This window comes from Pan paniscus, chromosome 6 (genome assembly GCF_029289425.2).
Source record: "Pan paniscus chromosome 6, NHGRI_mPanPan1-v2.0_pri, whole genome shotgun sequence".
NCBI classification, from domain to species: domain Eukaryota; kingdom Metazoa; phylum Chordata; class Mammalia; order Primates; family Hominidae; genus Pan; species Pan paniscus.
In genome coordinates, this window is record NC_073255.2 from 195,821,696 (window position 1) to 195,886,240 (window position 64,545).

The window sequence follows — 64,545 nt, forward strand, 5'->3', positions numbered from 1 at the left end:
GGCAAGGAAGAATCTGTGTAGTTGCTGGCACTTCTTTTTGCACATGGAGAAATACATTGGGTACTATAGAGATTCAGTTGTAGGAGATTAATGAACAGACTGCTTGGTTAAAGTGAGTGGCTCTTTGTCTATCTCACTTTTTGATCAACTTGTTTAGTTTGTTTGATTCATGGGGACCCTAGCTAAGGAGCATACTGCAAACTCTTGGTATTATCCTCCTGATAGTCATAATAGTAGTCTCCCTAGTACTCTGTATTCTCTCAAAAGTTTTAAATACTTGCATGCAGGCATCTCAAGAATGTCAAATGGTATCTCTTCCACTGGAATGACATGTGTGACCATGAGGGCACTGTAACGTATGAATGATGTGTTCAGACTAGAAATCCAAAATGATGGTAACTGAGAGTGGCACTAAAGCCTCAGGTTTTGGTCATTGTATTAGTCTGTTCTCACATTGCTACAAAAAAACTACCTGAGACTGGGTAGTTTATAAAGAAAAGAGGTTTGGCCAGGTGCGGTGGATCATGCCTGTAATCCCAGCACTTTGAGAAGCCAAGGCAGGCAGATCATGAGGTCAAGAGATCGAGACCATCCTGGTCAACATGGTGAAATCCCATCTCTACTAAAAATACAAAAATTAGTTGGGTGTGGTGGCACACGCCTATAGTCCCAGCTACTTGGGATGCTGAGGCAGGAGAATCGCTTGGAGCTGGGAGGTGGAGGTTGCAGTGAGCCAAGATCCTGCCAATGCACTCCAGCCTGGGTGAAAGAGCGAGACTCTGTCTCAAAAAATAAATAAATAAATAAATAATAAATACAAGAGGTTTAGTTGACTCACAGTTCTGCAGGCTGTTCAGAAGGCATGGTGGGGGAGACCTCAGGAAACTTACAATCATGGCACAAGGTGAAGGGGAAGCAAACACATCTTCACATGGCAACATGTGAGAGAGAGAGCAAAGGGGGAAGTGACATACACTTTTAAACCATCAGGTCTCATGAGAACTCACTATCACAGGAAAAATGAGAGGAAAATCCATCCCCATGATCCAATCCCACCTCCCACCAGGTCCTTCCCCCAACATTGGGAATTATAATTCAACATGAGATTTGGGTGGGGACACAGAGCCAAATTGTACCAATCATACTCTCACCTAAGTGAGAACCTGACAAAAAGGGTGTAATTCTTAAACAAAATTATGGGAGGCCATTGTTTTGAACTGAGCTCATACACTAGGCCCCAACAGACCAGACCAAACCAAAATGGAGTCACTCATACTACATATGGCATAATTTAACTAAGACTTTAAGGAAAGAGATAGGTCCTATAACCGACCAGGTTTTGTTCCTCTCCTGTAAACAGGAGAGTCCAGCACAAGGAAGAACCCTCTGCTCTAACCCTTACCAAAAAAAATAACCTGATGTCCTTCTACCTACCTTACAAAACCCTCTGTTCTGCTATTATTCAGTGGATTTCAAGACCAAATCAGTACATTTACATTGATGATAGTGACGTCAATTACTAACGTTTTGGGCAATCTCTCAAAATCAAGGGGATGATCAAAAGGGGGAATTTGTTAAATTAAGCTTAGCCTAAAGCTGCCTCCTCATATATTTTAAGTTCACCCTTAAGGTTTCTATACACGGTAAACTGAAACCTAACTGGATGTGTAAACAGACTAGCCTATTCTTGTGCCAATCACCAAGTTTTGGCCAATTAAAGTGGGCCAACTGTTCAAATTGTGTTCAAATAAGGCAAACTCTAAGCTGTAATCAATCTGGCTGTTGCTGAACTTCACTTCTGTTTTCTGTCTGTCACCTTCCATTTTCTGCCCATAAATGTTCTTCTGCCACATGGCTGTGCTGGAGTCTCTCTGAGCCTGCTGTGGTTTGGGAGGCTGCCTGATTCATGAATCATTCTTTGCTCAATTAAATTTTGTTAAATTAAATTTGTCTAAGGTTTTTCTTTTAACAAGTGCATACTCAGAAAGACATGAGAAAGCCTCAACTCTCATCTTGGGCTGACCTTAATATGCTGAGCAAACAGCAAGGGAAGGTTAAGGCAGAATTGCTCATTACCTACTAATGTTTGAAGTGTGCCCCATCACTCATAGAGACCCCCTCAGCAAATAGTGAAAGACTTATTGGTTCCAAGCACTTAAGGAAATCACTATCCATTCATTATCTGACCTTTAAGCTAGCCAAGTAGAGACTTCAGTGCTCATATACGAAAGAGAATACAGACTTGGCAGAATTATTTCTTTAAAGTCAGTAAACAAACAATAAAAGCTACCAAAAAATGCCCCAGCAACAATAACAAACCCTGGGGAGGTTGCAAAATCTGATTCCTGGGGTTTTCACACTATAATATTTAAAATGTCAATTTTTAAGAAAAAATTGCAAGACACAAAAAGAAACAAGAAAGTACAGCCCATATGCAGGAGAAAAAAGCAATCAATGGAAAGTGTCCCTGTGGAAGCTCACATGATGAACTTACTCATGAAAGACTTTAAACCAGATATTCCAAATCTACTCAAAGAAATTTTAAAAAATTCTTAAAGAACTGAAGGAAAGTATGAGAATAATGTCATACCAAATAGAAAATATCACGCAATTGAAATTATTAAGAAACAGAAATTCTGGAGTGGAAAAGTACAATAACTAACTTGAGAAGTACAAGAGAAGTATAAACATCTTGCCTAAAACCTTTCCTCAAGCTTTGTCGCTTTGCCTCAAGCTCCACCAATCATTGTATTCTTCTTGAAGCAAAGCAACAATAGGTTGGAAGGGTTTTAGGCAGGATGTTTATCAGGCAGGAGCTCATTTATTGTGACATATTCCCTCTTTAAAAATGTAAATATTATTGGGAAAGTTTAGCTTCTCATCAATCCATCCAATCTTCTTGTGCATTAGTTCCATGTCACTAACAGACTGACCACCCTTAGAATGCAGGGTCTTGGTTGAGTGACAGCTGTGGAGGAGAGTCAAGGGAAGGTTCACAGCCACTCTTGGCATTTACTCAGCATGGATACATGAGCTGCACTAAGGATTCTTCGTTTTGACATTTTAGCCAGAGCTGACTCTGCCCCACGCATCACACAAAGAAAATAGAAGGCACATAAAGAAGATTCTGAAGGCATTAATAAATGGAGCTGTAAGGTGTGAAATAGACACAGAGCAGCACCACTACTGCAAGCCAATGACCAATGGAGAAGGAACACGTTTGACAAAGAGTACAAAAATAGATCCTGAGAGCTCAAATTTAACTCTATCAGCATTAAGTCAACACAACTAGAACAAACATTCATATTAGGTCCTGTTTCTCAAACATAAAACAAACATTTAAATTTCCCAGTTGGATTTGCCATGTATAGCCAGGAAAAGCAGGCCTGGTTATGAGATCCAGGACGTAGCCAAAAGGTGACAAGAAATCATCTCAGGGAGTGGACTTTCTTTCCATCCCCAGTTCTTAGAGTTCCTAGGCATTGTAGATCAAGAAAACAAAATAAACTCAGTAAAATGTTCTCATGGAAAAAAGCCAAAGGCTAGCCCTGATAAGAGCCTGTTTAAGCACAAGAGGCAAATACCTGTGATCTAATTTGACTTCTCTGTAGAAAATCTCTTGCTAAAAGATACTAACATGTGGATGTTAAATGTTTGGCCCAATTCTGCCATTTGTTAGCTGTATGACCTATGCAGTCTACTTAACATTGTTGGGCATCTTTTTTTCTATCTGTACAAACAGGAATAATAATATCTGCCTCATAAGCATCTCATGATAATTTCCTGATATATTACATAAGAAGCACTTAGTATAGGGCCTGACACGTAATTAGTACTCCGGGATTTGTATCTGTTGTTACTGTATTAACAATGATGCCTCTATCAGTTCTGCCTGAGTGCCTCAATATGCAACTCAGGAGAGCTATTTCTTTGGGGCTTAGACATTTGTCCCAGGAATTTTTCTTTCAAAATGTAAAAAAGTTTAGGAGGTGGTCATATATTAAGAGTTTCCATTAGTAATGCCTTTGTATTTGTTAATAGCCAGAAACTTGATCTCCAATTATTTAGCAAAAGACTGAGCTCTTGGAAAATGAAATGTGAGGTCAATATGCTTTTACTTGGTGGGGGGGTTAATTTTTTGCGTCTGAAGCCATGTGGGAGACATGCCCTGATTGTGATCCCTTGAACAGTTAGGGGCCAGGTGGGAGTTTGGGATGTGGGAACAGGACAGGGGTAAAAGTGGAGCCCTCAACACAGGAAGGAGGGGAGCACAGGGCAGCAGTGAGTCACTCTAGCCCCAGCATTGACTAGCATGTCCTAGCATGACTCCAGCATGCTGTCATTTGGAACAAATCTTGGATAGGATAAAACCTGAGTTTAATGAAATTATGGATTCTCAGAATTTTTAATCCAGAGGGTGCAAGAAATTACACAAACCAAGTGGTCAGGGCCGTGAACAATAGCCACACTCAGAGAACTGATCAGGGTCAGCATAGAAACAGCCCGACATGACTGCTTGTGGTCTGTGACTCAACTGTATCATCTGGATTGACTTTCTAAATGTGAAGTTTCAGCCAGTCCCTAAAATCCACAGACAGACTAAAGTTCCAGCAGGGGACCCACACTGAACTCTGTGGTAACCAGTTTTAAACTGACAAACCAAAGACCTATTTGAACAAACCACTTTCCCTCATCATACCTCATGGGTTTGCTTTCAGGAGTGTGAGACCATGGTGGAGAAGTTGTCCTCACTGGGACCTCTCTCAGCATATACCTGTATACAGGTAAATCCCCAGTGCTCTTAACTGAATGTCTCTGCATTATCTTGGAGGTTCTGCAGAAACCTCATGACCCATAGTCTAACTCTTCTGTACTGGGTTATGACTTCCCCACCTTCACTTGCAGTGAGCTTGGGCTAGCACTACTATGTTTCACAGGCTCTCTGCACTGAGATATCAATTTCTACACCTGCCATCATGTTAGAGAGTTGCATAATGGAATTTAAAAGCTTTGTATTACCACTATTTAAAAACATATCTGGCTGGGCCTGGTGGCTCATGCCTGTAATCCCAGCACTGTGGCAGACCAAGGCAGGCAGATCACGTGAGGTCAGGAGTTCGAGACCAGCCTGACCAATATGGTGAAACCCTGTCTCTACTAAAAATACAAAAATTAGCCGGGCGTGGTGGTGGGTACCTGTAATCCCATCTACCTGGGAGGCTGAGGCTGGAGAATCGCTTGACCCTGGGAGGCAGAGGTTGCAGTGAGCTGAGATCATGCCACTACACTCCAGCCTGGGTGACAGAGTGAGACTCCATCTCAAAAAAAAAAAAAAGAAAAAAATATATATGTATATGTCAGAACACAGATATTCCTGAGAAGCAGCTACCTCCCATGACTCACTCTGTTTGGCATTGCTAATTATTCAGCTGACTCTTGCAAGAATGAGTTGTTGAGCTGAGGGCCAAGACCTTGAGAATAGAGCAGGGAAGAGGCTGGGAGAGCTGTGCAGCAGGGATGGAAGCCTGTTTGAGCAGAGCTGTTTCTCAGCATCTCCACCCATGGTTTTTGTTTTTCTCCATTTGAAAGGTCTTTTAAAGCACAGGTCTATGGACACACAAGGGAGGAATCTAATTTGATGACATCACATGCACCACCCAAAAATCCATAGACCTTCTATGTCATTCCTTCAAACACTTCAGTCTGTCTCAATAGTTATGGTTCAAACTGGTAAAACAGAATTTGAGTTGCTTGGGCATTTCTTGCCTCCTTACTACATAAGATCAAGTGGGGAAGGTGAAAACCAGAACAAGTCACCCTGGGAGGCCCAAATGGGAAGTGTCAGTCATGCATTTGTGTATATTCAGTGTGAAGTGTAACCACCTGTCAGTCCATGTGACTGAAAATGTAGCTATGGGGGTTGCAAGGCTGGGTCAAATGGCCTGTGCTGTGACAGATTTGCACTGGGTTTCATTATTTACCATTATTAAAATAGACAATTATGGTGTTGGCTGTAAACAATAATCTATGACTGGCCATCATCTTAATGAAGATCAGAAAAGCATATCAACAAAAGTATAATACAACCAACAAACCACTAAGATGAATTTATAACTACAGCGAAGACACAATTACAAATTTTGAAATAGAGATGACTAAAACTGGAGTTTACTATGGTCTTTTTCCCAATAAATTATGTGGTTTTTTTTTCAGTCAAAGCTAATGGACATCAGGAATTGTGGGATATTCAGTGGCTGCACGTCAGGGAACCTGGGTCCCAGGTCCAGTTTTATCACTGACAAACTCTGTGAATTTGGCAAAGTTATCTGTGAAATAGTTGAACTGGATAGTCAACTATTAGTCATTAGTTCATTATCTTTTCACAACCAAAATAAAATGGGTTAACATAATTCTAAACAATTATATTTAAAATGAAAGATAAAAAGGAAAACAACAGGATTGTGGTTTTCAAACTCTTCCCTGAGAAACCATCAGGGCTCAGAGGAGTGAGGTAGCAGGACTCTAGGGTCCCAGCCCTTTTATATTTTCTTAAGTCTTATACATTGGGCTTCTCAATAATAGTTTGTCTAAAAACTCTAAGAATTTAAACTGAAAACGACTGCATTGGGTATTGCTGACAAATATGTCTTTTGTGTCCTATCTTTGCCTCCACTCTGTGCTTTCTTCACCTTAAATGAGTGCCACAGAACAAAAAAAATTCAGGAAACAGGCAAATCTACATTTTCTGATTATTCCATAAACTTTACAAAACATTCCAGAAAGTAAAAGGTCTACCCTGTCATAAGTGTGCTGCTGTAAGGGGCCTGTTTCCTCCTATAAGTTGTGACAAGCTGGGAACCAGGCTGTGGAAGATCTCAGGCCCTGGCCAGTCTGTCCAGGTGCTGCTGCTCTCAGTCTCCTGGATGGTGTGAGCATCACCAAATGAACAGAGCCCGTCCAGGTGCTTCTGTTGTCCGTCTCCAGGATAGTGGTGAGTATCATCAAACAAACAGAACTGTGTTCAGGTCCTGTGAAGGAACTCCCCAAATCTCCATAATTTAGCAGGAGACAAAATAAGGGTAATCACCCCAGCACCTGGATCCACTTAGATTAAGTAAATTTACTGAGGCTCCAGGGGGAGGTCTTCAAGACTCGGATCTTGGTTATAGATTTAAAGTAGTTAATCACTTATGTCTTTAGATGAATGCACATTTACACATAGCCATATAGCTTAGAATATATATAAGCTCTGGAAGACTTTGTAGTTTTGAGTTGGTCTGGAGATATTTTCCAGGCCTTCTCCATGTAACTGGTTACAGAAATAAAAACTCACTTCCTCCGCAGTTCATCTGCATCTTATTATTGGGCAACCAGAAATAGCCGTCCGATCCTCAGTTTGGTCCGGGAATAGCACCAGACGGAGGAGCAGCACCAGTGAGACTCACGAGGGCATGGAGACTTTGGGATGGGGGCTGAAATGGGCTCATACTCATTCTTGAAGCCATGGACTCCTTCCAGGTCAATGGCCTCCCCAGTTGCAGGAGAATGGCTTTTCTGCGAAGAGGAGAAAATGATGCACTCCCAACTAGTACCTCGGACTCACAGCCTTCCCAGGGAGGAATAAAGAAATAGAAATGAGAATAACTAGAAATTATGAACAATTATTCCCTAAACTAGCACGTGTAAGTAAGAGTGATAAAATAACATGTTTGTAAACATGGAGGCATGTTTGTACATTCTCAGTAACATTAATGTTTCTGAGAGGAAGTCTAGCACTATATAAAGGAAAACTGTTTATGTCATTTGAACTGTATTGCACGTACAAAAAAAATGAAAGGAAAATCCCAAAAGAAGGTTATGTATAACTTATTAAAGAAAAAATTAAAACTGCAATGTCCAATATTAAAGTAATGCTGGTTGGGCGCGGTGGCTCATACCTATAATTCCACCATTTTGGGAGGCTGAGGTGGGCAGATCACTTGAGGTCAGGAGGTCGAGACCAGCCTGGCCAACATGGCGAAACCCTGTCTCTACTAAAAATAGAAAAATTTTCTGGGTGTGGTGGCAGGCACTTGTAATCCCAGCTACTCAGAGGCTGAGGCAGGAGAATCTCTGGAACCCAGGAGGTGAAGGTTACTGTGAGCCGACATTGCAACAATGCACTGCAGCCTGGGTGACAGAGCGAGACTCTGTCTCAAAAAAAAAAAAAAAAAAAAGATTAAATAGTCAATCATATAATCGTGTAAATGCCGTATGAGATAATGTTAAGCAAAAAATTAAGAAAACAATATTATTAGTAATTGTATCTGTGCACTCATTGTTCAACAATGAACAGAAGATAATTTGGAGTGAAGGAGTTATTTAATTTTCATTAGTTTTTTTACCATCTGTGAAAGGAAAATAAATATTGGGGCCCCAAAATCACTAAGCTAAAGGGAAAAGTCAAGCTGGGAACTGCTTAGGACAAACATGCCTCCCATTCTATTCAAAGTCACCCTCTGCTTACTGAGATAAATACATATCTGATTGCCTCTTTTGGAGAGGCTAATCAGAAACTCAAGTGAATGCAACTATTTGTCTCTTATCTACCTATGACCTGGGAGTCCCTTCCCTGCTTTGAGTTCTCCCAACTCTGCTTTGAGTTGTCCTACCTTTCCAAACTGAACCAATGTTCATCTTACATATGTTGATTGATGTCTCGTATCTCCCTAAAATGTATAAAATCAAACAGTGCTCTGACCACCTTGGGCACATGTTGTCAGTACGTGTCAGTTGACGCTTATCCTCAACCTTGGCAAAATAAACTTTCTAAATTAACTGAGACCTATCTCAAATTTTTGGGGTTCACACCCCAAAAGTATTTAAATTCAAATCTTGTAAAAACACTAAGCTATAACTCTATTTTAGCCACAGTCTTTCGTTTCTATGATTTGCCTGTTATTTCTTTGAATCAAGAAGACAACATTGGCTTTTAATTTTCTCACCCCTTCTCACCTGTGGAACTATATGTGATAGTTAATTTCAGGTGTCAACTTGGTTGGGTTAAGGGATGTCCAGATAGCTGGTGAGGTGTTATTTCTGGGTGCGTCTGTGAGCATGTTTCTGGCAGAGACTGGCATTTGAATCAGTGACTGAGTAAAGATCCACCCTCCCACAATGTGAATGGCTCCATCCCATTCATCAAGACCCAGATAGAACCAAAAGGCATAGGAAAGGCAAATTTGTTATCTCTCCTTGAGCTGGGCACCATCTTCTGCCCTTGGACATCAGGATTCCAGGTTCTTAGGCCTTTCAGTCTCTAGGACTTACATCAGTGGCCTCCAATATCTCAGACCTTTGGCCTCAAACTGTGAGTTACACCATCAGCTTTCTTGGTTCTCAGACCTTTTGACTTCCCCTTTATCTTTTCAAACAGACTAACTTTTGAACCTCTGGGATTCTGGCCTATCTTTTTGAAGGCTGGTACAGAAAGTGATTTGAGGAGTCATCTCATACAGCAGAAGACTACCAATGTACTAGACATACTCTATTCCCATCAGTGTATTTTTGTGAAACCATATTGCCCTAATCTTACTTAGCATAAATATCTGGAGCTTAGTTTCTTTTTTCTCCCCTAAGCATAAACCTCTTTCTCAGCACCTGAGTTCTAGTCTGGGAGTTTTGAAGAGTTATTTTATTCCTGTTTCCAGAATATGGTACAACTTTCTTTCAAGCCAACATGCCCCTAAGGAGAAAAGCCATCTTTGTGGTTTACTTAGCATTCGTTGATTGCCTTGTTTGTTTTTTTTGTCAGCCTTGCATGTTCTGTTAATTTGGCCTAGTGCATCCTGAGGTAATAGAGCATTTCCAAACTTAAAAATATAAACACAAAGGTAAGAAAAAATGCAGAGAGAAGAGGTACATTTATGTCTGGACCTCACAGAAATAACACAGTTGCTCTTGGTTGTGGGTAGGATATTGGGAAACCCACAGGAATTTCCACCTGCGGGCTGGAAATAGGAGTGATCTGAATAAGTAGCTCAGGATAATAATCAACTCACAACTATCTTTTAAAAGAAACCTCGATTCTGAGTAAGATCCTTTCCCCATACTCTTTTAGTCAAAACTTCAGATTTGCTGTTTTCATCTTTCCTGTACTATCACAACTTCTGATCATCTATGGGACTAGGTGGGAGGTGTTTCATCTTATTCTGGGTTAAGGTCTCAAGTCATCTCAAAGAGCCAAAATTACAGGCTGTGGGGTTCCTTATATCACCTGTAAGTTCTGATGACACAGAGGTAGATTTCTCTGAATCATGCCAATGCAGGCAACTTTCCCCCTCACATCTAAGGAGCTTGCTGCTTCATGAGTTGAGCAGTAGTTTGGCTTGGGTAGGCTGTGTGGCACACCCTTATCTCAACTATATTCAGTCAAAAATGGTGCCTCCTGGGGGCCTGATGCATCCTGAGATAACCTGGCACATGACAGATTGTCACCTCTCATCTTGTTCTTTCTGGGCACATACACATTGTTTAGATTTTGCTTTGCTGTGCATAAACAGTCAAATGCATGCATGATGTGACTCCCCTGTATACCTTACAAAGCATACACACCTGTGTGACTTATGTTATCCTCAGTGCTTACCTGCACTGTGGGGCTCTTAGAGGCTGATGAACTGTGCAGAGAAGAGAAGACAGCAGAGGGCAGGACCCTGTGGACCACCAAGTCTTGGCAGGAGGGAAATTGAAGAGGACCAGACAGAAAAAAAGAGGAGCCCACAAAGGATGCTTAAAGAGAAGAATTGCCAGAAAGTAGAAGGAAAAACAGGAGAGTGCAGGGTCCTGGATCCCAAAAGAGGCAACTCTGAAAGAGGGAATAGTCATTGCCAAGTGCTGCAGGGGTGTCCGCAGTGACTGAGTCTAAGGGAGCTGGCGTTTGGCATTAGGCAGCATCTACAGCTGACTTCTCTGTGGAGCCACAAGCCCATCTTCCCCCTTTTCCCTTTGAAAAAGTTTTAAAGGAGACGGGAAGTCTACTGCTGCAGGAGGACACAAAGTCTGCATCATTTAAAAATAAGTGTGCCAAGGGAAAGAAAAAAAATGACAGATGTAATAGTAATAGCAGTAATTACTAGCCTACCAACCTACCAATCAACCAACCTACCAACAAACCGACCAACCAACCAACCAACCAACCTACCAACCTGCTGCCTTCAAGGTCAGCAGCTGAACTCTTTCTCTCTCTGGGCATGAGCAAGCTGAGCTGTGTCCTTGCTCCCTCCTGTCCATCTGCAAGATGGACAGCTTTGGCTCTCTCCTTCTCTTTGGGTGTGAGTGTTTGCACATGAGCCATGTTGAGCTCTATACACAGTGTCAGCAGGGCAATTATACCTTTATCAGACAATAGTGGCTCGAGCCAAGAATGAACTTACACAAGCAGTTGTATAATAAGTGGAGGTGTGCGCCTGTGTTCCAAACTCACTGAGTCATGCATGCCTGGATATTCACCTCAGCCTGTTCCTTGACCAAAGCACATCCATGTACCTTACAGGAGTGAATAGACTTTACTAAAATAATTCAGCCAATTACTAAACAAATAATTAAATAATAGTAACAAGCTCCAAGGGGGATTGTCAGTACACAGAGTTGCTACAATATATTATCTAAAATGTCCAGTTACAACAATAATTATAAAGTGTGCCATGTAACAGGAAAGTATGTCCCATATACTGGGCAGGGGGTGAGCAGGAGTGAGCAGAAACTGCCATTGAGAGTGACCAGTTGTATGATTTAACAGAAAAAAAGACTCTAAGTTAGACATAAAGTTTGATTAAAGAAGTAAATGGGCTCGGTGTGGTGGCTCACGCCTGTAATCCAAGCACTTTGGGATGCCAAAGCAGGTGGATCTTTTGAGGCCATGAATTTGAGACCAGCTTGGTCAATATGGAGAAACCCCATTTATCCTAAAAATACAAAAAAAGCCCAGTGTGGTACCTGTCTGTAGTCCCAGCTACTCAGAAGGCTCAAGCATGAGAATTGCTTGAACCCAAGAGGTGGAGGTTGCAGTGAGCTATGATCATGCCATTGTGCTCCAGCCTGGATGACAGAGCAAGACCCTGTCTCAAAAAAAAGAAGTAAATGAAGGTATGATAATAATATTGCATCAAATTGAGAATATCAATAAAGAGAGTAATTATAAAAAAATAACTAAATGGAAATTCTTGAGAAATTCAACAACTGAAATGAAAACCTTATTGTAGGGACTCAACAGGTTTGAACTAGCAGAAAAAAAAGAAGAAGCAAATTTGAAAAAAAGATTAATAGATGTTATGCAAGCTGAAAAATAGGAGAAAAGAATGAAGAAAAAAATGAACAAAGCCTCACTGAAATGTGGAACACCATCAGGTACACATATATGCTTATTAGGATTACTAGAAAGAGAGGAGAGACCGAAGGGACCAGAGAAAATATATGAAGAAATAAGGGTGGAAAAAAATATCAAATTTATTGAAAAACAATAACCAACAGATTCCAAAAGCTCAATAAACTCCTAGTAAGGTAAACTCAAAGAGATCCACAAACAAATGCATCATAGTAAAAATGCTGAAAGCCAAAGATAAGGAGAAAATTATGAAAACAGCAAAGAAAAATGACTCATTACTTATAATGGAATCCTAGTAAGATTGACAGCTGACTTCGCATCACAAAAGATGGAGGCCAGAAGACAATGGGATAGCATATTCAAAATTTTCAAAGTAAAAATCTGTCAACTAAGGATCCTATATCCAGCAAAGGTATTATTCAAAACTGAAGTAAAAATAAAGGTTTTCCCAGATAAACAAAAACAGATAATTTATTGCTTGCAGACCCACCTTATAAGAAATACTAAAGGAAGTTCTACAGGCTGAAATCAAGTGATTCCGTATAGTAATTTGAACACACACACACACACACACACACACACACACACACACACCCCCCCCAGTAAAGATAGTTATGTAATTATTTTAAAAAATACATAAATGCATACTTTTTCTCCTGTATTCTCATAAATTATTTAAAAAGTAACCATACACAGGCTGGGCACGGTGGCTCATGCCTGTAATCCCAGCACTTTGGGAGGCTAAGACAGGTGGATCACGAGGTCAGGAGATCGAGACCATCCTGGCTAATACAGTGAAACCCCATCTCTACTAAAAATACAGAAAATTAGCTGGGCGTGGTGGTGGGTGCCTGTAGTCCTAGCTACTCAGGAGGCTGAGGCAGGAGAATTGCTTCAACCCAGGAGGCAGAGCTTGCAGTGAGCTGAGATCACACCACTGCACTCCAGCCTGGGTGACAGAGCAAGACTCTGTCTCAAAAAATAAAAAATAAATAAAAAGTAACCATATACAATAATGTGTATATAATGTTGGACCTATAGCATACTATAGCATATTGAGAAAGAATATGGTTGCTTATTGATTAAGCTCTGTTGAGACCAGGCCCTTCCCCAATGATATGAAGGTCAAATCCCCTTGAAGATGCCCAATCATATATCCTGCCCCAGGAGAGGGTGAAGTGTGGAGGCACCACCAGATTCTGTCATCACTGGGGACACAGGGAGGAGCACCTAAAATACTCCTACAGTGTGGAGCATTAAAGCCCCTACAATGTGGCCACCACTTTAGAGAAGTGATCTTGTCTTCCCACAGCTTCTTCAACACCTTTTTGTCATAGTCTTACCAATCAACACTTGACCTGTTTTAAAGAGTGTGCTCAGGGGGCTGTTGGTCCCGCCTTTTCCCCACTTAGCTGTTTTTCTTAAGGAAAGAGAAAGCATTCTGTCACAAGTATGAGGGCACAGAGACAGAGGGAAACTTAAGGAATGAGTGGGTAGAAGTGAAATGCACTTGACCAGCCTGAGAAGACGGGAGTCAATGCCAGGATGGAGGATAGACAGTGGTAAGCTCATGATGGCCATGAACCATTGGCTTGAAAAGTTTGGGCCATCCAGTAACATCAATGGAAGTCACCAAAGAACTTTAGGCCAGATAGTTTAAAGTCTCAGTAACTATTAATAAACATAATTGGAAGTTAAGGAACTGTCTTAGAGATACTGGAAAGAATATCATCAGGAAAACTAAGTTTCATTTCTTATTTTGCTTGCAATTTTCATGGCTATATCCTTAAAGCTCTCTCCTTTGTGGATTGTGGGACAGTCTTGCTGCCAGTTTATGTGATGCTTTATTATGTAAACTGGGGTTTCTCTGATTCTAAAACACCTGACAAGTATTTTCTTTCCCTGATTAATTTTCTGTTTTAAAATTTTTCCTGATGTTTACCTGACAGCTTCACATTCTCAAAGGATGAGCAATAATATTCTTGCTAAACCAAATCCCCAGTCAAAAGAGCAAGCCAAAATTTTTGTTTTCCAGTAAAGAAATGTTATTACACAAAATTTTCCTGGAAACTTAACATTTTAAGGTTGGGTGGAACCTTAGAAATCATCTGCTGTGAATGTTTTTTTTTTTTTTTTCACAAATGAGCAAACTGATACATGGAGAGCTGTGTTCTATCCAACACCCCAATTAATAGCAGCAGGACTTGAACCTGGGCTTATTCACTCTTACACAGTGTTCTTTTCACGGTTTTTTTATTACAGAAAACAAATGACCCCAGAACAGGAGTTTATAAATATTTGGAGTTTTTAAATACATTTTAAGATACGAAGTTTTTGTATATTAAAAAATAACATATTTTTTCTACAAATTTATGTTGACTGCAGTAGATTTTCAAGAATATTTGATAAATTCCAGGAAAATTGGTTATGGTAGGTAGAAGTCAGTGGAAATCTCAGTGTTTAGTGATGAAAGGGATGGATTTGACTACTCTGTTGAATCCAGGTACACTTAAACAAATAACCGATAACAGATAGTAAAATAATTGCATGGCTACTTCCTGCTTGTCTCTGCTCAGCACCTCATAACTTCGTCTTCCTAAGATCCTGTCAGCCACATTCTGCTGTGTTTTCTCTGGCCCCACCACTCTTCTGTGCCTCATCTTACACATTCTCCATTTTGGTGACAAAGCTGGACTCTGTCTATTGGCCTCAGCAGGCTATTCTCTGCCTCGGTATCTAAGTGGCTTCTTGTCATTCTTTCCCTTATGACCTGTGTGACCTTGGCCAGCTACCTAACTGTGTGGACCTTCAGGCTCTTCACTCACGACCTGAAGGTGTTGAACTAGATCCACTCAGCAAACACTGATTAGGTGCCTACCACTTGCCAGCACTGTGGGAGGCACCAGGAATCCAAGATCCAGCAAAGAGCTGCTCCTAGACCTTAAAGAGCTCACAGTCTAGTACAACCTTGCCCTCAGTGTGTAACATGGGAGGTTACTCCTAAGGAGTGTGGCAAACATCACAAGGAAAAAAAGTGCTCTGTGGTTAAACACATTTGAGAAACCCTTGTTAAAACAAAGTGAAGGAGACTTTACCAGTATAGAACATCTCAGAGCTTTCAATATGAATATGACCTTCGTGGAATTTCAATGGAGAGCTATTTATTTCATTCAAGAAAGAGCTGTTCTATGGAACAGACTTTTCCAAATGCTGATCTACATGATGGATGGTTTCTAACTTCCTTTCCAAGGCTGTGATGTCTTATATCTGATGGAAATATTCAGTAGGCACCAAAAATATATAGAATTAAACCTCTCAGTGGCCAAAGGGTGATGGAACTGGTTGAACTCTTGAGATCTTTTATCTTTGTCAGCTACTCTATCTAGGACCAAAACCTGAAAGGATTTTTTTTTTTTTGAGATGGAGTTTTGCTCTTGTTGCCCAGGCTGGAGTGCAGTGGCACAGTCTCAGCTCACTGCAACGTCCACCTCCCAGGTTCAAGGATTCTCCTGCCTCAGCCTCCCAAGTAGCTGGGATTACAGGCCCCTCCCACCACGCCTGGCTAGGATTATAGGCATGAACCACCACACCCGGCCTAAAAGTTCTCAACTGACATACATAATCATATTTAAACACATAGAGAGATAACTTATGTGGAGTAATAGTTGCAAGCTTAAATGCATCCAGATCTCCTCTGGAATAAATTATGCTTTGCCCCTTTTTTGTATTGAAGAGATATGAGAATATGCTCACAGTATCTGATCTTGCAATACTGCTTTAAATTCCAATAAAAAAACAAAGCAAAATTATTGTACATATTTTATGCTCATGAAAGAGATGGAGACACTTAACCCTTGGCACTGTTACAGAAAGAAAAACACTGAGAGTAGTACCAAAAGCAAATGGTCTCACTCACAAGCTACCTAAGAACATTTTAATACCTTAGACCAACTCTGAAATTTCAAAATCTTTAGTCTAAATCAGTGAGCAGAATTTTTGTTAAACTGCTAAAGTAGATTATACTTGATTATTCATCATTTTTTTCTAAAACTGTTTTTGCTAACTGTAATGAATTTCTATGATGTCAGTGTGGCTTTCTGCTGAATTACTGAAAATGCCCTAGAGGACTTAGAGTGAGCAGCAGCTACTGTGCATGAGCTTCATTATGCGAGACCTGATCCAAATTCCCAGTTGGTAATTCATGAATGTCTTTACTTTTTTGATACCCTGAGGATCCAGATGGTTTACAGCCTCTAATACCAAGAACTATAATAGAACAATTTGATAATTTTATTAATTGCTCTTATTAATGTTTGAGATTTAAAAATGAAAAGAAGTCTGTCAGTAAATTTTGGCTTTTAAGTCCTTCACACTCCAGCTTTTAACTTTAGTAATTAATTTCAGCTTCCTTTTCTCTGACAGTGATAACCTCAATACCAAATCTGAAAATATCTCTAACTGCATATCTCTTTTCCCCTCAAGTCACAAATCGAATCAGCCAGATTTTTTAGCACTTACCCTAATTTAGCAGCCTCCCAATATCTGAGTTCTTTAGTAACTGAGAAACTTTGGGTGCTATTCACAGAAATTTATTTTATTTATAAACAAAATGTGGCCCCAATTTGTCAACATTTTAATTGCCTTTGCAACATTGTTCCTCACTCCAACCCACCATGGAAATAAGTGCTGGCTTAAAGAGAAACCAAGGAGGACCTGCAGAATTAGAAGCAGGCAACAAGAAGACTGATGAGTATTAAATGGGACTCCCAAGAGAAGTTTTGCATGGGTCAACTTTCCTCCATGTCTGCATCTAGCTAGGGCTTAGCTGGCTTTTAGATGAATGGAATTCTGAGCCTAACAACCAACAGATACCTTTCTCTGTCCCTTAATGTCAGCAGAAGGAAGTGGAAATGTTTAGGTGAATGAGAAAATAAAAACAGCACATTTGAAACAAATGATCAAAATTAAGACCAGATCAGTATATTGTTTTTCAAGCCACACCAAGTGTTAGATGACTGGATTCGTTTGCATCTGGTTTTGAAAATTCTGTCTCAACATTCAACAGCCAGCACCTGTCGTGAGCAGTCTGAGGCTTTTTCAAGTAAGCTTCAAGTATCTGCTGTTGAATGCATTTGGTTAAACCTTGTTTCTCTTGAATGCACGTGTACAGTATACACTGGGCAGAGTCCACAGTGTGACACACATTGTTGAGTATGTCTCCTTTAAGTGAAGAGGTCAACCATGTGCCATTTGGTGGAGGAAGACACACTCTGCCCAGTCCATGCTTATGCAAAGCCACTGACCCCACCTCTGGAACTTTTTTTTTGCCTTGGGGTGAATATGCTAAGCTTTGTTACGATGAGAACACAGTTACTGGTTTTCTAGTATCCCTAACCACAAAAATCAATACCGGCTTAGTTTGCAAATTTTCTTAGCAAATCAAGATTAAATGCATGGCTTAGTTTGAAATTGGATATGGTCACGAATAAACCCTAAGTTTTAAAATATTGTTAAACAACTCTCTTCTCATCTCCATACATATCATATCTGACCAATGTCTTTATATGTGTATCCTATCATATCTGTTCACAGAATTCTTATTTCCCATTTGGCAGAAGAGGAAAGAGAGCTGCCAAAGAACAAATGATGTATCCTGGTGATGGGGCCAATCTTTGAATCCAAGCCCTGTCCCAAGATGTTTCTACTCTAAATACAGTGGAATCAGGAGAAGGATAAGCTACAATTTTTTCTCATGTGCGTATATGGAGCAGGTAACTGACAGGTTCTCAGGTGAGATTACTGACAAGCCAGGGGTTGCAGACTGAATTGTTATACCCAGTTTGTGACTCCCTATGGTTGGACAGAGTATACTTCCTTGACCATGTGACTTGTTTTGGCCAAAGGAATGATAGTGGATTTGACACAAGCAGGTTTTGAAATGTTTGTGGGGCTGCCCTTGCCTTCTCCTGCTTTGTCATCATCAGTTACTCCTGGGTATCTGTAACCCATTCAGCTTGAGCCTCAGAATAAGACAGATAGAGCATGCCTGGGCCATACCTGAACCTGGATCTAAGACCAGATGAGCTGAGTGAAGATCCTCAAACCTCAGCTGACCCACAAACTCAGGAGCAGAAAAAAAACTAAATTTGTGGTCACAAGACATTAAAATTTTAAGGTTGATTGTTACCCAGCTGACTGACCTATCAGATTATAGAGGGATGATAACAGTTATATGAAGAGGTAGCCCAGTGAAGAATGGGGTGAATTGGAGAAGTTTCGATGAAGAAGGTGAGTCTTGAACTGAGCCTTTACTTCCATCTCCTCCAAATCAGCCTAAGCCAGGCTAAATGAGTTAATTGTGATTGTTACTCAGACTAAAAGTATCTTAAATCTTCTAACATTGAAGTCTTGCCAAATACAGACTAGCTATCAAGGCTCAAGAGATCTTTGACATTAGCTGTAAACATTCACCTTCCAATGACTCCTGGGAAAAGAACAATCTCATGAGTGAAGTTTCAGCTTGCTTTGAAAATAGGAATAATAATCTAAAAGAAGCAAAATTGAAAATGAGATCTGAAGAAGTGTCCTGCTTTGCAAAGAAAGAAAGAGGCTTTCTCACCTCCTGCCCCTCCCCACAAACTCATCTCCATCTACACAGCTTTCTCCACTCACCTCCCATTTCACCTGAGCACTGTCTCTCTTCTCCAAGTTTATTCCTCCCCTCTCTGGATTCAACCTCTCCCTTTCACAACTTGTACTTTTCTTCCAATTTATAAACATTGTCATGTTTTCCTATCTTAAAAAAATTCTACAAAGAAAATAACCCTTATGCAACTTCATGTAACCCCTCCCTACCTTCCACCCTGCTCCTCACAGCCCTCAGCTCACTGGCTCTACATGGCTGTTGTCCAGAAGAGGCTGGAGGCCCAGGCCCTGCTCTGAGCTCCCCTATATCGTCTTCTTTACCTGGACTTCCCCAGCTGAATGATCCACAGGCCCTTCAAACTTAATCCACTGCTCTCAGTGCCACACCGGACGAGGATATGGGGACTAATGCTGAAAAGCCACAGGGTGTTGATAAGGCACTAGCGATAATCATTGACCTGAGCCCGTTCTTATTCAAATTTAGTAAGTGTACTTCAGACCGTCATCCTATGCCCAGAACTGCGACAGATGCTGCATCCTGGACTTGATGATTATTTTTTGAACGATCATGTGATGTTGCCTGGAGGTTGTGTAACTGCACCTGCTCCGGCAACTTTCATGACTCAGCACAGAGGAAGAAGCCGAGCGCGATTCTCCAACACACTGGGGTACGTACTGGCTGGCCTATGTCCTGGGTCGTCCAAGAGCAATAGTTGTTCACAATGACAGGTCAAGTCACCTCCAGAGTGTATATTATAACTAATGTAACCTATTTGAGAAAGAATAAAGGGTTTATGTTTTTTGAGAATATTTCCATTAGGCGGGCTTAGAAAATGTAGATACTTAAACAGTTTAGCATCTAGAAGACCATAGAACTATTAGAGAATCTGTTACTGAAAATTCGCCTGTCATTTTATGGCAGGATACTGGCAGAGTATTTTATCAGGCTGCAACATGGCTGCATTTTTCTCCTCATTACACAAGATGTATCCAAGACATTTTCCCTGTTTCAGGTCATTACTCATCTTGCGCAGCCACTGAGCAAAGCGGGTCACGGGGTCCTCAACTGTGAAGTGGCGACGTGAGACACACGACCTCCTGTAACCCTTCAGCCTCCAAGAGTCTGGGATTCAGTAGACACAAACTCGCTGTGAAGGATGGGGCCACTCACACAGGGGCGCGCCGCCCGCCTCACCCTCTGAGGGTGACTTTCCACAGCTGGGACTGCAGGACCCTGGGGCAGATTTATAAACTATGATCCCAGATGCACAGACCCAGAATAAACGCAGCCTGGCTTGTGTTGCTCAGGGGGTGACAAGGGGCACTGGGCAACCCTGCTGGCTGAGACTCAGCCCCAGCCACCTTCCAAGGTTCTAGAATGTTCCAGAACCAAAAAGAGAAGCAGATGGCTACAAGTGAGGGAAATACTATTTCTCAGTGATCATTTACAACCAGCAGCTCCTAAATGCTTTTTAAAAAGGTTGATGAGGGATCTAGAACTAGAAATACCATTTGACCCAGCCATCCCATTACTGGGTACATACCCAAAGGACTATAAATCATGCTGCTATAAAGACACATGCACACGTATGTTTATTGCGGCATTATTCACAATAGCAAAGACTTGGAACCAACCCGAATGTCCAACAACGATAGACTGGATTAAGAAAATGTGGCACATATACACCATGGAATACTATGCAGCCATAAAAAATGATGAGTTCATGTCCTTTGTAGGGACATGGATGAAATTGGAAATCATCATTCTCAGTAAACTATCGCAAGAACAAAAAACCAAACATATTCTCACTCACAGGTGGGAATTGAACAATGAGAACACATGGGCACAGGAAGGGGAACATCACACTCTGGGGACTGTTGTGGGGTCGGGGGAGAGGGGAGGGATAGCACTGGGAGATATACCTAATGCTACATGACGAGTTAGTGGGTGCAGCACACCAGCATGGCACATGTATACATACGTAACTAACTTGCACATTGTGCACATGTACCCTAAAACTTAAAGTATAATAATAATAATAATAAAAAGAGATTTTAAAAAAAAGTTGATGACTTCACTAACTCAAAGAGACACAGTCATTCCTGGAGGCAGGGAGTGCAGGAAGAGCCAGCAGGGTGCAGCAGCAGTCCTTGAAATAGCAGGAAAATCCCACTTGGACACTTTGTCTGTGCAGATCCACATCTCCATGGAGAAGAAGCCTAACTCCTAAGTTTAGATCTGCCTCTGTTTAGCATTCCCTGCACAGCATGACGGGAATGCAGAGGGGGATGACATTTGCTGACTGGTACATCTAAAGTCCTATCAAGGAAGAATGGGACTTGCCCTTAGGCCGAGAAGGCCCAGATGCGTCCGTCATCCCTGGCCAGCTCTTGTTCTTGGTGTGCCCACTGAGCAGCATGAGGGCAGCCTCAAAGACTCGCTTGCCGAGCAAACACTGCCAAATGTCACTGCACAAACCACTGAGTCAGGATCCTTCTCTGAAGGCTTCTCTGCCTACTGGGCACATAGAAACGAGTTTAAAATCTGCAGACAATTGATTTCAAGTGAAGATAGCTGGTGCTGAAATGATTCCAAAGTGGTGAGTTTGGGCAGCCTGACCAGCTGCTGCCATGGGGGGCTATGCAGAGCTGCCTGCCCTGAGGGCCATGCCTGGCACAGTGAGGCCTCTCAAAACCATTCTTGTGAATGCCCTGCTGCTCTCTCAGCACTCCATTTTCATGAACTATTTTGAAGTCAGTGGAAATGGGTACCCTTCTCAGGGCCCTGGCTATGGTTTGAACATGTCCCCAAAGTTCAGGTGTTAGAAATTTAACCCCAGTGCAACCATGCTGAGTGGGAGCCTTAAGAGGTGATGGGGTCACGAAGGCTCTGCCCTGCTGAATGGATTAATGCCATTATCATGGGAGTGGGTTTGTTGTGAAAGTGAAATCAGCCCTTCCTCACTGTCTCACCACATGGTGCCTTCTGCCATGTTATAAGGCAGCGAGAAGCCCTTGCCAGATGCAGCCCCTTAATCTGGGACTTCCCAGCCTCCAGAAGCATAAGCCAAATAGACTTCTACTGTTTATAAATTACCAAGTCTGTGGTATTCTGTTACAGCAGCAAAAAGCAGACTAAGACAGTTGGTCTTCAGAGAGCAGACATTTTCATATTTGAGGATATTTCATCCTTCAGGGATACTTCTCTTATTTTCTCTAAAAGTAAGAAAAATAAAAGCCAGATAGGAAGAACAATGAGTGAACACCATACTTTTTCTCACACCCCAAGTGGAAAATATACCTTTCTTAAATAAGTGAGTGAACAGTCCTGGATGGCTTCACAATAGCATGTTGTAGAATCAATGCATTCTTCTTAAAACTGCCTATAAAAAGAAAAAAACTATATTCAACAGCTGCAATGCTGTGCTCTTTTATTCCACCACAATGCTGGAATTATAAGTACAATTCTCCCTTTGCATCCCTCTTGCATCAACCGAAAGTTGAGTTGCGAAGTGGAGTGAAAACTATTAAATAATCACCATATACATTTGTTTTTGAATATTCACTTGTCTGCAAAAACGTGGTTTTACCACATCTTTAGCTAATATCCTCTAAAGAAAGTGAACAACTTTAGTCCATGGGAAGTACATTATGAGGCCTCAAAGCGAAGATGCTGATAAACCTCAATCCTTTCTGCTTCAGTGTAAGCCTTTCCGTCTTGAACTATATGTGTTAACAAACAAGTGAAGTTTTTTTGTTTTTGCTATGAGTTCAGGAGACAGGGAAAGATGGGTAACCCACAGCCTCGTGTCTGGCAGAGTGAAAGGGTGGGCTGGTTCCTGGTATACTGATGTTCTCAGTGTCTACAGGTCCCTTTGTGCAAAGCAGCCTGCCCTGCAACGTCCTCTTTCAAGAGCTGTTTGGACCTCAGCTTTCCCAGGCTCTGACCTCCCTCATGCTTGAATGGATACTACAGCCAGTTAGATCAGTGTCATCCAATTTGAGAAGTCACACTCCTCAAACACCCCAAAGACCTGAGACTCGAGAAATCCTTATCTGAGGGACCAACATGTAGTTCAGTAAGAAAACACTTTTAAATTGTGAATTAACAGTAAAAAAGAGAAGTATTTTCTTTACAGCATTTAACTTGAAAAGAATTCATCATAAGTGCTGTGATGGATTTGAGGTGACTGTCAGTTTGGCACCAGAAATATGTTTCTCAAACACACATAGTTCCCAAGAATATACCAACGAACCTCATAGGTTCTGAAGACCGCAGTTAAAGAAACACATTTTGATATGGTTCCTCTTATATCTAGGTTCATTTTCTCCAAATAACTATACCTTCATTCATTAATGTGTCATTTCTTTCAGGAACTATTTTCTGAGTCTCAAACATATTTCATAGCACTCTCGAGCTTGAGGTTCTGCCTGAACACGCTCCTCCTCCTTTTCTTTTGTGACTCTTCATTTCATATGGAGTTAAACCTGAGCTCCTATATGTGGCTTTCATAATTATCCAAGAGTATTTTCTGGACATTTCCAATTCTGACCCATTTCTGTAGTCCCAAAAGAACTCTTAGCACACAGCTCTGTCCATTTACTTAACTTATTCATTTCTTTAGTAACCACTGGCTGCATTCTAATTTCTTCAGAGAACTGTGCCAGGCACTTCCTGGGGTTCAAAGAAAAATTCAGCAGAGTCCTCCTTCATGACAGACCCTGCCATCAGCACTGGAAATCTCCCTGCAGAGGGCTTATTGTCTAATAACACTGTGCTTAGGGCCACAGGGTTGGAATCAGATCTGTGTGAATTTGAGTCCCGGTTCTGCCGCTTAACAAGGAGTCACACAATCACTTACCCACACCTGAGCCCCAATGTCTCCATCTACCCAAGAGTGGGCGAATCGCATGGCGTTGTTGTAAGCATCGTCTGAGAACCAAGGTAACGAACTGACTGCTGATCCAAGGCAGGCACTCAACCGTAGGATTTTAAGGGCCGCAGATGTGGGAATGAAGAACTCCATAGAAGATAATGATGGAAACTGAGAGAAGTGAGTGAGATGTTAGTTCGGAGGGAAAGGAAATCTTCACAACACCCTGTCTCAGCAGGATCACCCTTCCTTCTTTCCAGCCATTCAGGTTCCATGAGGGACCAGCCCAGGTTGCTCATGTCCTAGGGTCCTTCCTGAGCATTTCAGACCTGGGTGCATCCCGCACTCACACTCAGTTCCTACCTTGTGCCGGGCCCTGCCATCAGCCCAGAGAGCCATGGTAAGACTCACCATTTCCTTTGAAAGTCTCGTGGGCTGTCTTCCTGTCCTCTCACCTCACCTTCTGACCTCCCAGATTCAGCCTGTGTGCCAGGGCTTCCCAGCCCTCTCTGTGGGTGGTGGAGAAACACATCCCCTTCTCCACCTCACCATCTCAGGAACACAGTCCTTTCCCCCTGGCCTTTTATACTCTGGGGCCAGAATCCAAATCATCTATGAATCTCTACCACTCAGTTTAGCCTCTCCCTCAGTGTGTTTCAAGGAGCACTAATCTTACAAAATGTTCCCAGAAGAAACTGTTTCTGGGGCCAACTAATTATGGGAAACATGGCTCTCTGTATCATCCTCTTGGAGATTTAAAGTATGTTTTGACTATGAGAAATCTTGCAGTAAGGAAGCCTGTTGATATTTGCCTAACCCAGCATTTCCCAAACTCACTTGTCCATGGAACCCTCCTGCAAGTGACAGCCACACACAATCAACAGGGCCAGGCTCCACCTGGCATGTTCTGGGAAATGTGCCGTATGTAGCTTTGTTCCGTTTCCACTTTTGTTAGCTTCGATGGCAACAAGATTGAAGGCGCCCTGAGATAAGTGACTTTGTTTTGAATTGTTTAGTAATAATAATAGCTAATTTGTAATTCTAAGCACCAGATGGGCATAAAGTAGGTTCTCAATAAGTGCCCCATGACAGCTCAGCCTCCCTGGAGTGATCATTTTTCAGATCTCAAATTTACCTGACTCACACAAATATCATTTGGCTTTGGCTGTATGCATGCCCGGCCTCATTGCTTTGGTGTATTTTTAAATAAACGATTTTTAGAGCAGTTTTAGATTCAGAACAAAGCTGAGCAGAAAGTACAGAGATTTCCCACATACCCACCTCCCCACATGCATAGCCTCCCCCACTATCAACATCCCCCACCAGAGTGATGCATTTGTTACAGTCCATGAACCTCCATTGACACACTATTGTCACCCAGAGTCCACAGCTCACATCAGGGCTCACCACTGGTGCTGTACATTCTATAGGTTTGGGAAAATATACAGTGGCATGAACTCATCATTGCAGTATCACACAGAGTAGATCGTCTGCCTTAAAGATCCCTGTGCTCCACCTGTTCATCCTTCCCCACACCACCAGGCCTTATCTTTCACTGTGTCGGTAATTCTGCTTTTTCTAGGATGTCCTGTAGTTGTAAGCACACGGGGTGTAGCCTTCTCAGACTGGCTTATTTCACTCATTTATGCATTTAAAGTTCCCCCATTATTTTTTCATGCCTTGATAGCTCATTTCTTTTTGCGTTGAATAATATTCCACTGCCTGGAGACACCACAGTTTATCCATTCGTCTACTGAAGGACATCTTGGTTGATTCTGAGTTTGGGTGATTATGAATAAAAACAAATAAGCTTCCATAAACATCCATGTGCGGGTGTTTGTATGGATGTAAGCTTTGGTGCATTTTTGGTGTGTGCTCTTGAAAACTGGGCTGACAGTTATCTGAACCAAGCCTGGAGAGCAGGACGTGCCCTGGCTGGCCCCTCACCTGCTTCTGAACAATGAAAGGCATTTTGACCCCCTACACCTCAGGAACGTGACTTCTAGAGGGAGGCTCGGCCTGGCCTGAGGCTGAGCGAATTATCTAGCTCTTAACTTAGGAGTGTCTGATGGTAAAGAGAGATAGGAATAGGCAAATAGCACTTTGCTTCTTAGCAAGAAATTGCAGCAGGTAAGTTTGGAGTATAGAAAGAGGAAAGATGGTTTTAAGTGTTTCTTTAAGCAACTCTCCAAAGATTACAAACTTTCATGAGAATAAGTGAATTTTCTGGTTCAGAGATTGCAGTTGAAATCTGTTCTACCTTGTAGGCAATTTGATCCATGCCGAACAGAAATGTAATAGAGGAACGGAAGGGTGCTAACTTAAGTCACGACTTGGATTAAATTGAGAAATTCAGGTCTTGTTGTTAGAAAGTATGGCTCCCATCTCATAAACAATTCTGAATCTGCAGCCTGCAAGCCCCAACCTGGGCCTGTCCTTGACTGAGTTTGTTCCCATCAGATATTCATTGCAAAGCTTTTGGGGGACGTAGCACTTGCGTTCTAAGTGGGCTCTGAGATAACTTACTGGGGTTCCACTAGTACCTTGTGAGCCATTGCCACTCCCCCTCTATGATGACCTCGCCCAGGGCTAAGGGGAAAAAGCAGCAGGGCCCCCATGGACCTATCCAAAAGGAGATTAATCCAGGGTACTCAGGAAAATCTGTGTTGGAAATCCCTGAAAAAACATGGAAGCAGCATGGTGTGTGATTCAGTACAAACTACAAAAAACCTGGAGAAACAAGCCTTCCATGTGAGATTCGTGGGAGCTCTGTGACCTTATGCCACCAGCTCTAAATCAGTATTCCCTCACGTGTTTGCATAAACTTAGTGATAATACTTATTGTAATTTAAATTAATTAAAATAGAATAAAATGAAAACTTCGGTTCCCCAGCCTCGAAGGCTGCCGTATCCTACACACAGTGAAGAAGACCCTGCCAGAGAAAGCTCCCCTGGCCCCTGTGGAGAGCCGGGCCTTACGGGAACGCTCTGACACTTGCTGCGTGAACTGGTGACTGCAGAAAGGAAACAGGCTCACATGGCACACGGGAGGGTTGCTCCAGCCCTTTTTGGCTTTCTTGGCAGCAGGATGCTGATCAAGGTACAGCGAAACCTATCAGTTCGAATACACACTGGCAGAACCACCGCAGCCCATGCAAGGCAAGGGCCTGAAAGGGGCAAGAGTGTGGGAGAACCAGCCCCACCCTACTCCCCGCAGACCCAGCTTCCTGCTTGACAAATGTATACAGAGGCTGCTATTTCTCTTTGAAAGCTCCCATGTAGATTTCATTAAAAAAAAAAAAAAAACCTCAAAACTCACAAGATTCCCACTTACTTAAAGATCACTGTCATAACCTGGTTAGCAATCATCACACACAGCAGGCCTGCAAAGGGACCAACATCTGCTCAGAGTGAGGGAGCCTGGCCTAGCTCCACTGAACCAGTTTAAGAATCAGACTGAACCAGTTTAAGTATCATTTTAGATCCCAGGTTAGCTTGCTGGAGCTGCCATAACAAAGCACCATAGACTGCATGGCTTAAACAACAGACATTTCTCTCTCACAACCCTGGAGGCTGGAAGTCCCAGATCAAGGTGTGGGCAGGGCTGGTTCCTCCTGAGGCCTCTCTCCTTGGCATGCAGATGCCATCCTCTCCCTGTGTCTTCACACGATCATCCCTCTGTATGTGTCTGTGTCCTCATGTCCTCTTAGGAGGATGCCAGATTGCATCAGGGCCCATCTGGTGACCTCACTTTACGCTAATCACCTCCCTAAAGGCCCTGTCTCCAAATCTAGTCCCATCAGGGGTAAGGACTTCAACATAAGAATTTGGGCAGGAGAAAATTCAACCCATAACAGATTCATACCGAGATGTTCAAATCACCTGGGCAAAATTGGGACATTGTTCTCTCTCACAGCAGGACATCATAGGGTTCATTTGTTCAAATGCTGGAACATTCTTCAAACCCTGTCTTAGAATCTCAGAGTAGGGGCCTCAGAGGGCCCCTCAGTGAAACTGCCTCCATGGTGGCTGCACCTGAGCTGCTGCCTTGGGGGTGACACCCCTGGAACTCGCCCCAGAGTCACCCACTTGTCACTAAATGGTGCCATGAGCACAGCCTCCCCAGGCAGAGCTGATTTGATCACGAGCTTTGACTCCTGTGATTGGCCTTGGACATTTTTCTTACCAGTGTGTTATTTTCCTATTCCTATTTGGTATTCTCTAGTGATTCGAGTGCATAGGTAACTAAGTTTCCTGTTTTAATGACATATTTAGGAAATTCTGATATCATTTCAAGTATCTTTAAAAACAATCTACTTAATTGTCAACAACCAAGTGTATGGAAAGTTACGTAAAATCCTGTTTACAGATGAGAGAAGGCGGCTGCTGTGGTGACAGCACACAGTCAGCAAAGAGGTCCAGAGGATGACGTGCAGCTTCCCGGCGGCCTGGAGAGCTCCCCAGGTATCACCCCATCTCGCTTCCATCTCAAGGCTCTGGGCACCCCCCTCTTGCAGACCTGCTTCTATTTCTTTGGACAGTTTGGGAAAATCACGCTCTTTAACCCTAAACACTTCGGATCACTTCAAAACAAGATACTCAGAAAAGGGAAACTCTAATCCGTCAACCAGGGAAAGATAGTAACTGTCTAATCGCACAGCATCCCACAGTGAGCAGCCAGCGGGCCGGGACAGAGCAGATGGTGCATCCAGGTGCCTAGACTGCCCCACCTTTGAATTCAGAGGAAAAAAGTCCCAGTTCACTGCAGCAGCATTACTCGGGATAAGGCCATGATCTCATAACCTCTCAGTAGTGGCCGTGGGGTGGGGCTGGCTTCTGGACACCCAGCTCAGCTGTGTTATCACCTTCTCCCATCCTGTGGGAGGGCGTGTGCGCTGATCACTCCTGGTGTGAGCACAGAGAGGGGTCGACGCGGTCGGTGCTGCTGAAGGCCGCCGTGCATTTGTTCTGTCTAACATACATGCATTGGTCACCCAGGGGGCTGGTAATGGTGAGTGACACAGACACACAGAGGCTGTCGGGTGCTGCTGAGGATGGTGACTGAGTGAATCATGGGCGGTGGGAACAGGCAGCAGGAGGTGTTGCAGGAGAGGCGGAGACCTGTGGCTCTGGGAGCCCTTAGGTGGGAGGAAGGATCAGTGTCTCTTCCAGTTAGGTTTGAAGAATGGTGCAGGACTCCCTGGTGAGCCAGGTGGACATGAGCTCAAGCTCCTGGGCCCGTTGCCTGGGATGCATCCCAAGGCACACACCAGGACCTAACCAGTGTCTTCAGCCTCTGCTAGGAGCTTCCAGTCAGAGTCCCCCTGCACATTCAAACGTGTGACAAGCATTCTCGATGCTTCATCTATGCCCAGGATTTGACTCCAGCCAGTCTTTGCACAGTTGTCCACCTCCCTGTTCACTTTTAAGTCATGGATAACAAAGGGTGGAGATTTGATGGTGTTGCTGTCTTCCGCCAAGTGTGGGATAGCCCACAGGGCCTCTGAGCACTTCACCATCCATTCTCTAGCCATCTCTGTCTGTCCCAGACCCCTCAACCTTTGATCTGCTGCCAGGCAGGAAGACGTTTAACTGATTTTGCAGATTGGGACCAAACAACTTCGGTGGGTGGAACGGCTGGTGCGTGCGCTTCCTTTCCCTCCCCCAGTGTCAGGGCACTGAGGCTGGAGTTGGTGAAGCACTAGGGCTCGTGCAGCAGGTGAGAGGAGGGAAGCTCCTCCCTGGGAGGGACAGGCACCCCTACTCGCCTTCACGGAGCCCTTCTTCAGCTCCCAGTATGTTAGCAGGAGTTTCAGGAAAGAAACAACAGAGGCCATCAAATACACAGATGAAATTTTTAAGTGAAAGGAAATACTGTCCAAAACTTTCATTTTAGAAAGGAAAGAAGCATTTCTAAAGAAGCATTTCTTGTCCCGAGAGACAAGAGGGCCACCCATGGTTGCTCAGCGTGGGCTGCCGACGGCCGCCCGGGTCTGGTGCATGTGGTTTCTTGTCTGCTGTGCACTGAGCACAAACTACATGCCAGGCTCTGCCCTGTGCTTCTAAGACATTATTTTTCAATACTCATGGCAAACTTATCATGTAGATATTGATGCCTCCTTTACAGAGTAGAAAACAGAGGCTCACAATGCTGACAGCTTTGCCCAAGGTGACACGCTAACCTGTGCTTCCCAGGCCTGTGTGTCACCGAGGGTCTTACCACAATGAAGATTTTGATTCAGTCCGTCTGGGTTGGGGCCTGAGATTCTGAATTTCCAAGAAGTTCCAGGTAATGTGAGTACAGGAGGCCCGAGGACTGCCCCGTGAGTAGCAAGTCTCTAAACCAGCATCTCTGCTTATCGTCAGAGAGGTGCACAGGCTGATTCTGCAGGCCTCTCCTGGCTGACGCTGGCCTCGGCACCCAAGAGCAGAGGGAACTGGTCCTGGCTGTGGAGATTCAGGGCCTCACCTGGACTGTGATTCTTGAGGCCATGACCATCACAGGGGCCCATGGGCGGGGCCCTCACACACCTTCCAGGTCACCCTTTCTCTGCCCAGCAGGGTCTCGCTTCTGTACCGAGGTTTAACCCTGTGGCACTGAATATTCACAGCTTTTCACAAACGCATGTCACTGATGAGATTCCTACAATGTGGACCAAAATAAGAGACATCGTTTTTACTGAAACTGACACCACCCCATGATAGACAAAAAAGTAAAAACACTGAGCATTCTGACACTGTCTTGTTGCCTTGTTATTTGAAGAGGCAATAAATGAATCAATAAGATATTTAGGACATTTCAGCTGGCAAACTCAAATATTATTCAGCCGTTGTTATCAAAAGCCAGATTGCACTTAGCCCATAAAATACTGAAGAAAAAAACTGCTATGAATAATATTTTATAATTTCTTGGTGAGCGTTTGATATGTACCTACACAGCACAGCAAAGCATGCCTTTGCCTGTGATTCTACCACACCTCACCAACGCGTTTGTTAAAACAGTCTGCACGGGGCTGTAAATGCTGATGCCAAGGAAAAAGTAAAAAGGAAAACTATATTACCTGGGGGAAGTGGTTTTACTTGATATGACTGAAACAGATGCTGAACAAAACACATCATCTAGAATCAAGAGTATTGGGATTCACAAGTAAATTCATCACAGAAATGTTTCAGACTCTTTCGAGGTATTGCGTCCTTGAGTTATTCAATAATTTGTTGTTAAGGCAGGTGGAGGAAAATAAACTTTAGATTCACACAGACCTGGGTTTGGATTCTGTCTCTGATGAATATTTGCTGCGGATGAATATTTCTGGGGAAGTTATGTAGCTAATTTTGAGTTTCTGGATAACAGAGCTTTCCACTAAAGATTGATTTTACAATTATGTACCCAAAATTCTACTCTTCTTTTCTTCTGTTCTTTTTTTTTTTTTAATACTACGATGGTTTTTAGTATGTTCATAGAGCTGTGAAATCATCACATTTTTGTCATTCCCTAAGGGAAACATGCTCATTAGTACTCATTTCCTTCTTTCTTGCACCCACATCGCAAGCCCAGGCAACCATGAATCTACTTTCTACTTCTACGGATTTGCCTATTCTGGACATTTCATATAAATGGGATTATACAATATGTGGTTATTTCCTTAATCCAGTACAGTTTTTCCCATTTGCCTCCTTTGTACTGTTATTGTCAAGTATATTACATTTCTGTATGTTATGCGTCCAATAATACAATTCCATACTTATTGTTCTATGCAGTTGCTTTTGAAAACAGGAGAAAATATATGCATTTATACTTTTTTTAAAAAGTACATAATTACCTTTACTACTGCCCTTTTTTTGTGTGTGTGGATTTGAAAATCATATGAGTTCACTTGTTTTCAGCCTGAAGAATTCCTTTAATATCTCATAAAGCAGTTCAGCTAGCAAGAAATTCTCTCCGTTTTTGCTTATCTTGAAATTTCTTTATTTCACCTTCATGTCTGACAGATGGCCTTGCTGGATATAGGATTGTGGATTAATAGTTTCTTCCTCTGAGCACTTTGAATATGTTATCCCACTGCCTTCTGGCCTCCATCATTTTACAGAGAGATCAAGTATTAATCCTACTGGGTTCCCTTCTTTGTGGTGAGCCATTTTATTCTGTTCCTTTCAAGGTTTCTCCTTGTCTTTGTCTTGAACATTTTGATTCTGGTGTGTCTAGGTATGTGTGTCCAGGTGTGTGCATCCAGGTGTGTGTCTAGGTGTGTGTGTCTAGGTGTGTGTGTCCAGGTGTGTGTGTCTAGGTGTGTGTGTCCAGGTGTGTGCGTCCAGGTGTGTGCATCCAGGTGTGTGTGTCCAGGTGTTTGTGTCCAGGTGTGTGTGTCTAGGTGTGTGTGTCCAGGAGTGTGTGTCTAGGTGTGTGTGTCTAGGTGTGTGTGTCCAGGTGTGTTTGTCTAGGTGTGTGCGTCCAGGTGTGTGCATCTAGGTGTGTGTGTCCAGGTGTTTGTGTCCAGGTGTGTGTGTCTAGGTGTTTGTGTCCAGGTGTGTGTGTCCAGGTGTGTGTGTCTAGGTGTGTCTCTTTGTGTAGAGTTTTTTGGGCTTCTTGAATGTGTAGGTTAACATTTTTCAGCAAATTTGGGAGCTTTTCAGCTATTATTTCTTGGACATTTTTTCTGCTTGGAACTTTTTTTCTGCTTCTTTCTCTCTCACATCTCCTCTGGTACTCTCATTAAAGGTGTCCCAAGCTTCTGTTCATTTTTCTTAATTATTTTTCCCTCTCTGTTTTTCAGGTTGTATAATCTCTATTGACATAACTTCAAGTCTGCTGGTTCTTTCTTCTGACTGCTCCAATTTACTGCTGGGCCCCTGAGTGAACTTTTCATTTCAGTTATTGTTCTTTTCAACTCCACAATTTTTTGTTTTTTAAAATAATTTCTATTTCTTTATTGATATTCCTTATTAGATGGGACATTGTCATCATAATTTCTTTTAATTCTTTTAACATGGTCTCCTTTAGTAACTTGAATACGTTTCTGTGGCTGTTTTGACACTGGCTGTCTTTGTCTGTTAATCCGATGTCTGGAATTTGTCATAGTTTCTGTTGCCCTCTGTTTTCCTGAGCATGGGTCGCACTGTCCCGTTTTCTTGCATTTTTGTGGAAACTGGCATTTTAGGTAATATATCGTAGCAAATCTGGATTGTGACCCCGACCCCCAGGGGCTGCTATTTCTGTGTGATTGCTTGCTTGTTTATTTGATTAGGGACGTAGCTCTGATATTGCTTCTCAGAGGGCACAGCCTTGGACTAGCACACAGTCTCTCTGACCACCTGTGGTATCTATGGTTTCTTCTGGGCTCTCTGTTAAGCTTCTGCTGGTCTGTCTCTCTTTGGTGTCACACACAGCTGTTAACATCCACTAAATGCAAGTGCTCTATCATTTTTTATGATGCCTGGGGCACAAATTGCTCCATAGACTCATCCAGTGAACATCAGGCCCTTTTGCAGGGGCAGAGCGTTGCCAGCTTTTCAAGTCTGCTCAGACCCCTGGAGCTCTTCTCAACAATCTCTCTTCCTTGTTCCCTCTGTTTAAGTTCTATCTAGTCTACCATTTCACCCACTCTTAATTGTTCATCAACAAAATCTCCACTATTTTTGCCAACTTCCTTGGGCTTGAACTTCCGCATGCTGTTCTCCAAGTAAAGTCTGTCACCTCAGGGACATGCTCTGCTCTTAGGTCTCCTCTGCTCCTGGGGACCGTGATCCAGTTCCACCAGAGCGACACCCTTGCTGCACGAGCCAGTAGCTGGGTGGGCATGGTAGCCTCTTGTCTTCCTAGCTTGCCCCTCCAGACATGGAACCTCCACACTGTGAGTGACTTGGTGTGGGGCAATCCAGGCAGATGTGCTCAGTCTGCCACACCTGGGATGGGGCTCCCACCCTCTGAGGACAAGCACAGGCTGAAGCAGGGGAGCCCTAGTCCTCTCAGTTGCAACTTCCTGGAACGGTGCTTCTGCAGTGCACACTGAGAGGGATGAGAGATGCTGGTGGCCTGCCTTCCTGGGGTGAAACCACAGCCCTAGACCAGGAGCCGGGAAGACAGACCACAGCATCTTGTTAGCTGGACCTTCCTGGAGCAGAGCTTTCATCACAATGCACTTTGAGGGTGGGGAGCGGTGGATTGTGGCTCTGATACCACTGATCCTTACCGTTCTTACTGAGAGTTGATTATTTATTTGAGTAAATATTTATCCACCTGCTGTATGCCTTTAGGATAATTTCTAGTTTTAAAAAAATGAATGTTCGGCGGTTAAATGGTTATTTCCTTGGATAGAGGGCCTGCCAAGCTCCTCACACCACCATTCCAGAAGCTCTCCTCTGCTGCTTATTTTTGAAAATAAAATTTTACTGGAACATCCAGACATGCTCATTCCTTTATATATTACCTACCCACGTCTTCACCCTTCAACAGCAGAGTTGGTAATTGCAACAGAAACTGCATGGCCCGTAAAGCTTAAAACAGTTATCCGGCCCTTTACAGAATTTTTTTCCACTGCTTGTCCTAGATAATAATTTGATACAAATTTGTGCTCATTTGTTAATTCAAAAATGCGTAACTATTTATATGCTGGGATAAACCAAAGAGACACAAAGTTTCATCCCTCAGGAGATTTCAGGTTAGAAGAAAAGATCATTTTTAGTCAAAGAGACCACAAACATAGGCCAGGCTTGGTGGCTCAAGCCTGTAATCCCAGCAGTTTGGGAGGCTGAGGCAGGAGGATCACTTAGAGTTTGAGACCAGCCTGGGCAACATAGTGAGACCCCGTCTCTACGAAAAATTAAGAAAAAAAAATTGACCACAAATATAAATCAGACCACGACTATAATAGATATGGCCTAAGAGATATTCCCTGACTCAGGAAGACGCGGCAGACATGACGAGGAGACTATACTCAAGAAGACTCCCATGAAGAAGTGAAAATGGAAGCTAAATTCTGAAGGATAAGCCAGCATTAGCAAGGCCAAGAAGATCCCTCAGGAGCTGACCCTGTGACAAGGATTGGAGTGCAGGCTGTTTATTTCCAAGAGCGAGGAAGATGGCCAACAAAGGGTACGCTTAAAACCAGTCACCACTGTGGGCAGCTGGAGCCTTCTGCCACTGTCAGACTCTGGGAGCCAATGCAAACAACAAAAGCAAAAACAAACACCCAAAAGAGTGCACCTGAGATGTATTCGCCCCAGAGGGCGAGGAGACGGATAGATGTCCGTAACCAAGGTCTCCTGAGGGCTGTGCCCTGACGCGTTTATTCCCTGGAACTTCTGCCTGTGGATGGAGCCGGTGGCAGCAGATTGGGTTTTAGCTGCGGGACAAAGACCTTGGACAAGGAACTGGGGGCACTGGCCCCTGGGAGCTGGCTGGGGGGGCACTGCAGTGCCACGTGTAGAGAATATGGGCAAGGCCCCAGCAGTGGACGTTATGGAGGTACTCCAGGCAGAGGGAGTATCACCAGCAAAGGCCCCGTGGCAAGGGAAGGCCACAACCAGGGTCCAAGAGAAGTGGGCAACAGCAGAGCCACGTGGAGCCAGGGACTTAGTGGACATAGGCCCCTCGTTTCCTGGCACGTGAGACGGTGTCCTTGGTTATCCTGCCCTAGAACATGCTTAAAGGTGTCCTATAGTCACTTAAGAATTCAGCCAATACTGTAGTGCCTGTGAGCATCAGATGTTTCATTATTTAAACTCCAAGTATTCTTGTATGTATTCATTTCATTAGTAAGAAAAATAGTGGTCAAAAGGTGAGGAATTGCCCATATCACACAGCTTGTAGAGCTGCAACCACCACAACTGAAGCATCAAAAGGAAAGGAAATCGTGAACAAAAGTCCACGATGCCTCCAGCACACGCACAGGGTCTTTAATTCACACCTTCCCCACGGACTGGGCTGAAAGGATAAGCTCCACATTCGCAGCATATCAGTGTATTTTTTCATTAAAGATGATTCAGTACTTGCAAGGGTCATTTCAGCAGCTGCAGGCCAAAGGATGGAGTCTCTTGTCCCTTCCTAAGAGGAGCACGGTCATGTGGATCCCTGCACCCTGCCTCAGTCTGAGGAATGCATTCTTCATTCTGTGCCAGGCTTCCTAATTAAGGGACAGCTCAGATGCCACCTCCCGCACGGCAGAAGGATGGAGTCTCTTGTCCCTTCCTAAGGATAAGAGGAGCACGGTCATGTGGATCCCTGCACCCTGCCTCAGTCTGAGGAATGCATTCTTCATTCTGTGCCAGGCTTCCTAATTAAGGGACAGCTCAGATGCCACCTCCCGCACGGCAGAAGGATGGAGTCTCTTGTCCCTTCCTAAGGATAAGAGGAGCACGGTCATGTGGATCCCTGCACCCTGCCTCAGTCTGAGGAATGCATTCTTCATTCTGTGCCAGGCTTCCTAATTAAGGGACAGCTCAGATGCCACCTCCCGCACGGCAGAAGGATGGAGTCTCTTGTCCCTTCCTAAGGATAAGAGGAGCACGGTCATGTGGATCCCTGCACCCTGCCTCAGTCTGAGGAATGCATTCTTCATTCTGTGCCAGGCTTCCTAATTAAGGGACAGCTCAGATACCACCTCCCGCACGGCAGAAGGATGGAGTCTCTTGTCCCTTCCTAAGGATAAGAGGAGCACGGTCATGTGGATCCCTGCACCCTGCCTCAGTCTGAGGAATGCATTCTTCATTCTGTGCCGGGCTTCCTAATTAAGGAACAGCTCAGATGCCACCTCCTGCACGGCAGAAGGATGGAGTCTCTTGTCCCTTCCTAAGGATAAGAGGAGCATGGTCATGTGGATCCCTACGCCCTGCCTCAGTCTGAGGAATGCATTCTTCATTCTGTGCCAGGCTTCCTAATTAAGGAACAGCTCAGATGCCACCTCCTGCACGGCAGTCACCCTTGACCGTCCCAGGCTGGGTCAGGTGCCCCGGCTCTCTCTATGCTTCCCCAGCACTCTGCATTGGGCTCTTTTTTACCCTTCATCAGGCTGCGTGGGACATAGCCTGATCCCGGATCCTGGCTGTGAAGTCAGCCGCGTGGCTTCGGCGGCACACCATCGTGGCCGTGGGCTGGCTGAGTGCTCAGCTCCTCAGCACCTTGGAGACACCTTGGCCCTGCTCGTGGTCCTGCTGTGGGGCACTGGTCAGGTGAGGGTGGGGGGTTTGCAGTGATTAAAATACTCCATTACCCGGGTATGCAATCCGTTCAGATATTGGCAGGTGATCCAAGTCAGGCCAAATAAAATTTGCCCTGAGAGTTTATGAACACTGAGAGATAAATTATGAGTCTTTCTCTAGGGATCTTGCTACAAGGGATAAATGGATGCTGCTTTCAGGAAGCCTTATGAAACAGAGAATAGTGAGAACAAAATACAAAGAGAAGCAGAGACAAGAAGACAGAGAAGTGGACGGAAAGATGCAGGGATGGATGAATGGGTGGGTGAACAGGGGGTGGAGGGATGGGGGAGGGAGGAAAGGAGAGATGAAGAGGTGGATGGAGGGATGGGCAGATGGATGGGGAGGGAGGCAAGGGAGAGGGATGGAGGAAAGTAGAGATGAAAGGATGGATGTGCACACGGATCAATGGATAAAGACATGGGTGAGTGGGTAGGTGGGTGGATGGGTGGATGGAGGGAGGGAGGGAGGGTTGGATAGATAGGTGGGTGGATGGATAGGTGGATGAGCAGCAAAGAAACAGTTTCTGACAAAATTATTTAAACTTGTATATCTAGTTATGACTTCAGCTAGAATCTTTCACTAGATTTTTATGATGTGAGCCAATAAATCCCCTTTGGATTCAGCTAGTTTTGCTAGGTTGCTTGCTACCAAAAAATTTAAAATTTGCGTAATATATGCTCCTCTCTCTCTTGAATTCCCTGCTTTGCCACTCGGCTCGTATCTGGAACCGTCTCCCTCACTGCTGGCTATCTCTAATCCCCTCCTTTTCCTTGGCCCTCATGCTCTTAACCACGCCTTCTTTCCTGTAGGAACTGTGCTTCTATAGGAAACCGTCATTCCACTCGCTTGAGACTATGCTGGGGAACAACAGCAGTTCCAAACTTGCCCACAGCCCAGGAGCGACGTGCACGGAAGCAGGAACATCCTGCACCTTCATCACAAGGACTGACTAATGGTGGTTCCCTTTAGCTACAGATGACTCCATCCTTCCCACTCTCACCCTTTAGATGACAGTCTTCCCCCTGATCTCCACACCCAGCTCCCTCACTCCCAGCTCCACACTTGCTTCCTGGTTGGTCCTGGTGGGCCCTGGTGGGTCTATGGGACTCAGCAGGCACCTGTGCTGATGGTTTCTGGGTTCCTGGATGTTTGCTGCTGGTGCCGCTTCTCATCTTTCTCATGAACATTTCCAACTGCACCACGATCCCACTGAGACACCTCTCAGGGAACTCATTGTGTGGAGAACTGAATGCTTCTCCTCCTGCATCCCATAATGCAGACAGTGGCTTCTCCACCCTCCCAGGCCCCAGCCCCCCAGCCCAGAAACCCCTCAGTCCTTTGTCTCCTCTCCTAAATCAACAAGCCCTGTTGGCTCTTGCCAGTGAAGTTCCTCTCACTCTTTGGCCTGCCTGTCACTGTCCAGTCCTCGTTAATTCTTGCCGGATTTCCTGTGACCATCTCTTAGCTCCAGGCATCATCTTGCCTCCAGCTTCACCCCCACACAGCAGGGACCTGTCTCCTGCAAGCCTCGCTGTCACCGCACCCTGGACGTACATGAGGGCCTGTGTCTTTCACAGCAAAGTCCAGACCTCCTGATGGTGAGCGCAGCCCTTCGTGATCTGCCCCTGACACTCAGCCATCTCATTCTCAGCTCCTCATACATGTCTCACCAGAGCCATATGCTTTGCATCTTGGATATTATTTTCAGGAAATTGCCGCAAACCAAGCAGTGGGACCAGGGACAGTCGGTGACTTCTCTGGTCCTGTCTTTCCTTATCGATAAGATGAAAGGCTTAGACAAGGCCACCTCTATGGAGCCTGGCCAATTTGCCCCACTGGGTTTCCTTTTGATATACTTAATGACACTAAAAAACCTATTTAAAGGTACAAATTCTGGGAGAGGGAAAGAAACAGCAAAATGCAAATTCTACCAGTTCACCAAACCCAACTTAAATCTTCTTCAGGAGCACAATGCAGCTGCCGCCCACCCAGGCCTGCCAGGAGCCTGCAATGAAGTTAATTATTAGACCTGAGGGCATTTGAGTGGAGTGGGACTCCCAGCACACTGAGGAGGCAAGAAAAACCTGAAGTAAAAAGACAGCTAAGCTAAGACACCTGATAGATGTTAAGTCAGGAACAATCCCCCGGAAAGTAAGTTAGGAATGTAGAAAATTTTTCCAAGTTGCTCACTTGAATCGTTTCCAAAATGGTTTGACTTTTTCCTTAATGAAATTGTCATGATAGGTGGGACATAACTTTGGATTTGAGTTCATAATATCTCTTAAAATCAATTAGAATAATAAAGTCATATATGTTTCTGGAAAGTTAGTGTGTAAATATCTGGCTCTAAAACCTACTGTCAGCTGAGGCCAGGTGCAGTGGCTCATACCTGTAATCCCGGCACTTTGGGAGGCTGAGGCGGATGGATCACCTGAGGTCAGGAGTTGGAGACCAGCCTGGCCAACATGGTGAAACCGTGTCTCTACTAAAAATACAAAAATTAGCCAGGCATGTGGCGTGCACATGTAGTCCCAACTACCCGGGGGGATGAGGCAAGAGGATTGCTCTAAGGTGGAGGTTGCAGTGAGCCGAGATCACGCCACTGCACTACAGCCTGGGCGACAAAGGAAGACTCCATCTGAAACAAAACAAAACAAAACTAAACAAAACAGAACAAAACAAAACAAAACTTACTGTGAGCTGAAAGAACTCTGGCCATCGAACCTGCCTATGCCCATGACCATCAAACCTGCTCACGCCCATGTCCATGTGGACCCCACCCCAGGGCCAGCCTCTCCGGAGCCCCAGACACTGCAGGACAGAAACAGGAGAGCAGGAAACAGCAGGAAAGGAAAAGGAGGAATGAGAGAAGAAAAAAATGAGGGAGGAAGGGAAAGAAAAGAATCAGCCCAAGTCTCCATGCCCTGTCCTAGTGACGTGACGGACCAGCACTTGGGCAAGGTTGGAGAGTGGAGGGTGTGTGCTGAGGGGGGCGGCGCGGGTTTAGCAGGTGAGGGAGCTGACCATTCTCAGCCCTTCCTGAGTCACCCTGGAGACCAGGCCGTTTAAGGACACCTCACAGCCCCTCTCCACGGCGACTTGGCGGGAGGAGCCCTGCCGCAGCTCTGTCTTCTCTGCACTCACCAGCCTTTTTTCCCTCATAGCCAAAGTCACGCAGCTTAATGTTGACACAGCTCTTCCGACTTTACAGGATGCTTGTCGTTTTGGAACCACTTTACCTACCCCGAGGGAGAAAAGCAGCTAAAACCAACAACGGAGGCATTTTATTCTTGAAGACACTGAGAAAGGTGGCGAAGGCCTGGCTGTGGAGAGAAGAAACAAGGGGCGCCCTCTCCTCCCTCTTCTGTTTCTCTCCACACTGTGGCTCCCACTAAAACACATTTAAAGCCAGTTCTTGAAGGGTTTTCTCCATAACTGATGTGTCAGTTTTGTCTGACAATTCATTTTTCAAATAATCATCCATTTGGGAAGTCCTTTTTTGTGAAATTCACATTCTAAGAGAAATTTAAAAAAACTAAATCCTCTAAAACACGGATATATCTACAAGAAGACAGCACCACAAGACGCTATCAGGTCCCATGACTCAGCCCTAGATAAGCTCTTCGAAATAAGAGGGAGCTCATCTGTCCAACATCTCATCAGTTTCATTAACAACTCCCAATCCAAGCCTGTCAATTAATGATAAACCGCTGTTTATGTAATGAAACACACAGATTTTTCTGACTTACCGCTTCTACATAGATTCGTGTTTATTTATGACTTCTTCAAGAAAGACAGAGATTGAGTGAGGTATTGCAGTCACTGCTGCAGAAATAATCAGTATTTAGCATTTGGACGGCACTTTCCTTGACAAACACCTCACTACCCGTCACTTAATTTAAATTTATCACTAAAGTGCCAGCGGCTTTCAGAAGCTAGCCATTGCCCTGCCCCCAAGTCTGTCATCACACTTCACTGTCAGAAAGAAGCCTCTGAAAATGGAAAGATCCCGGTATGGCCCCCTGTAGGATGGAGCTCAGGTGCTCTGGTTTCTAGGCCCCATCACCATTGCTGAAGCAGGGAGTTACAACTTAAAATCTAATTTAGAATTACATTCACTATGAAGAACCGAATTATTTTAATTACTGAGCTGATAGCCTGCTTGTGACCTGCAATGACTGAAGGACATTTTTAAACATAAGACAAAGCAGAAAAGTCATAGGCATGTCCACGTGTACCCCAGGAAAGAGAAACTCCTCCTCCAATGAATAAATGTAAGTGAATAGAAATAAAGTTGCTTTCTAATTACATCCCACAGACCCAGCCTGCAAGAGAGAGGTCCAAAACCAGTTGCCACTCACCATATAAAGAGCCAACCCAGGGAGGGAGCACATGTGTCCCTGACCTCTGTCCCAGGCTGGAGAATGGACTGTCCCCTCTGGGAAAACCTGACCAGACCAAGAGAAAATGCTGACGGATACAGAGAGCTGAGAGCTGCCAAGGGAGACTGCGCGGCCCGGTCACCCCACAGCAGCCCCATGTGAACAGATGGTCAGGAGTCAACAGGAGGATGCACCATGAAGGACAGAGATCAAAACGGGAAAAGGAAAACAGACCAAAGACAGGTGGAGAGCAGGAAGGAATTCCAGTAACTGTAAATACTGTCTTCAGAGAGAAAAGATACGTCACCACTAAAGAACTGGAAGTCATGAAAAATAAACAGTTAAAAAAAGAGGATCTGGGAACTTAAACTCTGAAACAATTTTTAAATTCCATAAAACTGGTACTAGATAAAGTTGGTAAACCTCACAGAAAGTAAATCAACAACAAAAAGAGATCTAAAAGGTGAAAAATAGGAGAAAAAAGTATTAAGAAAATTGGAGAAGTGGTCTGGAACGTTCAACACCAGAAATAATGTGTTCAAGGAAGAGACAAGATAAAAGACTGAGAAGAAAAAATTATCAATCAAAGAATTCCAGAAAATGTCTTAGTGTTTTACTCCATTTGTACTGCTCCAACAAAATACAGGAGACTGAGTACTTTATAAAAAACAGAAATTTATCTCTCACAGTTCTGGAGGCTGGGAGTCCAAGATAAAGCACCAGTGGGCTCAGTGTCTGGCAAGGGTTGGGACTCTGCTTCCCAGATGGTAGCTTGTGGCTGGGCCCTCACGCGGCAGGAGGTGAAAAGGTAAAAAGGCAAACCCAGGCCCTCAGCCCTTCCTTAAGGGCACTGATCCCACTGTGAAGGCTCTGCCGTTGTGACTTAACCACGTCCTTCAGGCCCCACCTCTCAATACTATCACCTTGGCCATTAAGTGTGAACATATGAATTTGAAGGTACACTTTCAGACCATAGCATTCAGAACGCAACACAGGTTTCCAAATGAAAAGAGCTAGCACAGAGATAAAAATGAACCTACATCATATTGTCCTGCAATTTCAGAAAGCCAAAAATGAAGAAAAGACCCTCAATGCTTCAAGATAATAAAGAAAAAAGAAGTGTATTGCTTGAGGATGGGGGACGAGATTGCGATTGAGCTTCTCTAGAACAACATAGGAGGCAAGCGGAAAATGAAACAGTGTTTTCAAAATTCAGAGAGAGCTTTAAATCCAAAATATATTCTATAACCAGAGAAACTGTTAGTCAAGTAACATGTGAAGAGAAATCCTTATTTCCTATACACTCATTCTCCTGGAGGAATTAAACAAACAAACAAAAAAGTGTGATCCAGGAAACAGCACTGCAGTGCAGGTGAGAGGTGAAAAGAGTGTTCAGGATTAAGGTGAAGACGGAGCTCAGATGCTGCACACCTGTACTGCATGCCCATATAATACACCTACACAGCACACCTGCACAATATACCTGCATACCACCCCTATACAGCACACCTGTACAATACACCTGCATGGCACACCTACATAATATACCCCCACAATACACTTTCACAGCACACATGCATAATACACCTGCATAGAACACCAGCACAGTACACCCACACAGCACACCACTCAGCATTCTTAGTTTAAAAATAAGTTTTACTTTAAAGGTAATAGTACACACATAAATTGTTGTTAAAATCGACAGTAACAAAGAGAAGTAACAATACTAATAGCCTGTCACAAACTGATTCTTAATAACCTATATAAACAAACATTAAGCCCGGGTGCCGGGTGGCTCATGCCTGTTATCCCAGCACTTTGGGAAGCCGAGGCAGGCAGATCACTTGAGGCCAGGAGTTCCAGACCAGCCTGACCAACATGGTGAAGCCCAGTCTCTACCAAAAATACAAAAAAATTAGCCGGGTATATTGGCACGCACCTGTAATCCCAGCTACTTGGGAGGCTGAGGCAGGAGAATCCTTGAACCCAGGAAGCAGAGGTCGCAGTGAGCCGAGATCATGCCATTGTGACAGGAGAGAAACTCTGTCTCAAAAAAAAATTATATGTTTACAACAGGTGCATTCCTCCTCTTGCTTTCTGAGGACGCCCTGCTATGTAGCTGAGTAGTCGCTAATAAACTATCTTAACTTCACTATACTCTGTGACTTGCCAAAAGGTCTTTCCCATGTGAAATCCAAAAACCTGTTCTTGGGGTCTAGGACAAGACCCATTTTATAATGACAAAACTATACAAATTCTAGAGGAAAACATGGAAAGAAAGCTATGTGACCTTGCGTTTGGCCATGAGTTTTAACACGACACTATCAGAGGCATTTGAACCCCTCCTCTATATGAACTCCAGGGTGGTTTATGTTCCACTGGCTAAGAGAAAGTTTTCTTCAAAAATGTGACATGATTTGAGGTCAAACATTAATATCAAGTAAACTCAAAAGATTGAGAAGCTAGCATTAGTTCTGGGAAAACCAGAAGTGTGCCTTTTTTTGGAAATAATCATTGGTAGCACAAACTTAAGAATCACCAAAGGAAATATAAATGAGTTATTAACTTACAGTTTTCACCAATTAAGATATAAATGAAGTTAATGAAATCCGGAAATACAATTTCACTGTTTTTAATGTTCATTAAAAAAAAAAATCCTTCTCAAATAGCCCCAGTAAGTCACCAATTAAGTCTTTACTACTTAAAAGCAAAATCCACCTATGTCCTGAACACTATCCACTTTACAAGCCTCATTATATGTACTGGAGACAAAATTCAGAAATAAATAAATATACATGTACATGTATACAAATATATTTCAAATTAAAAAATACTTTTAGAGAGTGGTATGTATTACATTTAGAAATTAATAACGAAGTAAATTATGGGATGTCATCCACGCCTGTCCCAAAGGTACCGAATTTATAAATCATCTCAGGTGCGGAGCAGGACAGGTTGAAAATACGAATGACACGAACCCGCGCGGAACAGCTGCCGGCGCGGTGTCCAGGGCAGCACCCCGCCCGGTCCCGGCCCCTCCAGCCCCGGGCCCGACCCCTACTACGCCTCTGCCTCGACGCGAATGCGGAGCCCGAGCGCCCGTCACGCCGTGTGGGGCCGAAGAGGCTGCTACCCAGAGGCGGAGTGCGGGCTCGCGAGGGTCCCCGCCCCACTCTCGCTCCCGCCAGCACCAACGGACCCGCGTCCCCGCCGCGCGCCGACTCGGGAGCAGCACCGCCCCCGGCACAGGAGCCTCACGCGCCTCTTACCTAACAGGAAGTTGGGTGGAAGCAGCGCGGACCCACGGCGCACCGAACGCACTCCAACGGAACCCGACGCAGACACGCGCTTTCAACCGGCGGAGACACCGGCAGGGCCAGAAACGCGCGCAGCGGCGGCCGGAGGTCGGTAAGCGCCCCGCCCCGGCCCGGGACCCCGCCCCGGCCCGGCCCCGCCCCGCCCCGCCCCTGCCCGAGACCCCGCCCCGGCCCCGCCTTTTTCTCTGCCTCCCCTCCCTGCACGTACGGGCCCCGCCCCTCGCGCGACGTGTTTTGTTGACCGGGAAACGGGTTCTCCGGAGCCAAGGTCCGCTCGGGTGAGTGCCCTCCGCTTTTTGTGGCCAAACCCAGCCACGCAGTCCCCTTCCTGCGGCATCCTCCACACCCGGGGCCTGCTGGTCTCCGCGGATGTCACAGGCTCGGCAACCGCCCTCCTGTCGGCGGGGAGTCCCGCGACGCCCGGAAATGCTCCGGAGCCTGTCGCTCAGCTGCCAGATCTGCGTCTGTGTCCGGTTCCGTCACTGAGGTCGCCCCTGTCCGGCCCTTCCTCCCTAGGTCTCTTCACCGTCCGCCCATCCTGTCGCGCGCCGCGTCAGGTCCCCATTCGGCATGTGGCTTGTCTTCCGTCGTCCCCACCCTCGCCCCTCTTGGCCCCTCAGGGCAGCCCTGGGATTCGGCAGACGCCAGTCCTCCCTGAGATGCTTCCCCATCCTTCCCTCCGCCAGGCCCTACGTCTCCGCAAACCCCACGCTTCGGGGTGGCCGCCTCAGACAGGACCCTGAGTCCGAGACTGGGGCAGGGGACCTGCCCGATCCTGTAACAACCCTCGTGCTTCTGCGCAATCGCCTCCCACTAGCGGTGAGTGTTGGGTGTTTACCTTCCCGGTGTCCCACTGAGAAGTGGGCTCTTCCTTGGCGGGGGCTTCTTCATTGCCTCGCTGTGGATGTCGAGGTGGGGCAGGAGAGTGAGGAGAAAACAGAGAGGAGGGAGGTAGAGCCAACGAGCGGGAAAAGGGGAGGGAAGTTTAGATGGGAAGTGGATGGGTCTGAGGGATTTGAACAAACACTGGCAATGAAGGAGAGTGACCTGAGCAAGTAGTAGTGGGGTAAACGGAAATAGACAAAATGGGAATCAGCAGCGATATGGAGGACAGAATACAATGAGGAGGCCTTGACCGTCAGTAGCAGAGAGGGCAACAGAAGCCTAATTCCCAAATTCCTTAGATGGTTTTCTGATTTCCAAATTAGTTTCCCTTTTAAATTTATTGTGTCAGGTTCAGCTTATGAGGCCTCAATACTTTTCAGTCTTAATTGTATACTGAAAATACTTTTTGTTTACTAAATACTTTTTACATTAATTCAGCGTGCACTCCGTAAGGATATTGATGAGTTGAGTTAGTTTAGTATTCAACAGCTTCCTCTATTCCTTTATATGATCTCTGTATTTAATGGCTGTGGCATAAAGTTTCCAACTAAGTATAAGTATCAAGTTTTCTTTGTGCTGTTTTCTGAAAATATTGAAGGATGACCTGGATTGTCCTAGAACTTTGTTCCAACAGATTACATGTGTTCATAATGAATAAATTGCTCAAAGATATTTCCAAAGCTCACCTTTTATGTTTTTCAGTTCCAATAATTACATCTTTTTAGGTTTATATTTTTTGATGACTTAATGTGATGTTCTGGAGAAGACAAATGCTTTTAATCAATATGATTAAAACCGTGAAAGACAAATCGCTGTTACTTGAGAGTGTGACATATGATCTGAAATCTTTAGGGGGCAGGGATGTTAAGGGAAAACTGCCGCTATCGTATCAAGGTCATGCCATTCCTGTGAAGCTGGTGCTGGTTACTCTCTACTGGCTTCTGTTCACCTTTCCACCGGCCCCAAGACACACACATAGTGACACAAGGCAGTGGATAGGGAAAGAGCAAGACTTTATAAAGTAAGCACAGAACAAAGGTATCTTTCTAATGAGGAGGAGGTGTTGGTTCTGGGAAGGAAGCTTGGGATTTGGGTATTCAGGATCCAGAAGTGAGAGAGCCTGGGAAGTTCAGGAACCAGAGAAAGAAAAAGACTTGCCCATTCTCACCCATGAAGCTGTGCTCAGCAGGTACTAGCAGAGACTTCAGGCTCTGTGACTAAAAGGGGTCAGACCAGTTGATATACCCACAGCTGCCATGTAAGGATGTGTGTGGACTTCACTAGGGAAGAACGGTGTTATGAAAGAAGGGGCAGAAAAACTCACCTGTTGGTCTCCATGTAGACGTTTATTGTCCTGAATTCCTGGAGGTTCAGTGAAAAGCAGAAGATTGTCTTTTACACATGTTGAGTTATACCCCCATATATGTGGTTGTGGTAAAGAAAGAGGATGTGTTGATGAGAGGTCCTGAAATGCATTTTCCTAATACTCAGCAGGGGCTTCTCAAGAAGGATCTTCCCTAAGAAAGAAGCTCAGAAAACAAAAATGGAAAAGGATTAGATATGGCACTTTCACTGGAAAAAGTCATGTTATTCATTGATTGTTTTGTCATCTCCCTCCTTAAGTGTTGTTTTTAGGATGTGGTCATCTCTGACCCTGCCTAACACATTTCCCAAGTCACCCATAGCCTTCCCTTAACGTCCTCCTATCTTCACACTATCACACTGTGACCCAGTGAATTCGAACTTGCGAAGTTCCATTCGGGGGGTCATATGGGAAGGGCTTCACACCCAGACATAGATTATAGATGGGAAGTGGGCCACATGGTGTCAGTGAGGCAAGTATGGATCGTTTAGGGACAATGCACTGTCAGATCTTTCTTGACCATGATTAGAGAAACTGTGCATATTAGTAGTGAATTAATGTCAGGAATACCTGACAAATCCTGGAAAAGAAGATTGATGAGAGGAAATGTGTTCTGCCCAACTGTATAATGCATTTGAAGCTTAAAACAATGAATCAGTATTGATCTGGTCACAAAATATTAATGATTTGAATTAAAAAGAAAAGTTTAGAAAATGATAGCTTTGACAAATTAAGGTAGCATTTCATCCACATGATGGAGTGTGTTTTATTCAGTAATTGATTTAAAAATGGAATCAACCTAAGTGTCTAACAGGAGGGAGTTTTATAAATTGTTCACAGAGCATCTGTTCCAAGGAGACCTTGATGTTCATAGATTTGTAAAGAATGCTGCTTACTAGCACACTGACTCCTCTGCAAATGTCTGAGGGTTCCTCCACTTGGGGCAAGTTGGGGGTTTGATCGCAGAGTAAATAAATGGTGCATTTTATAATGTAATATATTCTAGCAAGATGCAGCCCACAAACTGTATAGATACTCTTATGTACCACGTAAAGTTCATCTACTACTTTAACCAGAACTTGATACTGTATGTATGTTTTTTTTTAGATTTGGATAAAATGACAACTCATTGTTATTTCCAGTTCACAAAGTAATTGTGAGGCTGAATAAATTTTATTATTTTATAGACATATATGTAAAATGAATTTTTCTATGAAACTCATTTTTGATGTATATTAGATGCTATTTTATATTCTGTAGCTTAATTATATGTACGCACACACAAACACACACTTCGGTGTCTTATTATGTTTCTGCAGTGAAACCAAAATCCTTCCTTCACGTCCTTTGATTTTGTTTTCCTCAGGAAGGCAGGAGCTATTGTATATGATAAAATATTATGTTTTATTCAGTCCACTTATGAAATTGTTTAACATTGTTATAAATATTTATATAACTTATTTTAAATTTCCAAATAACATAGGTTACATGAAATTTGACAACTTAATTTTTTTCTTTTCACAACTATTTTGACTGTACACTCACCAAAAATCAAAATTTAGACAAAATTGACTTTTAGACTAATTCTCATTTTTTACATGTAAAAGACCACATGGGACTTTTAAGTCTAGGTTGCCCTGAGTCTACAGTCACAGAGGTTTTATGTCACTATGTCCTCCATTCTAATAATATGATTTTCAGGCTTTATTCATGTCATTTTTACATCCTCATTAAGTTTTAAAATTTATTTACTTGAGTCTACAAATTTATTTCAAATCGTAGTCATAATATTTGGCTGTTGTAAATAGACACTGATTTTGTGTGTTTGCTTTTTTTAAGGACTAATGTTGCTGGACAGGCAGGTATTAGAGACAGGGTGGATCTGCTGGACAGGAAGGTAGTATAGAGAGGGTGGATCTGCTGGCCAGCCAGGTAGTGTAGACAGGGTGGATCTGTTGGGTAGGCAGGTAGTGTAGACAGGATGGATCTGCTGGACAGGCAGGCAGTATAGACAGAGTTGATCTGCTGGACAGGCCGGTAGTATAGACAGGGCGGATGTGCGGGCCAGGCAGGTAGTATAGAAAGGGCGGATCTGCTGGACAGGCCGGTAGTGTAGACAGGGCGGATGTGCTGGACAGGCAGGTAGTGAAGACAGGGTGGATCTGCTGGGCAGGCAGGTAGTGTAGACAGGGTGGATCTGCTGTCCAGGCAGGTAGAGTAGAGAGGGTCAATCTGCTGGACAGGAAGATAGTAAAGAGAGGATGGATCTGCTGGGCAGGCAGGTAGAGGAGATAGCATGGATCTACTGGCCAGACAGGGTGGACCTGCAGGATAAGCAAGTAGTGTAGACAGTGTGGATCTGCTGTACAGGCAGGTAGTGTAGATAGCGTGGATCTGCTGGCCAGATAGGGAGTATAGACAGGGCGGATCTGCTGGTCAGGTAGGTAGTGTAGACAGGGCGGATCTGCTGGCCAGGCAGGTAGTGTAGACAGGGTGGATCTGCTGGAGAGGCAGGTATTGTAGACAGGGCAGATCTACTCGGAAAGCAGGTAGTGTAGACAGGGTGGATATGCTGGCCAGGCAGGTAGTGTAGACGGGGTAGATCTGCTGGAAAAGCAGGTAGTGTAGACAAGGTTGATCTGCTGGCCAGGCAGGTAGTGTAGACAGGGTGGATCTGCTGGAAAATCAGGTAGTGTAGATAGGGTGGATCTGCTGGCCATGCAGGTAGTCTAGACAGGGTGGATCTGCTGGACAGAGGGAGGAGTCACACCCCAGGTGGGGCTGAGTGGGACGGCATGAGACTTCATCACGCTACTCAGAATGAAACACGATTTAAAACATGTGTATTGTTTATTTCTGGAATTTTTCATTTAATGTTTTTGGACCATGACGGACTAAGAGTAACTGAAACCTTAGAAGGCAAAACAGTGGATAAGAGTGACTTGCCGACCTGAACAGTTTGCTGTTAGAAACTTTGTGTCGTTGGTTGTCTGATCTGTGACTTCCTTTAATTCACTTCTCTGAGTTCCTTAAAGGTAGGAATCATGTTTTATTCCTCTCACAGCCATATTTCCTTAAAAACTAGTTGGTGAACCGTGGAAAATCTAGATTGCTCAGGCCGCCTTCTGCCATCAGAAATAATGTTGCCTTTCAGCGGTGGTTTGCTTTTCTGAAATTTTCAGTCATCCCACCCTTTAGAAGGAACAACTTTAGAGAATAAGACTGGCCGCTATGCAACTCCCAGAATTTTCTCAGGAATGTTTCAAAAATCTGTTGTTATTCTGGATACTGGTGAACAGATGCGCGAACGGCTCAGGCTCTGCCACTGGCCTTCTCCATGACTGTGTTTGTAGGGACAAAGCATGGTAGCAAACAACTTCAAAAAACCTCTGTGGCTTGAAAACACAAAGTTTAATCACTTGTCCATGCTTCTCTTCCACTGCAGGCTGGGGGTAGCTCCTGTTTCCTCAGGCCCAGGTGAGATAATTTTCCCATCCTGAGCACTGCCAGGCTCATGGCAGAGGGGAGGGTGCAGGAACATTGTGCGGTTTTTAAAGTTTCTGCCAATAAGGGGCAGAGTCAGTTCCATTCTGTTCCATTGGCTGGGCCTGACCATGGGACAAGTAGCAGAACCTTTCCATCCAGGAGAAACAGAGAGTGTCTGGAGGAAGAATACACACTGTCCCGAACTCCCAGAGTTAATGCTGTGAATTCATCAACAGGATGATACACTTGCCTCACTGGCTTTTTGTTCCAATAGACAGAATCATAGTCTTGTTGTGCTGAGAACCTTGTAGGTCACGCAGTCCAGGGATGCAAAATTAGAAGACAATGACGAGGTGCAAACCTGAGAGCGGAGGCGAATGGAGTCCGGAGGGCGGGGGCTGCAGGCCGAGCACACACCCCACCGGGGAGCAGCCATCTCCGCTGCAGCCGACGTTGCCCTAGAGAGATGAATGCAGGCCCAATGTTGGCAGCTATTCCAATGTGAAAGAAACTAAAAATCCAGACTTTTATGTAATAATATTCTAATATTTACAACATTAATCAGCTGGGGGAAAAAGGGTCCACAGAACTTTTGCAGCCTGTGAGCCACCCATTTCTACCCAAATTCAGCCCAAACCTCTAACTGCACAAGCTCACACAAATAGAGAAAGCCAGGAAAAGTATCCAGAACTGCACATGCACTTCACTACTAACAGGGGCCTCCAGCCCTGGTAAGCATGGGAACCACACATGTAAACACTGAGGTGGCCTGCCATGCCAGTGAAGTGCATGCTGCTCGTGTGTGACCCATTTTTAACCCCTAAAGGCATAAAACACGAATACTGTGAATTCAGTTAATAAGTTGAATTTACACCAGTCCTTCCTGATACAGCTGAATCAGATCTTTCCCATTATTCACTCCTCAGTATATCACCCCTTCTGTTGAACAAAATTAAGTAAATATTTAAAATTTCTTACCCAGGGGTCAGCAGATTATAATCCAGAGGCCAAGCCCAGCCTGTCTGCTTTTGTGTATAAAGTTCTCATGGAACAGAGCTGTGAGCCTGCCGTGTGTGGTCTACGGCTGCCCCTGGACACAGCTGCGGAGCTGATTCCCACACAGACCTCGGGGCCCACAGAGGGAGGCGCCTTCCCTCCATCATCCCCACTGAGCACCAGCCGCCGCAGCCGCTAAAACCTGCGGAACTCACTCCATGCCCCTTGTTGGCTTTCTTCACATAAAGTGGATAAAACTGGGTGTTTACAGCCTAAAGCAGCCCATGCCAAGGCACTCCTCAGGGACTGAGCCTTAGTCACAGTCCTTGTGACTACAGCACATCCATAGATGGGAGCCGGCCGAGGGATCCGTGTGCCTCCAGCTTCTCGGAGCTGGAAAGAATCCATACTGGAAAAATGTTCCTTCAGTGCTCCTCCTTCTGGGAAAAAAAGACGGGGAGCTACATCAACCTTAAGGGTTCATGTTGCTTGAATGTAAGCATAATAAATATTCAGCATGTCTCCTAAGACCTGGAGTATCATCAGAGACCAAGCTTGGAAAACCACAAAGAATGACGCCCAGTTTCTAAGAGTCATTCCATGCTTTACAGTCAGCCCACAACCACCGAGTCCCAGGAAGCCCAGCCGAGACCGCGGCAGGTCCTGATGCAGCATCAGCCTGAGTCTGAGCCCAGAGGAAGCTTCTGCTGCCACAATTGCTGCGTGTGCTCATGGCTTGGGTGCAGGCCCAACCACAGCAGACCAAGGGCAGGCTGAGATTTGGCCTGGACTGGAGGGCTGTCTCAAGGAGGGTGACGTGTCTTTGACTTTTGCAGTCTTCCCTTTTCCTTTCTATTCTCTTGGTGACATGAACACAGACAGAAAGTGAACGTTTTTTGCATAAGTTCCCTGTAGATTCTGGATATTAGGCCTTTGTCAGATGCATAGTTTGCAAATAGTTTCTCTCATTCCGCAGGTTGTCTGTATTCTCTGTCAAACATTTCTCTTGCTGTGCAGAAGCTCTTTCATTTAGTTAAATTCTACTTGCCAATTTTGTTTTGTTGCAATTGTTTTTGGGAACTTAGCCAAAAATTCTTTGCCAAGGCCAACGTCAAGAAGAGTATTTCCTAGGTCATCTTCCAAGATCTTACAGTTTGAGGTCTTACATTGAAATCTTTAATATATTTTGAGTTAATTTTTGTATATGGTGAAAGGTAGGGGTCTGGCTTCAGTCTTCTGTTTGTGGCTAGCCAGTTATTCCAACACCATATATTGAATAGGATGGTCTTTTTCCACTGCTGCTTTTGCTGGCCTTGTCAAAGATTGGATGGTTGTAGGTGTGTTGCTTTATTTCTGAGTTTTCTGTTCTGTTCATTGGTCTATGAGTCTGTTTTTGTACCGGAACAGAAGCTGTTTTGGTTACTGGGGCTGTATAGTATAGTTTGAAGTTGAGTAGTGTGATGCCTCTGGCTTTGTTCTTTTTGCTTAGGATTGCTTTGGCTATTTGGGCTCTCTTTTCATTCCATATGAATTTTAGGATAGTTTCTTCTTGTTCTTAAATGCATTTTATAATTAACTTGTTTAGCTCTAAGAAAAAAACTTGATTTTGTATTGGAATAGCATTAAATTTAATATTTTTAAAAAACGTTTCATCTACTTCTAACTTACTGCAAAGAGTTTTATAAAGTTGCCTGTAATGATTTTTTAATGTTTTTCTTCATTTTTATAAAGGAAACATCCTTGTAACCACACCCAGGTCAAGGAATAGGACTTTATCAATCATCCCAGAAGCGCCCACCACATGTCCCATTTCTATTATAACCTACTTCCTCTCCCCAAAAATAACCACTTCCCAAACTCTTATGGTAATCATTTCCCTAATCTTTATAGTTTTATCACCAAGTGTATATCCCTAGACACTATAGTTTAGTGTTGTTTTATTCTTAAAATTTGATATGTTTTTAAAGTCTCTTTTAATCTACACATTTTTCTCTCTATCCCTTTCTTTTCCTTATCTTTTACAATGTTTAAATTTTCTTCTGTTAGCACTTGTAACTTTCTTATTTTTTTTTTTTTCTAATCAGATACCTAGTGGTTTGTTTTGGTTGATTATTTTCTCTTGAGAGCCAGCTTTCGGATTTACTTCTTAGTTCTATTCTTTTTCTACTTAATAATATCTGCTTTTATTTGTAATAATTCACTCCTTTCTTTTGGTTCACTTATTCTTTTTCTGGCTTTTTCAGTTATATGTTTAAATAATTTATTTTTATTATTTAAATTTGTATTGATATAGGTATTTAATGCTATAAAGTTTCCTGTGACAGTCACTTTTTTTCTGAGTCCTATAAATTCTCTCTATATTTTCCCAGCCTTTTATAGCTGTATATCTTATATGCAGTATGGTGTTTCATTTTGCTTTGTGAGCCAATCCAAGACTGTTTTCCGTTTAATAGGTGAGCCAAGTCCATTTTTTACATCACAGATAACAGGGAACCACCTTGTTCTATTTTATTTGCTTTTACCCTTTTGGTATTTAAGAGGGCTTTCTTCCTCCCTTTTTTTCCCCACTTTTATCCTAATGCCTTTATAGCAAACACTTAGTTTCTTTGGTTGGCTCCCCATAGTACCTGATACTGCAGTTAGCTGATGGACACCCCAGTCCCAGTTGGCCCCTGCACATCTTCTGCCCGCCCCTACCACTTCTCTGGTGGTTCTTCTTTGTCTGCATTGTCCAAGCTGGTAACCATGGCATGCTGCACTTTTATCACTGTCATGTGCCAGCAGCTCCACAGATAAATACAGACCACCCTGCAGCTCACCTTTGCATCTGCCTCTAGTCATTTTGGTTTCCGGAGCTTATTCTTTAGTGGGTCATCCCTCAGCTCCTGGTCACCATACTTCCTGTGTTTGTGTGTACTCATAAAAAATATGTGTGACTTTTACCCTTGATAGTCACTATTTAGATGTTAAATCTTTGGCTTATATTTTTTCCCTTAAATATCTTAAATATGTTACTGAACCTATTCTATTCTGGACCTGTAATCCCTACTACAAAGCCGCTCACAAGTCCAGTTTTCATCATTTCTGATATTACAGACATGCATTCTTAAGGGGGAGGAATTTATAGAACTGGAAGCCATGTTAATATCCTAGTCATGAGGTGGCTGAGATTTAGTCTGTCCAGGTAAGATGGTGCAGGTAGGGAGTGTGGTGGTCCAAGTGGCACACGCAGGAAGTCACAGAATGTGGGAGGCATTGTTTTGTGTACCCTGTGCACAGAGTGTCTGATGCCCTTTGATAGGTTTACGGCCTCATCTGGTGGACTTTCTGGCACAGCCCTTCTTCAAGGTTGCTGCATCTGAAGCTCTTTAAGACGGCGTTTCCCTTCTGCCAGATTGTACTCTGTGCACAGTGCAGTTGCTTCTCCCTGCGGAGTGAGATGGGCCCACATTGGCTGTGGCTCCACCTGGCCTTGGTGCTCTTGTCGCCCTCTGCTCTGCTGCTCCCTTCATGTAAGAAGGGTGTGTTAAGAGTCCGTAAGTGTGTTGTGTTACCACACCCAGCTAATTTTTGTATTTTTAGTATAGATGGGGTTTTGCCACGTTGGCCAAGCTGATCTCAAGCTCCTGACCTCAGGTGATCCACCTGCCTTGGCTTTCCAAAGTGCTGGGATTACAGGCATGAGCCACTGTGTCTGGCTGAGATTGCTTTTTTGTAAGTAATCTGTTGTTACTTTGGGTTACTTTTCTGTAAGGGATAGAGCAGAGGGGACTTCCTTATTATACTGGAATCTTCTGTCTTCAGGAGAAGAAAAAAAAACTCGTCTATTTTGGGACCTGTTTTTTAAAGTTTTAGTTTGATTTTGTGGTGCTTAGCATGAGTGACTCCATTTTGGTTTGGTCTGGTCTGCTTGGGATTAGTGCAGGAGCTCAGTCCAAAACAATGGCCCCTCATAATTTTGTTTAATACATGAAATTCAAATTTCAAACTTGTAGACATTTGCTCTCTCTCTTATTATATAAGTACCTACACAATGTCCTCAAATTTGCTTTTTGATCTGTAAAGACTAAGATATTTATCATCTAGTTTTACAGAAAAGTTTGCAGATCTTCTGGTTTAAAAGAGCAGGAGATTTAGTGTCAGGCAGGTTTGGATTGAGCCCAAGGGCTGCCATTTACTGATTGTATGACTTTGAGCAAGGTATTTATCTTGTTCTAAGCCTCAATTTCCTCATCTATAAAATGGGCACACAAATAGTATTTACCTTGGAGAGTTAAATGGGATAATGCATTTAATGTGCTTAACACAGTGCCTATCAGATGCTTAGGGGCTCAACACATTATTTTTGTTATTGTTGTTGTTTTACCCTAAAGTAAATGACACAAAATAGCAAAGCTAAATGAGGAGGAATTTTTAAGTTACATCAGAAACTGTAATAGATTCTAAAATATTATAATTAAGAAATTTCATACTTATTTAAAAAGGCATTTTCAATTTAACAATTTAACAATTTAACCCTCTTATAAGTTAAAAAAAAAAAAAAAAAAAAAAGCCCGGAACGGTGGCTCACGCCTGTAATCCCAGCTCTTTAGGAGGCTGAGGTGGATGGATCAGGAGGTCAGGAGTTCAAGACCAGCCTGGCTAACGTGGTGAAACCTCGTCTCTACTAAAAATACAAAAATTAGCTGGGCGTGGTGGTGCATACCTGTAATCCCAGCTACTCAGGAAGCTGAGGCAGGAGAATCGCTTGAACCCGGAGGCAGAGGTTTCAGTGAGCCAAGATCGTGCCACTGCACTCCAGCCTCGGCAACAGAGCAAGACTCCATCTCAAAAAGAAAAAAGAAATAAAAATAAAAAGTCATGCCCAGCTATTTTGGGAGAACTGAAATTACAACTCTATCTGAGAAAATAAAATGACAGGACTCCACAGAATCCATAGATAAAAATTTAACTGAAGAGGAATATGGAACAGACCAAAGGAAAAATTTTATCAAGCTGTAATCTTTATACTTGTGCCTAAGGCCAGAACTTGAAACTGCTGAAGACAGTGTTTCTCTACAAATGCACACAAGCACCCCATTTTGATGCACAGATAGGTGTTTATTTCTTTTAAGAATAGCAGCTTTATTGAGATAAATTTCACATATGATACAATTCACCAATTTAAAGTGTACAAGTCAATGGTTTTCAGTATAATCAGAGTTGTACTACCATCACCATAATCAATTTTAGAACATTTTCATCACCGCCCAAAAACCACTGTAGTCTCTCCCCAGCCCTCCACTCCTGGGAACCATTAATGTACTTTCTGTCTCTATAGATTTGCCTATTTTGGATATTTTATATAAATGGAATCATACAACATGTGGTCTTTTGTGAATAGCTTTTTTCACTTACCATAATGTTTTCAAGATTGATTCATTTTGTAGCAGGTATCAGTCCTTTTTCCTGTTTATTGCCAAATAATTTTCCATTGTATGGATAGATCATATTTGTTTATCCATTTGTCACATTTTGGTTGTCTATCAGTTGATAGATATTTGTGGTGCATTTAATTTTTGGCCAATGTGTAAAACTTATTTTGCTCTCACTGAGGCTACATACTGTTACAACAATGCTATTTGGTCAACTTGACTGAGCTGGCCTCATAGGTTACAGGTTGCTCATTGTTAGAGATGAGACTTTAGACCAGACTGGACAACATAGTGAGACCCTGTCTCTACCAAAAAGAAAAAGAAAAATTAGCCAGATGTAATGGCATATGACTGGAGTCCCAGCTACTTGGGAGGCTGAGACGGGAGGATCACTTGAGCCCAGGAGTTTAGGACTGCAGTGAGCTGTGATCGTGCCAATGCAATCCATGCTGGGCAACAGAGTGAGACCCTGTCTCAAAAAACAGAAAGAGGGATTTTAGTATAACATTCAGCCAGTGCCATATTGGGAACCCACAAGAATGTACTTAAAAAAATATGTCAAAGAAGGTGGTGAGGGCTGTAATAGCTGCTATTCAGGCAGTAATGCAGTGCTGAAGGGACATCAAGCAAATAGTGTGATGCCTGTGGGTGCAATGTTACTCCTTCCCTTAGGTTGCCAAAAAAATCAATACTTCATAGCATTCCTGAAACGAAAAAGCTTATGAACCATTGTGTTTAGGGTGTAAGCTATCTATTTTGGGCTACCCATCACAGCTTCTCTCCTTTGGTAGAATAAAGTGAACTGAACCACCATGCCTAAGGTATTTGCCTTATTTCTTCCTCAGCTGGTTCATGGTTACATTGTCAAAGCTGGCAAAGCATTCAAGACCTGATTTCTCAGACGGAGTGTATGTGTGATAATATACTCATTTGCACAAATATAAACCCTCTGTCTTAACTGTGTTCTGCAAAAGGCGTGATAAATACTTTCAAGTTATATGTACTTATCAGTAGAACTAATGGAATACACACAGTATATTTTATGGGGAATTTCAGAGAAGGAAGGAAAAGTCAACCTTCTATTTGGCATCAGGATAGTAGTAAAACATTCTACTTGTGCATCAGATAGATTTTTATGACCTAACCTGGACAAGTAACTTAACTCTTGGTGCCTCATGTTTGAAAGAGGGATAACACTCTACAGGGTCATTCTAAGAATTAAATATTGCCAAAACACATGAAAAGATTCTCAACCTTGTTAGTAATCAAGGAAATGCAAATGAAGATCACAATGAAGTCTTCTTTTGTACTCAATTGATTGGTGAAAAATGCATGCCTGATAATATTGACATACAGACCAATGAGATCTCTTATAATTTGCTGGGAAAATGTATCAATTTGTACAAACATTTTGAAAAATAATTGTGCATTTTCTTGTGAAGTAAAACATTTGAATAATCTAGGACCCAGCAATTCAACTCTTACACAGACACTCAAGAGGAAGTTGCACACACATATGTCAGGAAAAATGTTCATAGCAGCCCTGTTCATAAGAGCAAAACCTGGAACAATTGAGAGGAAATGAATAAATTGCCGTGTAGCCACACAATAGAATACAAGACAGCAGTGATGCTGAAAAATATAGCAAGCCTCAGGAGTTTATATATTATATGGATAATTTTATGAAGCTCAAAAACACCCAAAATTAAACAACATATTCTCTAAGTACATACGTGGGATATGTGATAAAACTAAAAAGAAAACAGGGAATGATCAGCAATCCAGAACCAATTCATGACTGTTGTTACTATCTTATGGAGCAGGCTGTGGATTGGAAGCGGGGGCGGTGCACATAGGTACGTGTAACTTACTGGTAATGCTTTTAGGTTAGGAATGAGGTCAAAGGAGTTCACTATAAATTTATATTAGAAAGAAGGGCTATCTATGGATTAGTGATGAGAGTGTCATGCACCAGCAAATATGATTAATGAACTTAGGTTATCTGAGGTCCAAATAAATAATGAGAAAAAAGTAAATAAAAGTGATGCATGAATACTAAAAATTTGGAATTACATATATAATATGTAATAATAAAGAAAAAAGTGTACTGGTTATCCTTCAGGTATAAAAATTACAATTAAAATTGTAATGTTGGAGGAGGAGCCAAGATGGCCGAATAAGAACAGCTCCGGTCTACAGCTCCCAGCGTGAGCGACGCAGAAGACGGTGATTTCTGCATTTCCATCTGAGGTACCGGGTTCATCTCACTAGGGAGTGCCAGACAGTGGGCGCAGGTCAGTGGGTGCCCGCACCGTGCGCGAGCCGAAGCAGGGCGAGGCATTGCCTCACCTGGGAAGCGCAAGGGGTCAGGGAGTTCCCTTTCCGAGTCAAAGAAAGGGGTGACGGACGCACCTGGAAAATCGGGTCACTCCCACCCGAATATTGCGCTTTTCAGACCGGCTTAAAAAACGGCGCACCACGAGACTATATCCCACACCTGGCTCAGAGGGTCCTACGCCCACGGAATCTCGCTGATTGCTAGCACAGCAGTCTCAGATCAAACTGCAAGGCGGCAGCGAGGCTGGGGGAGGGGCGCCCGCCATTGCCCAGGCTTGATTAGGTAAACAAAGCAGCCCTGAAGCTCGAACTGGGTGGAGCCCACCACAGCTCAAGGAGGCCTGCCTGCCTCTGTAGTCTCCACCTCTGGGGGCAGGGCACAGACAAACAAAAAGACAGCAGTAACCTCTGCAGACTTAAATGTCCCTGTCTGACAGCTTTGAAGAGAGCAGTGGTTCTCCCAGCACGCAGCTGGAGATCTGAGAACGGGCAGACTGCCTCCTCAAGTGGGTCCCTGACCCCTGACCCCCGAGCAGCCTAACTGGGAGGCACCCCCCAGCAGGGGCACACTGACACCTCACAGGGCAGGGTATTCCAACAGACCTGCAGCTGAGGGTCCTGTCTGTTAGAAGGAAAACTAACAAACAGAAAGGACATCCACACCAAAAACCCAGCTGTACATCACCATCATCAAAGACCAAAAGTAGATAAAACCACAAAGATGGGGAAAAAACAGAACAGAAAAACAGGAAACTCTAAAATGCAGAGCACCTCTCCTCCTCCAAAGGAACGCAGTTCCTCACCAGCAACGGAACAAAGCTGGATGGAGAATGATTTTGACGAGCTGAGAGAAGAAGGCTTCAGACGATCAAATTACTCTGAGCTACGGGAGGACATTCAAACCAAAGGCAAAGAAGTTGAAAACTTTGAAAAAAATTTAGAAGAATGTATAACTAGAATAACCAATACAGAGAAGTGCTTAAAGGAGCTGATGGAGCTGAAAACCAAGGCTCGAGAACTATGTGAAGAATGCAGAAGCCTCAGGAGCCGATGCGATCAACTGGAAGAAAGGGTATCAGCAATGGAAGATGAAATGAATGAAATGAAGCGAGAAGGGAAGTCTAGAGAAAAAAGAATAAAAAGAAATGAGCAAAGCCTCCAAGAAATATGGGAGTATGTGAAAAGACCAAATCTATGTCTGATTGGTGTACCTGAAAGTGATGCGGAGAATGAAACCAAGTTGGAAAACACTGCAGGATATTATCCAGGAGAACTTCCCCAATCTAGCAAGGCAAGCCAACGTTCAGATTCAGGAAATACAGAGAACGCCACAAAGATACTCCTCGAGAAGAGCAACTCCAAGACACATAATTGTCAGATTCACCAAAGTTGAAATGAAGGAAAAAATGTTAAGGGCAGCCAGACAGAAAGGTCGGGTTACCCTCAAAGGGAAGCCCATCAGACTAACAGCGGATCTCTCGGCAGAAACCCTACAAGCCAGAAGAGAGTGGGGGCCAATATTCAACATTCTTAAAGAAAAGAATTTTCAACCCAGAATTTCATATCCAGCCAAACTAAGCTTCATAAGTGAAGGAGAAATAAAATACTTTACAGACAAGCAAATGCTGACCGATTTTGTCACCACCAGGCCTGCCCTAAAAGAGCTCCTGAAGGAAGCGCTAAACATGGAAAGGAACAACCGGTACCAGCCGCTGCAAAATCATGCAAAAATGTAAAGACCATCAAGACTAGGAAGAAACTGCATCAACTAACGAGCAAAATCACCAGCTAACATAATGACAGGATCAAATTCACACATAACAATATTAACTTTAAATGGAAATGGACTAAATTCTCCAATTAAAAGACACAGACTGGCAAGTTGGATAAAGAGTCAAGACGCAACAGTGTGCTGTATTCAGGAAACCCATCTCACATGCAGAGACACACATAGGCTCAAAATAAAAGGATGGAGGAAGATCTACCAAGCAAATGGAAAACAAAAAAAGGCAGGGGTTGCAATCCTAGTCTCTGATAAAACAGACTTTAAACCAACAAAGATCAAAAGAGACAAAGAAGGCCATTACATAATGTTAAAGGGATCAATTCAACAAGAGGAGCTAACTATCCTAAATATATATGCACCCAATACAGGAGCACCCAGATTCATAAAGCAAGTCCTGAGTGACCTACAAAGAGACTTAGACTCCCACACATTAATAATGGGAGACTTTAACACCCCACTGTCAACATTAGACAGATCAACGAGACAGAAAGTCAACAAGGATACCCAGGAATTGAACTCAGCTCTGCACCAAGCGGACCTAATAGACATCTACAGAACTCTCCACCCCAAATCAACAGAATATACATTTTTTTCAGCACCACACCACACCTATTCCAAAATTGACCACATACTTGGAAGTAAAGCTCTCCTCAGCAAATGTAAAAGAACAGAAATTATAACAAACTATCTCTCAGACCACAGTGCAATCAAACTAGAACTCAGGATTAAGAATCTCACTCAAAGCCGCTCAACTACATGGAAACTGAACAACCTGCTCCTGAATGACTACTGGGTACATAACGAAATGAAGGCAGAAATAAAGATGTTCTTTGAAACCAACGAGAACAAAGACACAACATACCAGAATCTCTGGGACGCATTCAAAGCAGTGTGTAGAGGGAAATTTATAGCACTAAATGCCCACAAGAGAAAGCAGGAAAGATCCAAAATTGACACCCTAACATCAGAATTAAAAGAACTAGAAAAGCAAGAGCAAACACATTCAAAAGCTAGCAGAAGGCAAGAAATAACTAAAATCAGAGCAGAACTGAAGGAAATAGAGACACAAAAAACCCTTCAAAAAATCAATGAATCCAGGAGCTGGTTTTTTGAAAGGATCAACAAAATTGATAGACCGCTAGCAAGACTAATAAAGAAAAAAAGAGAGAAGAATCAAATAGATGCAATAAAAAATGATAAAGGGGATATCACCACCGATCCCACAGAAATACAAACTACCATCAAAGAATACTACAAACACCTCTACGCAAATAAACTAGAAAATCTAGAAGAAATGGATAAATTCCTCGACACATACACTCTCCCAAGACTAAACCAGGAAGAAGTTGAATCTCTGAATAGACCAATAACAGGAGCTGAAATTGTGGCAATAATCAATAGTTTACCAACCAAAAAGAGTCCAGGACCAGATGGATTCACAGCCGAATTCTACCAGAGGTACAAGGAGGAACTGGTACCATTCCTTCTGAAACTATTCCAATCAATAGAAAAAGAGGGAATCCTCCCTAACTCATTTTATGAGGCCAGCATCATTCTGATACCAAAGCCTGGCAGAGACACAACCAAAAAAGAGAATTTTAGACCAATATCCTTGATAAACATTGATGCAAAAATCCTCAATAAAATACTGGCAAACCGAATCCAGCAGCACATCAAAAAGCTTATCCACCATGATCAAGTGGGCTTCATCCCTGGGATGCAAGGCTGGTTCAACATACGCAAATCAATAAATGTAATCCAGCATATAAACAGAGCCAAAGACAAAAACCACATGATTATCTCAATAGATGCAGAAAAAGTCTTTGACAAAATTCAACAACCCTTCATGCTAAAAACTCTCAATAAATTAGGTATTGATGGGACATATTTCAAAATAATAAGAGCTATCTATGACAAACCCACAGCCAATATCATACTGAATGGGCAAAAACTGGAAGCATTCCCTTTGAAAACTGGCACAAGACAGGGATGCCCTCTCTCACCGCTCCTATTCAACATAGTGTTGGAAGTTCTGGCCAGGGCAATCAGGCAGGAGAAGGAAATAAAGGGTATTCAATTAGGAAAAGAGGAAGTCAAATTGTCCCTGTTTGCAGACGACATGATTGTTTATCTAGAAAACCCCATCGTCTCAGCCCAAAATCTCCTTAAGCTGATAAGCAACTTCAGCAAAGTCTCAGGATACAAAATCAATGTTCAAAAATCACAAGCATTCTTATACACCAACAACAGACAAACAGAGAGCCAAATCATGAGTGAACTCCCATTCACAATTGCTTCAAAGAGAATAAAATACCTAGGAATCTAACTTACAAGGGATGTGAAGCACCTCTTCAAGGAGAACTACAAACCACTGCTCAAGGAAATAAAAGAGGATACAAACAAATGGAAGAACATTCCATGCTCATGGGTAGGAAGAATCAATATCGTGAAAATGGCCATACTGCCCAAGGTAATTTACAGATTCAATGCCATCCCCATCAAGCTACCAATGACTTTCTTCACAGAATTGGAAAAAACTACTTTAAAGTTCATATGGAACCAAAAGAGAGCCCGCATCACCAAGTCAATCCTAAGCCAAAAGAACAAAGCTGGAGGCATCACACTACCTGACTTCAAACTATACTACAAGGCTACAGTAACCAAAACAGCATGGTACTGGTACCAAAACAGAAATATAGATCAATGGAACAGAACAGAGCCCTCAGAAATAACACCGCTTACCTACAACTATCTGATCTTTGACAAACCTGAGAAAAACAAGCAATGGGGAAAGGATTCCCTATTTAATAAATGGTGCTGGGAAAACTGGCTAGCCATATGTAGAAAGCTGAAACTGGATCCCTTCCTTACACCTTATACAAAAATCAATTCAAGATGGATTAAAGATTTAAACGTTAGACCTAAAACCATAAAAACCCTAGAAGAAAACCTAGGCATTACCATTCAGGACATAGGCGTGGGCAAGGACTTCATGTCCAAAACACCAAAAGCAATGGCAACAAAAGCCAAAATTGACAAATGGGATCTAATTAAACTAAAGAGCTTCTGCACAGCAAAAGAAACTACCATCAGAGTGAATAGGCAACCTACAACATGGGAGAAAATTTTCACAACCTACTCATCTGACAAAGGGCTAATATCCAGAATCTACAGTGAACTCAAACAAATTTACAAGAAAAAAACAAACAACCCCATCAAAAAGTGGGCGAAGGACATGAACAGACACTTCTCAAAAGAAGACATTTATGCAGCCAAAAAACACATGAAAAAATGCTCATCATCACTGGCCATCAGAGAAATGCAAATCAAAACCACTATGAGATATCATCTCACACCAGTTAGAATGGCAATCATTCAAAAGTCAGGAAACAACAGGTGCTGGAGAGGATGTGGAGAAACAGGAACACTTTTACACTGTTGGTGGGACTGTAAACTAGTTCAACCATTGTGGAAGTCAGTGTGGCGATTCCTCAGGGATCTAGAA

General features: G+C 43.4%; 1 protein-coding gene across 1 annotated transcript; it reads left to right on the forward strand.

Moving 5' to 3' along the window:
* The first annotated feature begins 44,440 nt into the window (after nt 1-44,440).
* On the forward strand, nt 44,441-55,219 carry LOC117978729 (uncharacterized). The gene is made up of 4 exons (XM_055115614.2): nt 44,441-44,864; nt 45,460-45,592; nt 51,490-52,315; nt 55,091-55,219. The coding sequence occupies exons 1-3, from the start codon at nt 44,539-44,541 to the stop codon at nt 51,700-51,702; spliced, it is 672 nt and encodes a 223-aa protein (XP_054971589.1). The 5' UTR covers nt 44,441-44,538; the 3' UTR covers nt 51,703-52,315; nt 55,091-55,219.
* Nucleotides 55,220-64,545: the final 9,326 nt, after the last annotated feature.

Coding starts and splice junctions, on each gene's coding strand:
- LOC117978729 (XM_055115614.2), top strand. CDS start 44,539: ATGCGGAGCCCGAGCGCCCGTCACGCCGTGTGGGGCCGAAGAGGCTGC. Junction 44,865..45,459: donor GCAGCGGCGGCCGGAGGTCG/GTAAGCGCCCCG, acceptor TCCCTCCGCCAG/GCCCTACGTCTCCGCAAACC. Junction 45,593..51,489: donor GCAATCGCCTCCCACTAGCG/GTGAGTGTTGGG, acceptor TTTCTTACCCAG/GGGTCAGCAGATTATAATCC.